The sequence below is a fragment of the Muntiacus reevesi genome, chromosome 3, assembly GCF_963930625.1.
Source record: "Muntiacus reevesi chromosome 3, mMunRee1.1, whole genome shotgun sequence".
NCBI lineage: Eukaryota > Metazoa > Chordata > Mammalia > Artiodactyla > Cervidae > Muntiacus > Muntiacus reevesi.
Genome location: NC_089251.1, coordinates 18,525,533 through 18,596,038, shown reverse-complemented (window position 1 = coordinate 18,596,038; position 70,506 = coordinate 18,525,533). Strand labels below are relative to the sequence as shown.

The window sequence follows — 70,506 nt, the reverse complement described above, 5'->3', positions numbered from 1 at the left end:
ATCACGGTTACATAGGAGTTCACCACACTGTTCTGTCTACTTTTGCGTATGTTTAGTGTCTTCCTCAATAAAATATTTAAATCAACAACAACTAACAAAAACGACTTTCCTTCCCAACTATCTTTAAGTTTAATTATATATTTTTTATCCAATTTTATGGAGGTGTAAGAGAGCTGGGACCAAATCCATCCTGAGTCCCCCACTCCTGCCCTGTGCTTCAGGGTCCAGGCGGGTGTGGGGCTGCGGTCACCAGGCTCAGGCTCTCCGGCCCCTGCTTACCTCTATGTGCCTCGGTTTCTCCATCCGCATCTCAGGCTGTGGCTGGGGCTGTGTTTTCACCTGGCCCTGCCGCCTGGTCGTGGCTCTCTGGCAAAGCCCCCCATCCCTGAGGGGTCACGGGCTTGACGGGAAGAGAAGCGCTGTCTCTGTCTGTCTCAGGGACAGGCTCTGGACAGTGAGGATTTGGGGAGCCCTTTGGCGCTGTGACCCTGGACGAGGAGCCGAGAGTTGGGCCTGGGAGTGTTCAGGGAACTCCAAGCAATGACAGAGGCTCGAGCCGCCAGGAGGGTCCTGGGAGGAGGACCACCCACAGTGTGGGCAGTGTGAGAACATGGGTCACTGAGCCCGCCCTCAGGACTGACGCCCGAGAGAGGAGGACTTCAGGGGCCGAAGGAGCCCAAAGGTGGCAGGGCAGGTGCTGGATGGAGGGGGGCACCAGGGTGGTCCAAATCCTGCAGGCCTGCGACCAGACCCTCCCTGCTCACTCGTGCCGCTGTCAGGCCCAAGTCTGAGAGAGGAGACAGGAGCTGGCCGCACGTGATTCCTGTTGGTTTCGGGGACCTGGAAGCATCTGGAGGCTGGATCGGGAAGTGGGGGAAAGGTCAGAGCGTCGCGCCAGCGGTGGCCTCTCTCCAGGGCCGGTGGGTGGAGGATGGCTGGCGGCCAGCTGGGCCAGACACCCACAGGCCGGCCCCGGGCTGGCTGTCAGCCACCGAGGGGAGGCCGCGCGACCTCGAGGAGGCCAGGGCTGCATCTGCTGTGCTGGCGGGCGGGCGGGCGGGCAGAGGCCCCGGGGCTGCTGCTGTCTCTGACCCAGGCTTCTGCAGCCTCTGGGACTGGCTTCACAATGGGAGGGCTTTCTGGGGATGGAGACTCAGGTTGATGGGGGTGCAATAGGGGATCCATGGATGTGTGGCCCCTCAGAGCTAACCGTCCATCCCTCCATGCGAAGGGCAGAGGCTCTTGGAGGAGATATGGGACAGAAAGGAGAGGTGGGTCAGGGCTCAGTTTGAGAGTTTCCCCCCAATGGGTCTGTCCACCCCTGTTTCCCTGCTAATGGACCAGTCCACCCCTTCCAGGCCACCGTGCGCAAGGAGAGGAAGCTGATTGCCCGAGGAACCAAGTTTTATTATCGAAAATGCTCAGTTTCAGCAACAAAATAAATTGTAAGACATGAGAAGAAATAGGAAAGTATGGCTCATACAGAGGTTAAAAAGAAAAAAAAAATCCATTCGATAGAAACTGTCTCTGGGGAATCCCAGTCTTCCCAGGTGGCACTCGTGGTAAAGAACCCGCCTGCCAATGCAGGAGATGAAGGAGACACAGGTAAGATCCCTCGTCAGGGAGATCCCCCAGAGGAGGCAATGGCAGCCCACTCCAGTATTGTTGCCTGGAGAATGCCATGGACAGAGGAGACTGGGGGCTGCAGTCCACAGAGTCGCAAAGAGTCGGACACGATGCATATAATCAACTGAGGAATCCCAGACGTTGGTCTGGCTAGATGGAGACTTTTGCTCAGCTATTTCAAATACGATCAGAGACCTCCAGGAAACCCTGTCTAAAGAGTAAAGGCGCGAGGCTCATGTCTCCCCAGACAGCACCCTCCTGGGGTGGGCCGGCCCGGGGCCACCTGTTCCTCCCACCGCCCCTCACCCTCTGTGGGCTGCCCAGAGATGGTTGCCGTTGGAAATCAGAGCTGTGGGTCACTAGATACCCCTCACAGCCCCCACGCAACCCAGAGGGAGTGGGAAGGGAAGCAGCTGGTTCAGACTAAAGGGGCGTCCGGCCTGCTTCTGCTGAGCTGGACCTACCCATGTTGGAGGACAGACTCCATAATAGAAATGGAAAACGGGAGTCAGCTATGGGGAGCAGGGTGGAAACTGGAGAGGAGAATCACAGCCATCTTCAGACACCCTGCGCCTTGTGGCTCTGGGGAGGGCCGCGGGCTGGCCAGCCGTGTCCACTGCTGTGTGGTGGGGGCTGGCTGCTGAGCCTCTCTGAGCCTGTTGGTTCATCTGTGAAGTGGATGAGGACGCCGGCCCTCCCATCTCACAGTGTGGCCTGTGAGAATCAAAGGCAGAACCGATCCTAAGGGCGGTTCCTCCTCTCCCATGGCTTCTCCCCCAGGGAACCCTCCTGGAGGGGAGGAGCCTCTGTCCCTGGGGCACCTTCTCCCTTGGGAGCCGCAGTCTCCAGCCATCGTGGCCTGCAGGATGTTTGCCTACTCTTATCACAACCCACATGCACACAGCAGTGGAGAGTTCCATGTGGGCGCCTGGTAACTGGGTCATCCGTGCTGGCTGCCGGGCTTGGGCTGGTCACTGCCCCTTCTGGTGCAGCAGGATGTGGCCATGGCAGGGTGAGGTTCGGGGGACCATCTGGCTTGCTGAGAGGTCTGGAACTGCAACAGAGAGCTGACTTAGCCTCAAAATCCCAGGAGGCCGAGAGGTTTGTCCACCTGGACCACCTGAACTGCTGAGCCCAAGATCTGGGTGCATAGGCTGCCCGCAGTGCCCACCTTGGGGACAGGGTCACTCCCGACACCGCCCAGGGTGGGGGCCCAGGACAGGCGGTCAGCACAGCCCCAGAGGAGTGTTCTTTGGCTTTGGCTGCAGGTTTGTGCATTTTTTTGGGTGAACAAAAGTTTTTTATTAGGATTTTATTTTTTAAGAGCAATTTTGGGTTTGTAGCAAAACTGAGAGGAAAGTACAGAGATTTTTCCATATATTCGCCCACCCGGCTCACATATGCCCAGTCAACCCCTCACCCCCATGATTAGTGAGACATTTGTCACCATAGATGAGCCTCTATGCTACATCATTGTCCCCCTGCGAGTCTATATGATGATTCACACTCGGTGATGCACATTCCACAGGCTTGGACAGCCTATAATAGCATGTCAACATGTATCCATCATTACTGTATCACACAGAATATTTTTGCTGTCCCAAGCATCCTCCGTGTTCTGGTTTTTCATCCATCCCCCAGAAACCCTGGGAACCACTGCTATTTTTACTGTCCCTATTGCTTTTCTGTTTTCCAGAATGTCATACAGGTAATGTAGCATTTTCAGATTGACACCTTTCCCTTAGTAATGCATTGGTTTTTAGCGCCGAGTAACACTCCATTGACTGGATGTATCACAGCTGATTTATTCATTCATCTGCTGAAGGACGTGTGGGTTGCTCCAAGTTTTGGAAGTAATGAATAGAGCTGCTGTAAACATCTATGCACGCGGCTTTGCGTGGGTATGTTTTCAGCTCTTTTGGGTAAATACCAAGGAGCGTGATTGCTGGGTCATATCTATGGTAAGGGTACGGTTTTGTAAGAAACTGCCGAACTGTCTTCTCAAGTCGCCGTACCATTTTGCATCCCCACCAGCAACATCTAGAGGTTCCTGTTGCCCTGCATCCTTGCCAGCATTTGGTGCCATCTGTGTTTTTCTGGATTTTGGGCATTCTAATGGGTGTGTGATGGCATTTCTCGGTTGTTTTAATTTGCACTCCCTTAATGTCAGATGATGTGAAGCATCTTTTCCTATGTGTATTTGCTGTTGACATGTCCTTTTTTGGTGAGGTGCCTGTTAAGGTCTTTGGCCTGTTTCTTAGTTTGGTAGTTTGTTTTCTTATTATTGAGTTTTTAAAGTTCTCTGTGTATTTTAGATAGCAGTCCTTTATCAGACATGCTTTTTGCAACTGTTTTTTCCTCTAGCCAATGACTTGTCTTCTCATTCTCATGACATTGTCTTTTGCAAAGTCAACGTTTTAAAATTCAATGAAGTCTAGCTGATCAATTATTTCTCTCGTGGTTCGTACCTAAAAATTTATCATCATATCCGAAGTCATCTAGATTTTCTCCTGTGTTGCCTTCTAGGAATGTTAGGGGGTTTTTTGTATTTATATTTAGGCCTGTGATCCAGTTTTAGCTAAATTTTGTGAAAGATTTACAGTCTGTGTATAGATTCATCTTGGGGAAAAGATTCTGTATCCATTCCAGGGGGCAAAATCCACTTTCCTGCCCTCCTTTAAGGTGGCCTAGACAGAGCAGTCTGCGTGCTAAACAGCCTGGTGAATTTTGAGCTTCTGGGATCAGAAGCGTTCATGCCTTGCCCCTGCAGAAGGTTATTTCCAGGAAGAGACCTCTCTTCCCGCTTAGGTAGCAGGTCAGCTAGAATCTCAAGCGTTTTCTTTTCCTATAACTAACCCCCTGGTCAACAGTTGAGTTCTTAACATATGGGATGGAATGAAGGAAAGAAAGAAGGAATGAAGGAAAGAATGAAGGCAGTGGGGAGAGAGGAGGAGAGGGGAGAGAGATAGGAAGGAAGAAAATCCTCAAAAGAAATCAAGAGTAAAAAAAAATTTTTTTTGTATTACTTTAGTTTTTATCTTCTATGCTTTTCCTGAAAAATAAGTGAAAGTGAAGCAAAAGTCACTTAGTCGTGTCAGACTCTTTGTGACCCCGTGGACTATACAGTCCATGGAATTTTCCAGGCCAGAATACTGGAGTGGGTAGCCTTTCCCTTCTCCAGGGGACTTTCCCAACCCAGGGCTAGAACCCACTGGGTCTCCCGCATTGCAGGCGGATTCTTTACCAGCTGAGTCACCAGGGAAGCCCTAAGTAAATGTGTGGGTATTTTTTTTTTCAGAGGAGAGACGTGACCAGGAGTGTCTGTGTCATTTGCTGTCTGGCCTCAGAGACTTCTGATCGCAGGGACTGGTGTACGCATGAGTGTGAGACAGCTCCCCAGGGCCCTGGACTTAATTTTCCATAAAAAGCAACAGGAGAATCACGCATGGAAAGGAGTAGAGGCCAGAAGTAAAAATCCACTCAGACCCTTGAAATGATCTTCTTTCAAGTACATAATGAAACCTGAACACAGGCATGCTGGCTGGGAATATTTCTGGAAAAGAAAGTCAAGCTTTCTCTTCTAATCCCTACAAGAATCACACCCCACCTCAGGCCCCAACCCCAGGTGCATGACTCTCCAAAAAACCTGCCTAGCCTTCCTCAGCATTTCATACTGGAGATCGCGAGGGAGCACCTCTTCAGTAGTATCATACAGGAGAACACGCAAAGGGAGAACAGTCGGAGGACTTCCCTGGCAGTCCAGTGGTAACAAATCTGCCTGTCAATGCGGGGGATATGGGTTTGCTCTCTAGCTGGGAAACTAAGATTCCCACATGCCTTGGAGCAATTAAGTCCAAGTGCCACAACTACTGCTGGAATCAAAATTGCTGGGAGAAATACCAATAACCTCAGATATGCAGATGACACCACCCTTATGGCAGAAAGTGAAGAAGAACTAAAGAGACTCTTGATGAAAGTGAGAGAGGAGAGTGAAAAAGTTGGCTTAAAGCTCAATATTCAGAAAACTAAGATCATGGCATCTGGTCCCATCACTTCAGGACAAATAGATGGAGAAACAGTGGAAACAGTGGCAGACTTTATTTTTTGGGGCTCCAAAATCACTGCAGATGGTGATTGCAGCCATGAAATCAAAAGACGCTTAATCCTTGGAAGAAAAGTTATGACCAACCGAGACATGCAAAGAGTCAGACACGACTGAGCAACTTCACTTTCACTTTCACTTTCCAGACAGCATATTAAAAAGCAGAGACATTACTTTGCCAGCAAAGGTCCATCTAGTTAAGGCTATGGTTTTTGCAGTAGTCATGTATGGATGTGAGAGTTGGACTATAAAGAAAGCTGAGCGCCGAAGAATTGATGCTTTTGAACTGTGGTATTGGAAAAGATTCTTGAGATCCCCTTGGACTGCAAGGAGATACAACCAGTCCATCCTAAAGGAAATCAGTCCTGAATATTCATTGGAATGACTGATGTTGAAGCTGAAACTCCATTACTTTGGCTACCTCATGAGAAGAGATGACTCATTTGAAAAGACCCTGATGCTGAGAAACATTGAAGGCAGGAGAAGAGGTTGACAGAGGATGAGATGGTCAGATGCATCACCAACTCAATGGACATGAGTTTGAGTAAACTCTGGGAGTTGGTGATGGACAGGGAGGCCTGGTGTGCTGCAGTCCATGGGCTTGCAGAGTCGACTGAGTGACTGAACTGAACTGAACTGCCACAAATACGGAAGCCCGCATGCTGTAAGTAGGACCCGTCACAGTCAAATAAATAAGAAATTTTAAAAAGGAAAAAAAGAAAGAACAGTCAGGATCACAAAGTCCCGTGGTCTGTGATCCCGTTATTTTACGGCAGTGGAGTCTTTCAGTCATTCAGTGGAAGTGTATTAATCATTGTATCAATTGGGGTCTCAAGAGGAATCAGATGACACATTCAAAATAGTGCTATTCAAAGACAGACAGTGGCAGCCTGGAGGGGTAGGGAGTTTGGAGGAGAGTAGATACATGTAGATGTATGACTGAGTCCCTGAGCTGATCACCTGAAACTGTCACTACATTGTTAATCGGCTATACTTCAGTGTAAAATAAAAAGTTAAAAAAAAAAAGGGATTGTTTATCAAGACGGAATGTAAGGGGTTCTAGGGGGGACAGTTTGTGACCTGCAGTGAGTAGCAGCTTACCCCTGAAGGAACAAGAAAGTGATCCCATCCTTGAGGGAAAGAGCATGTGGAGGAGACCACGTGCTTGGGGGTCAGCCTGCTTGAGGTGGCTTGTGGGGAGTCAGAAATCGGTCCCCAACCCTAAGGTTCCTGCCCGAGGCTCTTCTCCCTGACCATACAGGCTGCGTGGTCCCACAGGTGTGTCCCCGGGAAAAGAGCTGGGCGGGGGTGAAGGATGGGTCTAGGATGGCTGATACAAGACCCCCGAGTAAGGGTCCACAAGGCACCAGCATTCCTGGAGGCTCTTGGAACTCATTAGGGACCAAGTCAGACAAAACCCTTGTTCTGATGGAGGGGACATTCTAGCAAAGGAAGTGAACGACAAACAATAAGTATAATAATCAACTAGAATATATGGTAAGTTAGGTTACTTCCCGGGTGGTCCAGTGGCTAAGACTTGGCACTCCCAGTGCAGGGGGCCTGGGTTTGATCCCAGGTCAGGAAACTAGATTCCACATGCCACAACTAAGGTCCTGCAGGCCAGACTTTCCTGGTGGTCCAGTGGTTAAGAATCCGCCTGTCACTGCAGGGGACACAGGTTCGATCCTGGTCTGGGAAGATTCCATTGCCTGAAATGTTGAGCTTCCCCGGTGGCTCAGTGCTAAAGAATCTGCCTGCGGTGAGGAGGCACAGGCAACTCAGATTCGATCCCTGGGTCAGGAAGATCCCCTGGAGGAGGGCATGGCAACCCACTCCAGTATTCTTGCCTGGAGAATCCCCATGGACAGAGGAGTCTGGTGGGCTATGATCCATGGGGCAGAGTCAAACTCTACTGAAGCAAATGAACACAGCACCTGGTAGGTTAGAAAGCAACAAGTGCTATGAAAAAAGAAACAGAAGGAGCCTGGGGGGCAGGGGATGAGGGGTTGGGAGCATGAACGGGAAGGACCTTCACCCTGGAGGGGTGTCTTGACATGCCGTGGATCACTGGACCCCCAGGAATTTTAGAGACAGACCCCTGAATTCCTGTGGTTTTCTCCCCTTTGCACACAGGTACTCACCAGTTTTCCGGAGAAGCTATTTCCTGCCATCTCTATTTCATCAATGGAATGGCAAGGTGAGCGAGGTCCCCGCAGACTAGACCTGACTGAGGGCTGGAGACTCAGGATATCCCTGAGCTCTGCAGCAAAGGTGTGATGTTAGTCCTGGCAGCTGGAAGTAAAGCGCTTCTGATGGTCTTTTCTAACAGTTATGGAGAAAAAAATACTTGCTGAGAAGGGCAAGCCTGACACTCAGCCTGCACTCATTTTATTAATGCCATGACATCCCTTCGGGCTCATAAATAGGTCTTTCTTCCTGAGACTGAGATTGGGCAGGTATCTCCAGTGGAGATGGGCGGAATTTCAGCAGTGGAAAACTGGTGGTTTATTATCTGTGTGCTGCTGACATCATGTAACCTTGTGAGACATTGCTGAGCAGTATCTTTGGCAAGAGGGCCAGGATGGCTGAAGAGGAATGGGGGGGGGGGCGGGGAGCAGTGAGAAGTGAGGTCAGAGGGTGAGGGCCATGGACCCCATCCACATTTAGGGACCTTGGCTTTTCCTCTGAGTGGGACAGGGAGCCGCTATAGGGTTTTAAGCAGAAGAAGCTTAATCTAGATTCATATTTTAGAAGAATCATTTCCTTCTAGATTGAAAATAAAATGAATGTGGAAACGAGTCTAGTTGTGTTGCACTGTGCTAAGTCATTTCAGTTGTATCCAACTCTTTGGGACGCTGTGGACTGTAGCCCACCAGGCTCCTCTGTCCATGGGATTCTCTGGGCAAGGATACTGGAGTGGGTTGCCATGCTCTCCTCCAGGGGATCTTCCTGAGCTAGGAATCGAACCTGCATCTCTTACGTCTTCTCCATTGGCAGGCTGGTTCTTTGCTACTAGCACCACCTGGGAAGCCCCGGTAAGTCTAGTTAGGCTACTGCAAAGACACAGGTGAGAGTTGAGGTGGTGAGAGATGGTTGGATTCTGGATATAGTTTGAAGAATATAACAACAGGGTTTGGGGAAGAGACTGGATACAGGATGTGAAAGAAAGGGAAACTGATGATGACTTCAAGGCTTTTGTTCAGGGCAACTAAAAGCATCACTGTTTGCTAGTGAACTTCTTTATGCCAAGCACCCTGCTAGACTTCAGAGCCCGGTAAGAAAGCATGGTGTGTTCCTCTACACATGGTGTGTGCCCCCCGGCCCCTTGCCCCCTGCACTCCTGTGCTCTGGAACAGGGCCGGAGAGGAGAACGGACAGACATCTCAACAGGTAACTACATAGGATGCTGGAGAGGCCAAAGGAGGGTGTCCACACTTCAGTGGGGAAAGTGGAATGCCAAGGAAAGGTCTGAGTTGGTGATGGGTGAGCTGAGTCTCAGAGAATGGGTGAACATGCTCAGCCAAAGCAGAGCGGAGGTCTCCAGGAAACAGGACAGGGAAGGACTCATGTGCTTGGAGATATGCAGATAGCGTAGACTCACGAGCTAGTCTGGACAAGCCGTCCGTGGCTTATCCTGACAACTTTGCACTGTTGAAGAGTGGCTGAGGGGTGGGTGGGCTACATACAGGTGGGCAAGAAGCTGTTTCAGCAGTGGAGAAGTGGAAGAAGACAAGCCAGGCCCAAAGGTCTGGAGTGGATGCGGGGACGAGAGAGGTGGCAGAGTCAAAGGTGACCCTGCTTTCCGGCTTGGGTGCCATGTACAACAGGATCCATGATGAGGAGAGGAGCTCGGTTTGGGGTATGAGCCGGGCAGAGAATGTCCAATATGGTTTGGATCTGGAGCTAAAGGGGGAGCCTGGGTTAGAGAAAGAAATCCGGGAGTAGTCTATGCTCAAGACATTAGAATCTGAGGATGGAGAGGAGACAACAGCACTTCCAGGCAGGTGTGGGGTCACAGAGAGTCAGCCAGATGTAGGAGAATCAGAGGATGCTGCCTGGGAAGCTTGTCTTATTCTTTCTCTGACCCGTGTCCCCTATCCAGTCTCCCCAAAGCCCTGATTTCAATTTTCCAAGCTGTGTGGTTGAGGGGAGGAGACTTTTTTGGGGGGACCTAATGACAGTTCACCAGTGGATGGATAAACTGAGATGTTCTGATCCAAATGAATTTCAGGACATTTCAGGAGGCAAGAAATTAGGCTGCCAGTGACATCAAAGTCCAGGACTAACCTGGGCCACCTTCAGTTTCAGCGTTAGGAAAGCAACACATTTCCTTTATTGTTTAACCAGCTTGTTGTTTCTGATTTTGCAACCGAAACTTTCTAGCTGATATACCCGTCACGAAAGCCAAAGAAATTAAGAAGGTTTTCTTTATGGTCAAATGTCCGAGAGAGAAAGAAAAGATGAGCAGCTAGGTCATCCGCAACCTTGGCTGGAGCATTTGCCGTGGACGCAGCCATGACAGTGGACAGAACTGGAGGTTTGGAGTTGGACACACTGCTTCTCTCCCTAGCAGTGCGATCTCCTGGGCCTCAACTGTGAAATGGGGCGACGCCCGCTCACTGGCCCCAGGAGGATTAAAGGAGACCATCCAGCATCTGGCACTGAGCTCACTGCACGGTGTGGCAGGGACGGACGTCAGGCTGCCCCGGGCTGAGCGCGTAAGAAATGAGGAAGCGGGACCATAAACAGACTAGTCCTTCAAGGAGGTAAACACAGTTCACAAAGAACAAAGAACAAACAGCCCCCGAACAAGAAGTTACGCTCAACTGCCCTCCAACAGACACAACGAATCAAAGCGCTGAGACGTCAAGAGAGACTCATACTCAGCGGGCAGGAATGAAAGCGATTCTCTCTGGATAGCAGTTTCATAGTCTCTACAGAATGTTTACTGACCACTGTCTCTGACTTGGTACTCCTCTGCTAAAAATTCACTGTGCAGTTCTACTTCACAGGTATGGAAGGACAGACCTGTCCACACTTTTTTGTAGCAATGTTTGTAATAGCAAAATCTTGGTCTAAATGTCTGTCGGTAGGTACTGATTTATTGTTCAGCCACTCAGTCATGTTCCACTCTATGTGACCCCATGGATGATAGCCCACCAGGCTCCTCTGTCCATGGGATTCTCCAGGCAAGAATACTGGAATCTCCTCTAGGGAATCTTCCCGACCCAGGGATCGAACCCACATCTCCTGCATTGCAGGCAGATTCTTTACCATTTGAGTCACCAGGGATCGAACCCACATCTCCTGCATTGCAGGCAGATTCTTTACCGTTTGAGTCACCAGGGATCGAACCCACATCTCCTGCATTGCAGGCAGATTCTTTACCGTTTGAGTCACCAGGGAAGCCCTGGGTACTGATTAGATGGTGGTCATTTCTATAATGGAATACAATGCAGTCACTAAAAAGAATTCACGTCTAAAGAATAAATGAAAACACCTGCAAAGAATAGTATGACCCTACCTGCAAAACAATATGCACAGTGCACCTGAGTTTGCTGGAGGACTCTGGTGTGGCCTTGGAGAAATGGATGGCTGGTTCTCTCTGGGGTGTCGGACTGGGTGTCAGAAAACTCACCTCTCAGAGAGATGCTCTCATGGAGCTGTCCTCATTCTTTCTCACGGCATGTGTTTTTTTGTCTTGGCATGTGTTACATTTATAAAATTTTCTAAAATTTGACTAGAAGGTTTGAAGGGGGTGATGGCTAAAGGAGTTCAGGATCAAAGGTGCATGTGAAAGACAGAAGTGACCGGAGCAGAGAAGGGACTGTAGCCTGTTGGTGCACACCTGCTGTGACGCCCTCGGGGCAGCGAAGGTGTGGGCTCAAGGCCTGGCCACACCGCTCACCAGCTTGCAGGTGAGACGCAGATGTTGCTGATACCAGATGACAGTAATATGCCCGCTCCACAGGGTGTGGACAGAGGACAGTGACTTGAACGACTGCACACTTGGTTGGTGGGAGCAGGCATGGTGACCCCACCTCTGCACCTGCGGGCCGCATGCACCCCCTGCGACTCTGTCCCCATGACGTCCAGTCGGCTCCTTGAGACCCCTGCTTCAGGGCCCCGTCTCGGGCACTGCTTTCCTGACTGTCGCCAGGTTGGGCAGACCATCCCCACTGTGTGCCGTGGGGCCAGGTCCAGCAACGCTAACTTCTGAGCTTCTGACTTCTAACCGTCTCCCTGCTGATGTCCTGCAAGGGGCGGGGCTTGTCAAGGGCACCAGCTTGTCACCTCATCATCGCAGGATCATTGACTGAGCACCTGCCACGTGACCAGCACTGGGCGGGCTGCCAGCGATCCAGGGAGACAAGAGGCCGGGGAGGGCGGCGGGCAAGTTAGGGTCATAAGGTGGGGTGTGTGTGTGTGTGCAGGGTCAGGGGACCTGGGCTCTCCACTGGGGAGACGGGAGAAGCCCCTTGCCTCCAGGGCAAAGCCAAGCTCTGAGACAAAAGGCAAAAGCTAAGTGACCAAGGGAGAAAGAAAAAAAGACAGACGGATGGCAGGAAGTGTGAGGGGCCCGGGCAGCAGAGTCCAGGAGGGGTTCCCTGGGAAAGGACACACAGGCCCCACCCCACAGGCTCTGGGGCCTCAGGGAACCATGGGCGGGGTCTCCCCCTCAGGAGTTCTGACCTGTGGCCCCAGGATTAAACCTCCCAGGGAGGTTTCCTGCAACGCCTGTGAACCTCTCGCTCTGATCCTGGGGTCTCAGGTGTTGCAGGAAACCTCCCTGGGAGTTACTTCTTTTGTGCGATCACGTGTTCACTAGGAATATACTTCAGTGTCTATCACATTTAGGCCCTGGATTACCAGCGTGTACTTAACAACAGCTGTTTGAGTTAGGAATTCTGATGATCTGAAACATCACTGGTAGATTTCTGTTCCTTGTTTTTGGCCAAGCTACACAGCTTACAGGTTCTTACTTCGCTGACCAGGAATGGAACCTGGGCCCTCGGCAGTGAGAGCGCAGAGTCCCAGCCACTGGACCACCAGGGAAGTCCCTGGTAGATTTTTAAACCAAACGCTTTCTGTTAAGCTTTAAACTAAGAACCCTGAGATGTCAGGTCTGAAAGCATTTACCTCAAGCTTTGGTGGTTAAATTTTGGTAGTAGTTAAAAACTCAGTCGGGTCTTCCTCGGTTAGCAATTACTCAGATCGTTTCAGACCCTCTAAGGCAAGACTAAGAAGGAAGGAAGAGAGTTTTCCCAAGTTTACATGCTGGGAAACAAGGAGAAAACACGAAGGTGATTCTTTTCAGGTCTGCTTTTTAAGATCACAGATTCTGCTTTTACTGACTAATGAAAGGAAAAGCCAAGCTAAATAACAGGAAAGGACGTATTACGAAATAGACATATAAAATTTAATCCCTTTGGTTTAAAATACATCTTCAATTATACAATTAAAAACAAGACAAAATCAATTTCATAAAACAAAATACAAAATATTGTTATATGACCCGTGTCCCATAACATCTTATCTTAGAAAGCCAGCAATTTAGTTCACATACTTCATTAGAATATTTTAATGGAAGAATGTAACTATCAATCCTATGTATACAAATAGCCTATTCTACTTCCCTGAACCTAGAGATACCTGCGATTTTTATTTCCATTACAAAATTACACTCTTTAGTATTTTTATATATTTAAACACGTATAAAAATGTTCCCCATAGTAATACAGTCTCATAAACTCATGAATGCTTTTTAGAGATGTTAGCATACAAGACCATCAAAGCCTGGAGGTTCTGAAACGTGATGAAACAGAAGGCATTTCCTGTAGCACAGAGATCTGGAAGCACTCCATCCCGAGTTGCATCTCCTGGTTCACGGTGACGACAGTATGTGCCGTGATCACTGTGTTTATTCCCACTCGTGTCAGTCGGGGACACCTGACTAACACGAGCAGACACAGCAGACGTGAGCTGCAGTAGTGTTTTTTCCTTTACTTCATTTGTTAAACAGTGCAGACATCCAGATAACAACCTTCTCAAGAGCGTGCAGCATCTTTGTCATCTGAGGTTTTGCTATGCTACGGAACGGTGGCTGTGTTTGGGAAAACCCAGAGAAAGCGTATGAGCGGGGTTCACGAAGCACAGCATGCTACCTGCTGGGTGTAGGTGGTCAGAAATAACTTATCCTCTCCTCTCAACAAAGTCCTCAGGGTAGACCTCATCGCGTCTCTTCGCTGTATGTACAGACACCACAAGTATATATTATCTATTTATATAAGACAGGTATGTACACATTTACAGACACAGGCCTTCAAGACGTATTGCACTTACACACACGCAGCTTTAGCCTGACGGAGGCACGCTGTCACCGTTCGGGTTCTTCATAAGAGAGGCAGTTGATATGTTCAAGACAGTCGCGAAGGAAGATGTCGGTAACCTGCCCTGTTGGAGTAAACACTTACTGGGGAATGAGAGGCCGAGGAGAGAGGGCGCCCCTGTCCGTTGGGGGCACCCCACCTGAGGCGGTCAGAGTCACATCGAGTCTGACGTGCACCCGTGCTGAAGAGACAGTTCCATAAATAATGTAGCAGATATCCTAAAGGTACCCAGGTAACCTAGCAAATCTTGGAACAAAGTTCCACTTTTAATCCTAAGTATTTATACCAGAAAATTCAAATATGCTTTCTGGGGTCATCTGAAAAACGCCAATGCAACACATTCAATGCTATCTCCAAGCCAAAAGCAGCGCCACCTCCAACATCCACTGACATCCACCCACATTTGGAAGGTGGCCGACTGGCGAACCTGTGGCCTGTCAACCCCAAAGGCCCAGGTGACAGCTTTGCTGAGCTTGCTGGGAGTCGTGGACGTGGCGTCCTCAGATCTCAGTGAGGGTGAGCTTGAACGATCCCCCAGACTCTTCCATCTGCAACTGGAAGGTGTCTTCGTTGGAATAATGCTTCACGATATTGTCGTCCATGTTCACCAGGATCCTGGAAAAGGCAGATGAGACAGGCCTGCTCACTCCTGCCCGCTCTGCAGTCACACCCAAAATTCACAATTAGCGCTGCCACTTGCTAACTGTACCACGTGAAGCGAACTAGTTACACTCCCTACGCCTCACTTTCCTCATCTGTAAAATGGGTATAATAGTAGGGTCAATCTTATATGGTTGTTGTAGGGGTGAAATGAGCAGCTCGGGTAAAGCACCTCACGTGCAGGGTGTATGATAAAGAAAACACGCTAGCTGGGTTATTATTTCCGTGTGCAGTAATCATTCAATAAACAGTGCTTATTACAGTGAACAAAGTAAGTCTACAGAAGAAGCACATGGTTCAGCTACAGAAGGCACATCAGTCAAGTCAACCTACGCTATCAGAAGCCATAGCTCCCTGACGACTATTTTCCCCAGCAAGTTACCCTCAAAGTTTACTCGATCTACTATCAAGGCCAACCCTTCCCACTAGACCCGTCGAGGACATGCCACATGCTTTAGAATTAAGCCAAAGAATGCTTACTCTGTACCCTGCTTACCCAGGCCAAACAGTACTGACACTTAAGTAACACAGTTCTAAAAATATTAACTTCTGAACAAAGAAGCAACATTCCATGATTGAAAACATGACTCAGGGCAGGAGGGTGGAGGGAGACGGAGTAAAGGCTTTGATGTTGGTCAAAACAGAACCTGACGCTTGGCCTTGGCACTAAGCTGCCCCCTGATCCTGGAAAAGCCTCCTAGGCTCTCTGGGCCTCGGCTGCCTCATCCAGAAACTCAGTAGTAATCTCTGTCTTAGAGTAATGGTAACATGAGAATTAAGTAACACACGCGTGCCTGGTCCAGCACCCGACTCACGATGGGGGCTCAATAATATGGAACAGCGACTGTTGTCACCTTTGGTAAATTTTATCATGCTCTCTGGAATTTGGAGCCACTGCACTGCTGCCAAGCATGGGAGAAGCAAAGATTCTACTTGGAAAAAATCCACAAAGATGCCCTAGAAAGTAAATCAACTTTATGTGGATAATCTAGTAAGAAAAACTGTAGTTTTGCACTGATATTTCTATAACTGGTTCTTGACTGGGCACAAATTCAGGTGGACAAAATTAATTTTCTATGACACTGACATTACTCAGAGGTTCTGTTCTATGACACTGACATCACTCACAGAGGTTGTTCTATAACACTGACATCACTCAGAGAAGTTCTTCTGTGATACTGACATCACTCAGAGGGGCTGTTCTGTGTCACTGACATCACTCAGAGGGGCTGCTCTGTGACACTGACATCACTCAGAGGGGCTGTTCTGTGACACCAACATCACTCAGAGGGGCTGTTCTGTGACACTGACATCACGCAGAGGGGCTGCTCTGTGACACTGACATCACGCAGAGGGGCTGTTCTGTGACACCGACATCACTCAGAGGGGCTGTTCTGTGACACTGACATCACGCAGAGGGGCTGCTCTGTGACACTGACATCACGCAGAGGGGCTGTTCTGTGACACTGACATCACTCAGAGGGGCTGTTCTGTGACACTGACATCACGCAGAGGGGCTGTTCTGTGACACTGACATCACTCAGAGGGGCTGTTCTGTGACACTGACATCACTCAGAGGGGCTGTTCTGTGACACTGACATCACGCAGAGGGGCTGTTCTATGACACTGACATCACTCAGAGGGGCTGTTCTGTGACACTGACATCACTCAGAGGGGCTGTTCTGTGACACTGACATCACTCAGAGGGGCTGTTCTATGACACTGACATCACTCAGAGGGGCTGTTCTGTGACACTGACATCACTCAGAGGGGCTGTTCTGTGACACTGACATCACTCAGAGGGGCTGTTCTATGACACTGACATCACTCAGAGGGGCTGTTCTGTGACACTGACATCACGCAGAGGGGCTGCTCTGTGACACTGACATCACGCAGAGGGGCTGTTCTGTGACACTGACATCACTCAGAGGGGCTGTTCTGTGACACTGACATCACTCAGAGGGGCTGTTCTGTGACACTGACATCACTCAGAGGGGCTGTTCTGTGACACCGACATCACTCAGAGAAGCTCTTCTGTGACACGGACATCACTCAGAAGGGCTGTTCTGTGACACTGACATCACTCAGAGAAGCTCTTCTGTGACACGGACATCACTCAGAAGGGCTGTTCTGTGACACTGACATCACTCAGAGGGGCTGCTCTGTGACACTGACATCACTCAGAGGGCTGCTCTGTGACACTGACATCACGCAGAGGGGCTGCTCTGTGACACTGACATCACGCAGAGGGGCTGTTCTGTGACACTGACATCACGCAGAGGGGCTGCTCTGTGACACTGACATCACGCAGAGGGGCTGTTCTGTGACACTGACATCACTCAGAGGGGCTGTTCTGTGACACTGACATCACTCAGAGGGGCTGCTCTATGACACTGACATCACTCAGAGGGCTGCTCTGTGACACTGACATCACGCAGAGGGGCTGCTCTGTGACACTGACATCACGCAGAGGGGCTGTTCTGTGACACTGACATCACTCAGAGGGGCTGTTCTGTGACACTGACATCACTCAGAGGGGCTGTTCTGTGACACTGACATCACTCAGAGGGGTTGTTCTGTGACACTGACATCACTCAGAGGGGCTGTTCTGTGACACTGACATCACTCAGAGGGGCTGCTCTGTGACACTGACATCACGCAGAGGGGCTGTTCTGTGACACTGACATCACTCAGAGGGGCTGCTCTGTGACACTGACATCACGCAGAGGGGCTGTTCTGTGACACTGACATCACTCAGAGGGGCTGTTCTGTGACACTGACATCACTCAGAGGGGCTGCTCTATGACACTGACATCACTCAGAGGGGCTGCTCTGTGACACTGACATCACGCAGAGGGGCTGCTCTGTGACACTGACATCACGCAGAGGGGCTGTTCTGTGACACTGACATCACTCAGAGGGGCTGTTCTGTGACACTGACATCACGCAGAGGGGCTGCTCTGTGACACTGACATCACGCAGAGGGGCTGTTCTGTGACACTGACATCACTCAGAGGGGCTGTTCTGTGACACTGACATCACTCAGAGGGCTGTTCTGTGACACTGACATCACTCAGAGAAGCTCTTCTGTGACACGGACATCACTCAGAAGGGCTGTTCTGTGACACTGACATCACTCAGAGGGGCTGCTCTGTGACACTGACATCACTCAGAGGGCTGCTCTGTGACACTGACATCACGCAGAGGGGCTGCTCTGTGACACTGACATCACGCAGAGGGGCTGTTCTGTGACACTGACATCACGCAGAGGGGCTGCTCTGTGACACTGACATCACTCAGAGGGGCTGTTCTGTGACACTGACATCACTCAGAGGGCTGTTCTGTGACACTGACATCACTCAGAGGGGCTGTTCTGTGACACTGACATCACTCAGAGGGGCTGCTCTATGACACTGACATCACTCAGAGGGCTGCTCTGTGACACTGACATCACGCAGAGGGGCTGCTCTGTGACACTGACATCACGCAGAGGGGCTGTTCTGTGACACTGACATCACTCAGAGGGGCTGTTCTGTGACACTGACATCACGCAGAGGGGCTGCTCTGTGACACTGACATCACGCAGAGGGGCTGTTCTGTGACACTGACATCACTCAGAGGGGCTGTTCTGTGACACTGACATCACTCAGAGGGCTGTTCTGTGACACTGACATCACGCAGAGGGGCTGTTCTGTGACACTGACATCACTCAGAGGGGCTGTTCTGTGACACTGACATCACTCAGAGGGCTGCTCTGTGACACTGACATCACTCAGAGGGCTGCTCTGTGACACTGACATCACGCAGAGGGGCTGCTCTGTGACACTGACATCACGCAGAGGGGCTGTTCTGTGACACTGACATCACTCAGAGAGGCTCTTCTGTGACACGGACATCACTCAGAAGGGCTGCTCTATGACACTGACATCACTCAGAGGGGCTGCTCTGTGACACTGACATCACTCAGAGGGGCTGCTCTGTGACACTGACATCACTCAGAGGGGCTGCTCTGTGACACTGACATCACTCAGAGGGCTGCTCTGTGACACTGACATCACGCAGAGGGCTGCTCTGTGACACTGACATCACTCACAGGGGCTGTTCTGTGACACCGACATCACTCAGAGAAGCTCTTCTGTGACACGGACATCACTCAGAAGGGCTGCTCTATGACACTGACATCACTCAGAGGGCTGCTCTGTGACACTGACATCACTCAGAGGGCTGTTCTGTGACGCAGAGGGGCTGCTCTATGACACTGACATCACTCAGAGGGGCTGCTCTGTGACACTGACATCACTCAGAAGGGCTGCTCTATGACACTGACATCACTCAGAGGGGCTGCTCTGTGACACTGACATCACACAGAGGGGCTGCTCTGTGACACTGACATCACTCAGAGGGGCTGCTCTATGACACTGACATCACTCAGAGGGGCTGCTCTGTGACACTGACATCACTCAGAGGGGCTGCTCTGTGACACTGACATCACTCAGAGGGCTGCTCTGTGACACTGACATCACGCAGAGGGGCTGCTCTGTGACACTGACATCACTCAGAGGGCTGCTCTGTGACACTGACATCACGCAGAGGGGCTGTTCTGTGACACTGACATCACGCAGAGGGGCTGCTCTGTGACACTGACATCACGCAGAGGGGCTGTTCTGTGACACTGACATCACGCAGAGGGGCTGTTCTGTGACACTGACATCACTCAGAGGGCTGTTCTGTGACACTGACATCACTCAGAGGGGCTGTTCTGTGACACTGACATCACTCAGAGAAGCTCTTCTGTGACACTGACATCACTCAGAGGGGCTGTTCTGTGACACTGACATCACTCAGAGAAGCTCTTCTGTGACACTGACATCACGCAGAGGGGCTGCTCTGTGACACCGACATCACTCAGAGGGGCTGTTCTGTGACACTGACATCACTCAGAGAAGCTCTTCTGTGACACTGACATCACTCAGAGGGGCTGTTCTGTGACACTGACATCACTCAGAGAAGCTCTTCTGTGACACTGACATCACGCAGAGGGGCTGCTCTGTGACACCGACATCACTCAGAGGGGCTGTTCTGTGACACTGACATCACTCAGAGAAGCTCTTCTGTGACACTGACATCACGCAGAGGGGCTGCTCTGTGACACCGACATCACTCAGAGGGGCTGTTCTGTGACACTGACATCACTCAGAGGGGCTGTTCTGTGACACTGACATCACTCAGAGGCTCTAAGGCTGCCAGTCAGAACTCACCCTTTTTTACATTTCTTGAAGATTTTCCCAATCTTTTCTTGGGGAACATCATATTTGTCAGAGATCTAAAAGAACAAAAGAAAAATAATATTACAAAGTTCTATGTTCATGACTTGACAAAACAATACATTCACACAGTGGTACAGACAGACACTCAGCTTTCTGTTTCTCATATATCCACACACAAAGACACCGATGAGGACCTGTCTATCCTGGGGAAGGGGGGCTACCTGCCTTTGGAGAGAGTTGGAATCAGGGGTCTGTTGCTTCCCAAAGTCACAGGTGTCACAGCTCTATTATATGGCCATGGTTTTTTGAAATTAATACCTTACAGAGCGTGTTAGGTTTACAGAGAAAGTACAGAGCTGCTCTCTCCACCCAACATCCGTGCACTGCACTTGTCCTGTCTGATGAGCGGATGCTCCTGAAACAAGAAAACTAAAGTCCTCTGCCCACTTCTCTGAGCTGAGCGCTGCAAGCGTGTTGACATCCATGTGTGCCCCTCTCTTGAGCTGGGAGCTCCATGCGTGTTGACATTCATGTTGGCCCCTCTCTGAGCTGTGTGCTCCAAGTGTGCTGATGTCCACATGGGCCTCTCTCTGAGCTGTGCACTCCAAGTGTGCTGACGTCCACGTGGGCCCCTCTCTGAGCCGGGAGCTCCATGCATGTTGACATCCATTTGGGCCCCTCTCTGAGCTGTAGGCTCCATGCATGTTGACGTTCACGTGGGTCCCTCTCTGAGCTGTGTGCTCCAGGCATGCTGACATCCACATGGGCCCCTCTCTGAGCTGGGAGCTCCATGCATGCTGACATCCACATGGGCCCCTCTCTGAGCTGCAGGCTCAATGCGTATTGACAAGCATCCTTTCCAGGCACTTTACTCAGCACACAAAGGCCTCACTCTGGAGTCAAACACGCCTAAGTGGCGTCAGTTCTGACTCAGTTTCCACTGGCAGGTGACCGTTCTAACCCGTGGCCTCCTCTCAACAGGAAAGAGAGACCCTCACCTCACATACCCCATGACTATCGTGGGATTAGGGCGTGTCCAGCACAAAGCAGGAGTTCATTTCAGATATGGAATCACCGGAAGGAAGGAACTGTGATTCTATAACTCAGAAGGAAAATCCGAGGGCCCTGGCCACAGCCAGGCTGGCACCTCGCCAAGGGCAGAGCCTCTTTGGAGGGCAGTGGGCTCTGGCTGAGGCGTGGCTGTGGGCCCCAGTGCCAGCCCACCTCCCCTCCCGACCAGGGGCACGGGGTCCACACAGTGCAGTGAGCTCTGGAGGTTTCCTCTCAGGCATGGAGCTGTCTGCACAGGGAGGGGACAGCTACTCCAAGGACCAGGGGCTGATTCAGTCTAGGTCAGACGCTGTTATCTGAGCAGCTATCTAGACTGCTCCCACCCAGGGGTCACCGCCCTGCCTACCCTCAATCTGAAGAGCACGCCTCTGGGCGGCCTTGAAATCAGGGCCTCAGAAGATCAGCCTGTAGATCACTTTCAGTCTAACAAAGATATACCATACACATCGAACCACATCCAAGACGCCATCATACACATTCACCTCTTTTCGGTACCACTGGACGATCACTGTGTTTATGAAACCCCCAGCCCAGGAGATGGGAGGCTGGGGTGAATTCCTTAAGCGTTGTGAATGAGTTATATTTGGCACAGTGAGGCCCAGTCTTTTCCACACTCTCCTCTCTCTCCATCATCAGGAAGTGAGGAAGGGCTGTCAGGAGACAAGGAAGTCGGAGGAACCGGGATAAGTCACAGGAAGCCAAATGACCCAGAGCAGAGGGCGACAGGTGGCGCTGGGGGCCGCTGGGCACCGTTGGCTGAGGTGTAAGCGAGGAGCCGCCGTGGCGCCCGGTTACCTGAGACTGAGCAACAGCACCCCCTGGTGGCCATCCCCTGCACTGCCTCGGTTCTCCTCACAGCGTCCGTGAGTTCAGTCCAGTTCAGTCGCTCAGTCGCATCCGACTTTGTGACCCCATGGACTGCAGCACGCCAGGCCTCCCTGTTCATCACCAACTCCTGAAGCTGACTCAAACTCATGCCCATCAAGTCGGTGATGCCATCCAACCATCTCATCCTCTGTTGTCCCCTTCTCCTCCTGCCTTCAATCTTTCCCAGCTTCAAGGTCTTTTCAAATGAGTCTGTTCTTTGCATCAGGTGGCCAAAGTGTTGGAGTTTCAGCTTCAGCATCAGTCCCTCCAATGAACACCCAGGACTGATCTCCTTTAGGATAGACTGGTTGGATCTCCTTGCAGTCCAAGGGACTCTCAAGAGTCATCTCCAACACCACAGTTCAAAAGCATCAATTCTTTGGCGCTCAGCTTTCTTGATAGTCCAACTCTCACATCCATACGTGACCACTGAGAAAACCATAGCCTTGACTAGATGGACCTTTGTTGGCAAAGTAATGTCTCTGCTTTTTAATATGCTGTCTAGGTTGGTCATAACTTTTCTTCAAAGGAGCAAGCGTCTTTTAATTTCATGGCTGCCGTCACCACGTGCAGTGATTTTGGAGCCTCAAAAAATAAAGTCTCTCACTGTTTCCACTGTTTTCCCATCTATTTGCCATGAAGTGATGGGACAAGATGCCATGATCTTAGTTTTCTGAATGTTGAGCTTTACGCCTACTTTTCCACTCTTCTTTTTCACTTTCATCAACAGTCTCTTTAGTTATTCTTCGCTTTCTGCCATAAGGATGGTATCATCTGCATATCTGAGGTTACGGATATTTCTCCCGGCATCCATCAGTGCTGCCTGGCAAATTACACAGTGGCCTCTGCCAATTTCACTGTAGCCATCTTCCTAACCAGAACCTAAACTCCATTCAGCACTGGGTCACGTACTCCTGTATCTCCAGTGCCAAGAACAGTGCCTGGCACAAAGTAAGCCCTTCACAAACATTTGTTAAATGAATTCAACATTAGGCAGTAATCAGGGGAAACCTGCTTCCAGCCAAGTTACAGACTTACTTTGAGCTCAAAGATTCTGATGATTTATAGGGGCCCGAGGTGGATACGTATCAAGACACAGTGCTGATCCCTTGAATTTCACTCTGGGGCAAAGCCAAAACAGGGATCAGCCTGGCACCCTTCTCGTGTCTCTCTATGGTGTCCCCAAGGGCAGGCTGGGGTCAGTGTGCTCTTGGGCCATTTGCTGAGATGCTGCGGCAAAAGGATCTCCAAGCCACCAAAGTCGTATGGGCCCCTTCTCAAGCTAGACATGCAGGTGTGCAACTAGTGACTTCACTTTAAATCACCTACTGACCAGTGGTCACCTCTGGTTACAACTCTGCAGTTTCACAAACAGGCTTCGGGTAAGATCTTGACACGAATTCAGCCATTCCCCAAGATCAGGAGTACCAAAGGCCGATGGAGGAGCCACCGTTTTATGTGTGGAAGTTTTTAGGATTTTGATAGAAATCGTTTTTGTTGGCTTCTAAGTAGTCTGTTAAGTGACAATCTCTCTTTAACCAAGCAAAGGAAAGTTAAACCATTCCAAGGGTCATCACAAATCTACTCAGTTCAGTGGACTAGACACTGCTGGGTGATTACTATCTACCAATGGGTGTGCTGGGCACAGTGGTGTGAGGTAGGCACAAACCTGCAGACTAAAGTTGGGGGGTGGGGCCGGGGTGAAACGTGCCTCGGCCACGGACAAGGTGTTGGGACTCAGGAAAGGCTTCAGCACCACCAAGGAACCCGGACAGGCTGGTAAAATTTGTTCTGATCGAATTCTATGCAAGTAAAAGGATTACAAAGCTCCTACTACTTACAGCTTCCATCAGGCCTTTCAAGGATGGAGTCTTGAGCATCAGGGCATCGAAGACTTCTTCTGACTCCTTCCGCACATAGAGAAGCACTGATCCCCAATGGGGAAGAAGGAAGGAAAAGTGTAATTCATTGATGGGAGCAAAACAAGAAAACAGATTGTGGGTATTGGGAAAAATAAAAAGAGACATCCACATTAAGGACGGCAAACATGAACCAATATAAAAATCTGTCTCAAGGAATACAGCTTTCAGCTTCTTTTTAACTCTGCTGGAAGTCCCAGCTCAAGCCAGGAGGAGCTGCTCTGATGGAGGAACACTCAAGGGAAGTCAGCACCGATGAGGTCTGTTTGAGGAATTCATGCTTTCGCTGGATTCAGAGCTCACTTCCCACTGAAAACTCCCACTACGAAACGTAAACCAACACACCTCTCTTTGGTTCTTCTACCCGGGTCAGCTTAGCGGGAGGCGGGATCACAAAGTCGTCTTCCGAGCTGTACGGCCCCCTCTTCAGGCTGGACCTGCAGGCGATCCGAGGTGTGCAGTTAGTGACTTCACTTTCAATCACTTGCAGAAACAAAAGGAGTTTCGGGGTGTTATCACTGGACTTTACATTTAAAATGCCCTTCATCCTTTACCTGGGCCAGCTGCCTTTATTTTGTGGATGAAAATCTGGGGCTCAAGGGAAGAAGCTGACTGACCCGGGCTCGTGCGACTGAGTGGCAGAGGGGGAGCACACTCAGGAGCCTGCCAGACACCCCTGCTGCTCCCACACAGCTCCAGCTGCCCTCCCGGGAATGCGGTTTCTCTTCAGGAAAAAAAAACTTACGAAGGAGGTGGGATGTGAGATACACATGAGGGTGGTAACAGAGGAGAGAGCATGTCAAAAGAGGGAGGATGTGTGAGCAGGAAAATGCTAAGCCAGGCTGGCTGAGACAGAAAGTCCCGGAGGAAGATGAATCTAATCTGGAAAACCTCCATCACTCAGCTCTCGGGGAAGTTTAGACTTTTATGTTGCAGTGATCAGGCAGTCGACCGTTCTGAGCGTCAAGAAGGCTACAATTGCGGTATGGCAGAGACTGGAGTGGACACCAGGATCTATGAGCAGATGAGCGGGACGACTCGGGAGACAATCACAGCATCAAACCCCAGAGGATCGGAAAAAATATGGCAGTGTCGGCGGAGATACAAATGGAGGGGAAACATTTCCAGTTGCATATGAAGAAAGAAGGGCTTCCCTGATAACTCAGTTGGTAAAGAATCCACCTGCAATGCAGAAGACCTGGGTTCGATTCCTGGGTCGGGAAGATCCCCTGGAGAAGGGAAAGGCTACCCGCTCCAGTATTCTGGTTTGGAGAAATACATGAACTACACTCTGTGGGGTCGCAAACATTCCGACACGACTGAGCGACTTTCACTTTCCTGGAGAAAGAAGTGAAGAGAGTGGCGGGACTGGCTGTCAAAGTCTAAGTCACAGTGAGCTCACTGTTGAGGTTCAGTGAGTAAACAAGAAAATAGTAAAAAAAAAAAAACAACAACAACAACCAAAAAACTGAAAATGAAGTAAGTGCGAGCTTCTGAGCAGAACCATCACTTTAAGAAAAGCAGCTGGACCTTAAAATGCTGTGTCTCAGCTTCCAGCACAGAACAGGCCTCCAGTGAAAGCACCTGCAGAACTCAGGTCTGAGAACACAAGTTAGAGAGGCTGAGGAGAGCCCGCCTTCTGCAAGGCCCGTGGCCCATGTGGGTCGGCGTGGGGAGCCAGGATGGCCCACAGAAGGTGACCATACCATCACCTGGTGGAGCGCTGGCCGGGAGGGCTGCCGGCGAGGCTGAGACGGATGCCTCTGGGGGCAGGGGGCATCGACACCATCACAGCAGCCAGCACACAGGGGCCTCCTCCAGTGTTCTGAAGCCTGATCTCTACAAGGAACCCAGGCTTCTTAGAGCAAAGGCTGATTTCAGGGCTGGAGCAGGGGAGAAAAACAAGTGCCTGGAACACGCCATGCCTGAAGGTGAGGAAGTGCTGGAGCAGTGAGGGCAGGACGGTCGTGCTGTGCTGGAGTGACCCAGGAGCGGGCGAGAGGGACCCCGATGGCCCTGGGACCACGTGAGCAGAGTAACTGACATGACGAATCACCGTGTACTGAAGCCAGTGGGAGACCACAAGGCCACGCTGACGTAATGCAAATGAGAAATAAAAGCTTGACAAGGACTGAGATGTTTACAAAGCACCTCCCCTCAAAACACCTACTGTAAGAGGAGAAAGGGTTTCACCCCACAGCGGAGAAGCCTGGCAGAGCAGGCCTGAATCAAGCGACCAGAGTGAACATCGCCAGCGGGGGTGCCCTGAAAACACGTGCCCCTGACAGGATACACTGAGAGCAGGGCCTCGTCCGTGCCAGCCCTGCCCAGACACATCATCCACCTCAAGAGAAAACCACGGCCAGACCCAGACGGAGGGACCGCCTACACAATGGCGGGAGTGTGACCTGCAGAAGCATTAGCTCAGGAAAGCCAAGGAGAGGCGGAGGCTGTTCCCAATGGAAGGAGATTCAGGAGCCAGGACAATAAAAGACCCTGTGTGAGTCTGAAAGGGACTCTTTTTTCCCATAAAGGATGTTTTTGGAACAATTAGCAAAGCCTGGACTGGCTGGTACTGTGCTAAGGCCTTGATGTCAACATTCTGACTGTGTTATGCAGGGGAACATCCTCATTTGTGGAAACATACAAACCTAGACAGAGTATTAAAAAGCAGAGACATCACTTTGTCTACAGAGGTTCGTCTAGTCAAAGCTATGGTTTTTCCAGTAGTCATGTATGGGTATGAGAGTTGGACTATAAATAAGGCTGAGGGCCAAAGAATTGATGCCTTTGAACTGTGGTGTTGGAGACGACTCTTGAGAGTCCCTTGGACTGTAAGGAGATCAAACCAGTCCATCCTAAAGGAAATCAGTCCTGAATATTCATTGGAAGGACTGATGCTGAAGCTGAAGCTCCAACACTTTGGCCACCGGATTCGAAGAACGGACTCACTGGAAAAGACTCTGATGCTGGGAAAAGATGGAAGGCAGGAGGAGAAGAGGATGACAGAGGATGAGACGGCTGGATGGCATCACTGACTCAGTGCACATGAGTTTGAACAAACTCCGGGAGTTGGTGATGGACAGGAAGGCCTGGCGGGCTGCAGTCCACGGGGTCACAAAGAGTCGGACACGGCTGAACAACTGAACAACAACCACCACCAAGGACTCAGGGGTGTTGGGTCACTGCCAGCAACTTACTCTCCAGTGGCTCAGGAAAAAGCGAATCTTTGTACTGTAATTATTCTAGAGGTTTGAAAATGTTTCAAAATAAAAAGAATTTAGTAAAACAAAACATAAACCTTACCCTTCACCCTCCAGTTCTTCTGAGGCAATGGGAAGGACCTAAGACCAAGGGGAAAAAAAAAAAAAAAAGATTGCTTTTCAAGCATATGCTAAAATATTTCAGACTTTAAACAAATTATTCCTAAAACAAAAGTAATTTGGAATGTGACCAATCTCATACAATGACCAGATTCTTAAAGATGTCTTGAACTCTTCCAGTTCAGGAGCTGGCAAACAATAGCCCATGAACCAAGTCTGGCCTGATGCCCATTTATGTAAATACGGTATTTACCGGGGCAGAGCCATGCCCATGCCTGGTGCAGTGTGTACAGTGACTTTGGCCCCACAACAGCAGAGGCGAGTCACAACAGAGAGTCCTCAACCCCAAAAGCCTAAGATGTTTATTCCTGGGCCCTTTACAGCACAAGATTACTGAGCCCTGCTCACCCTAGACTCATGAGAAACCGAATACCCTGATAGTGCCTTTCCTGAAGAATGCTGCAAACACATCTGTCTGTCGGAATCTGCGAACAAAGCTCTTGGTGTACATCTCTGGGGCATCTACCTGAACTCAGGCGGAGGGCATGCTCCACTCTGCCCGAGTCCAACCTCCACTGAGCTTCTGCTCCAAGCAGAGTGTGACTGCAGCTTTGATAAATTTCAGATTAGCGGCCGAGATTCGACCAAACATGTGCTGGTGACGGTCCCCTAACTGAAACTGTGAGGAGAGCGCCCAGACATCCTTCATCCTATTAAGGCTCCCACGCCTGGTATTCCTCTGGCTTTTCTCTCCTGTCCAGACCCATGGAAGTGAAATTCACACGATCACAGACTCAACTCCACATGTTATTCCAGTGTCTTTTAAAGAGCTGAAGACACCAACAGATAACATCCATACAGAATTAAGTCGGCAGATCTGGGGCTACGGTTCCACGGCAGTGACGCTTACACACAGCTGACCGTGAGGACGTCACGTCACCCGAACCAGACACTCCAAAGAGCTGACCCCTAACCCTGGCCAGACCTCACCAAGCTCTGGCTCCTGTTTGCCAAAGACTCTCCTTCTGTGGCCTGTCACCTCCTAGCAACCACCCTGGGATCCGGGTTACCTACGTGAGCACCCCGCTGAAGGCTGGCAAAGTGCACATCGGGGATGAAGAGGACAGGCTGGGTGTCGAGATCAATGAAGGGCTTGAAAACCGTGATGTCCATGCGCTTGTGAGATGGAAGAAGCGGCACTTTGACGTCGGAAACTGAAAAAAAAAAAAAGAAAAAAAAAAAACACAAGGACACCATAGTCAGCAGCTTCCATTCCCAGACTGCAGGCAGGCTACAGAGCATCTTCCTTGTTTAAGAAACTTAAACTATAGCAGAACAGCAGATACAGGTCATGCTGCCTGAATTGCGAAAAATTACACTTAATGTGCTTGCATTTGCACTAAAATCAATCACACATCTTACCAAAGGCAGGAGAGAAAAAGCCATGTTTAAACACAAAGACACACATACACAGAGAAAGATCCAGAACAGAGCCAAAGCACGTGAAGTTTCTGCCTGAAAGGCTAAAACTTAACGATTGTATAAACATAATTTAGAGGTAATTTCACCCTGGCTCTCCTCATTAGATAATCTGTTCTGATAGTGGTGTACTCTTGACATCAAAACAGGCACCTCAACTCCAGACCTTCGTTTTCAGAATCGAACCCCAGCGAGGCGGAGAGACACCGTGACTGCCTAACTCTTGATTTACTGAATTACAGACTCCACCGTCCCCCAGCCCCCGGCCCCGAGGTGCTTAGTGACGAGCTGTCCGAGCCGCTGAGTGGCTCTCCGAAGGGGACATCTCCCGAGCTGCAGTGTGGGGCCAGCAGCAGAGCCCGGACGGGCGTGCTCAGGCCACGTCTGCCAGGCGCCTGCCGTGCAGAAAGCAGGTGCAGCCATCCGAGCTCCAGCCGCGCAGAGCGTGGGCCCCAGCTCCAGCTGTGCCGAGTGCGGGCTTTTTTCCTTCCTTTTAGCTGAGAGCTATGGGATTCTGTGAATATGAATGCTGGCCATATTAAAAAGGAAAAAGAAAAAAGAAAAAAAAGCTTTCCCGGCGCAACATTCAAACAGAAGCCCTATAGACTCTGCATGTGTTAAGAATATCTGATAGAAGAATACCATGCTTGTTTCAAATTGAGACAACCTGAATTCCAAAGGGTGTTACTATTACTCTTAAAAATCTAGGCCAGCTCCAATCTCATCATCAGCTATTCGGGTGGAACATGTGTTATTTGTCAGGAACAGGAGCCAGCAACCTGAACCAGAACTGAGGGCCAAAAATCGTCTGAACTCTGGAAAAACTCAGGACTCCTTCCTGGAGTTCCCACGACTTAGTTCAGGCCCTCGTTGGTCTTTGCTTCCTGGTTAAAGGAAGCAAAGCTATCACTTCACAGCAATAAGAAGAAAATATCCACTACGCTAGCTTCTGTTTACAAACTTGAGTTACTGTTGGAACAAAAAGGTCTAAAACGCTTGGCAGAAACACTTCTACTTACAGGCGTTCAACTGGGAGCTGGGGTCAGTGCACTTGCCTTTTCTTTTGCTTTGTTTTCGTTCTTCATCTCTGATCTTCCGTTCGGCTCCCTGGGTGGAGAGAAGACAAGACGTGGCTCTGTTTACTGACCCTCTTGAAAATGCTTAGCTCTTATCCTGACCTTCGGTGGGAAAATACCTCCTCTTTGGAGATGACTGCTTTTTATACTCGTGGAGCTTATCATGGCAGTTTCCTCTAAAAAAGCCCTTTCTTAAAACTATTTTTAAACTAGAAAAGAATCACAGGGAGACACTTGTTTAAAAAACTAAGAGAGCAGAATTCCCCTCAACAATGGATGAGGCCAGGTCAAATGGAAGCCAAGAAAATCAGCTAACATACTGCACACTGGCTTCCAAGACACAAGTGACTTTTCTTGTTGTCTAATAACAAGAAAATTGAGAGAAAAAAATACAAGCTGATCCCACTTTGAGTATACTGTCCTGTACAGTCAATGTGGTTATTACTGAAAACTGATTCTGTCCAAGGTCTTGGCATTGACTAAGTGGTAGATCCAACCAACTATGACTCACAAGAGCAAATATTTAGCTAGAAATCTGTAGTCACTTAAAAGGAAAACTTTACTCCCAGGCCTACAAAGAAGATATACACACACGGTGCACGGAACTACACAAAGAACAGCAGTGCTGCACAAGTGGACCCACAAAGGAACAAACGCAACCTGAAATTAAGCAAGTAAGCAAAACAAAAACAAAATTATTCATTAGCTATTTTGCTTGGCTTACTTGCATTTATTTCTAGATGGTGCAGATTTGTTTACAAAGTTATTCAGGTTCCCTGGTAGCTCCACAGTAAAGAATCTGCCTGCAATGCAGGAGATCTGGGTTTTATCCCTGGGTTGGGAAGATCCCCGGGAGAAGGGAATGGCAATCCACCCCAGTATTTTTGCCTGGAGAATCCCACGGACAGAGGAGCCAAGCAAGCAATAGTCCATGGAATTCCAAGTGAGACACGACTGAGTGAGTAGCACTTTTATTTGTTAAAGAACTGGTTATTTACTCTTCAGTAAATACATTCCCTGATAGCAAATAGTGGCGATAAAAATCATCCAGTTGATCTGGCACGATTATACAATAAAACCACATTTTAAAATATGGAATGAAAAACCATCTTCTACATTTATCGATACATCACTAATGTATCAATACACACAAACTTGCCCATCACCACTGCTACGTGACACTGATGCAAACACTACACTCCTGACAGAAAAGAATAGGCGATGGTCACCAGGCTCCTCGCCATTACCATCTGCGGTTGGTCTGGGTCTTGCTCAGTTCCTTCTGATGCTCTAAAAATAACTCCACGTCAAAGTCTTTGTACTCCAAGGACGGGAGCCCGCCAGGCTCCTCTCTCTGTGGGATGTCCCAGGCAAGACTACTGGAGTGGGATGCCATTTCCTTCTCCAGGGGGATCTTCACAACCCAGGGATCAAACCTGAGACTCCTGCATTAGCAGGAGGGTTCTTTACCACTGGGCCACCAAGGAAGCCCCCAGACCTGCCTAGCAGACCTGGAAGATCCAAGAGAAGACCTGGAAGATCCAACTGTTTCCAAAAAGGTTCGCCAGATCTCAGGACAAGGCTCAGGAAGACTGATGGCTGACAGGCACACCTGACAGCCAGCAAGGTCAAGGTCACAGCCTTTGGTGTCCTCTGAGATCCCAGGAGCCAGGAAACCCCGAGTGCGGAGGAAGATGGAACCACTGCAACAACCCAGAACTGACACGGGAATCCATGGCTAGGCTACCGAAGCCACGGTCCATGTGCTAAGAAAGCCTGTGGGAAAAACTGAACGTGGTAAGCAGAGTCTTGGAAGACATAAAATAGATCCAAACTGACCTTCCAGAGATGAAAACTACACAGGCGGGACTGCAGCAGTGTGGACAAGACACAGGGAACGATGGTTAGCACACGTGAAAAAAAATTTTTTTAATTAAATGGATAAAACTTTAACCTCTCCCTACAATTTTTAGGAAAAGGACATGATAACAATCGTTTTTCTTTGGGCTCTAAGGAAGAATGTGGCATGAAGGAAGAAAATCTGAGTCAGGGTCAGAGACCTCTGCTCCAGAGCAGATGTGACTTGCCACCAGTTAAGATGCAGCATGTGAGAAAGCGGGGGGCAGGAGCGGGGGAAAGGAGGAGGAAGAGGCCCCTAAGAGATGCCCACGTCTGATGCCCAGAGCTTGGGCCTCCACTGCTTCTACAGCAAGAGGAGGAGGCTGGGCTGCCTGCAAGACAGGGAGAGTCACAAGTGTCCACACAGCGGAAGAGCCAGAGGAGGAGGAGGCAGGATGGCTCGCAAGGCAGGCAGGGCCACGAGCCAAGAACTGCGGGCAGCCCTAGACAGGAAAGGCAGGGGAACGGGTTCTCCACGAGACTCCAGACGGAATCAGCTTCTGGCGCCCTAACTTTTGCCCAGTAATACTTGGGTCAGACTCCCTGACCTACAGAACTGGAAGATGACAGACGCATGTCGTTTCAAGCCACTAAGTCTGTGGTCATTTGTCAACAGCAAATTAGAAAACTAATACAACTGATACAACATGACAAGTCACATGGCAGGTACTCGATAAACATCACTGGACCTGCCCTCTGGACCTGGAAGGTCTCAGGCTCACCCCCTGGAGCCGACGCAGTGCTCCATGCACCCAAAGCACAAGTCAGGGCACCAGGCCTCTGATGGCAAATTCAATTCTGGGTTCTTAGCACCTTCTAAAAAAATCTTCGTAACACAGAGGTTCAAACAGGATGAAAAGAGGAGACTGGCAAGAAAAAAAATACAACCTGGGACTTCTGAGTGGGAAAAGTCAGAGTCATCTTCAATCTTAGTTCAGTGGACAGTTCTGCCCCATTCCGGAGGACACTACTGTCTCCAATCCCCAGGGCACCAGGGACTGCCAACTTCTTTCTGGATTTAATCCAGCTGAGCGCTGCACCCGGCAAAAGTGCCCATCGATCTCCAGAAAACAAGGAGTCACAGCAGAGGAAAGGAATGACACTGACATCATGTGGCCCCTGCAAGCTGAGGGCCCGCCCAGGACTGGGCGCAACGTCCCTGCATCCCACCTGTCAGGCACGCCCGACAGAACGCGTTTATCCACACTTCTGGTTTTTCAGTCAAAAGGAGATTAGTTTTCTCTCCTCTATAATGTGACTTTGCATGGCTAAAACATGAACTGCTAATTTAAGATCAGCTATTTTATATCATCAGCAATACATGCTTCAGTTCTGTTAGTTGCTCAGTCGTGTCCAACTCTGTAACCCCATGGACTGCAGCACACCAGGCCTCCCTGTCCATCACTAACACCCGGAACTTGCTCAAACTCATGTCCATCGAGTCGGTGATGCCATCCGACCATCTCATCTTCTGTTGTCCCCTTCTCCTCCTGCCTTCCATCTTTCCCAGCTTCAGGGTCTTTTCAAATGAGTCAGTTCTTCCCATCAGGTGGCCAAAGTATTGGAGTTTCAGCATCGGCATCAGTCCTTCCAATGAATATTCAGGACTGATCTCCTTTAGGATGGACTGGTTGGATCTCCTTTCAGTCCAAGGGACTCTCAAGAGTCTTCTCCAACACCACAGTTCAAAAGCATCACCACTTCTCCAATACCACAGTTCAAAGTCCTCACTGGACTTAAGTATAAGGAAGGCCCTGGTCTTTTCCTATGAGGAAGGGTGTATTCTAAGTGTCTACATCCAGTCGATGGCCTTACCTTGTCACAGAAGACCTTTATCTGGCAGTATGCCCGATGCACAGGCTTGTTGCTGCGGTTGTTATAGCTATAGGTGTCAATCTGGATGTTCAGAGGCAACCCCTTCACACCCTTCTGAGAAGAGAAGTCTGTGCTCAAGCAGTTCACAGAGATGAAAACCTGCAAACCGAAGAAAAGGTTCCGTAAGCAACAGGCACCAACAGGAACCTTTTGCACAGCTGGTAAAAATACTAATGCCATGGAAATGATTCAGATTATGCTTGAAACGAGAGTTCGTCTTCCCATTTAAAAGAAGTTGTTTTTTTTTTTAAGGGGTAATAAGGGGTTAATTTAAAACCACTTTTGGTCATAGGAATGACAGCTTTGACCACTGTCAATTCTTCTCCCAGAACACTTATTTAATAATCAGAAGGTGGATGAGGCCGGTTGTCCTTCTTGACGTCATCTTTAAATGTTCCAAGGGGCACAGGTGCTCTTTGCAGCTATTTGAGAGCCTGTTGCAATCTCTTTGGGGATCTGCCTGCATTTGTGTCTATACTGTCTCCTAGGATAACCTATAAAACCTATGTTCCAACATCCTGGAGTTTATGAAATCAGTGAGTCACATGATTGAAGTGGCACTGAAGGCTGTTACTCAGAGAGATTCAGGTCTACCCTGTACACAAGCATGAACATGCTCAGCCCGCCCCCCGCCGCCACGTCTGTGAGTCTGGATTTTAACCCCCCCATAGCCGGTCCACAGGTGTTTGAGCTCCCAGTCAATGCTTTTGTTTTAGAATTTATTTCTGATGCATAAGCACCACATGGTGGGTGTTACTGGAACAACAGTTTTTAAAACAGCCTGGCACATTTCGAAGGCCCCAGACTCTTATTCTAGATTCCGGCCGGTCCATGAGGTGACAACCCAGCAGCCCTAACAACTAAACCCAGCCCTAACTACTACACTGGTGCAGGCTGCTGCTGGCTAAAGCAAGACCCAGAAAGAGAGAAGTTCAAGTCACAAGACGGGGAAAACCTATAAGACGGTAATAAGAGAGTAGGGAGTGTGGACAGAGTGTAAGGAGAAGAGACAGTCAGGAGGACAAACAGCGCTCTCCAGAAGGTACGCAGGACGCCGAAGCGGGGTGTCTATGCCTGCTCTCGTCCGCGTACTGCTTACAAGTAGAAGAGACCAAGACTCCCTGAAAAGACTGAGGACTTGTCCATGCAAACAGGTGGAGCAGTCGTCACTCCCCTCACCCCTCCGCTCGGCCTCGCCACTCCCCGCACCAAGGACGCGCCGGCGGTGTGGCCCTGCCCCGGCTCCGTGCTGGTCCCTTGTCCTCCCGCTGACCCGTCCAGTGCCCCCCACGGCTCCTCTCTGCTGCTTTACATCTGAACGTCCAACCCCAGGCCCCGCTCCCAGAGTGTCTGCATTCGGCCCGCACTGTGACACAGATCCCACAGCACGGAGCCTTACACACGGGCGTGTAAGCAAGCCTCACGCACAGGGTCTCGTGTCCCCACCACTACCTGGAGGGACTGCTGTCCTCCGCTTACAGGTGAAGCCTAGACAGACCTTTAAACTGTCCCCCGCATAGAGAGCAAAGGGCTGGGAGTCATTTCCGGGTCTTTCTGCCTCTATTCCCTGCTGCCTCTCTTTCCCAGAGCAGCTTCCCCCCCACCCCAAATTCAGGAAACTTCTAAATTGACACAAGACGATTATACAAGTAATATTCCATTTTAGCCAGTTACCTCGATAACATCCATTAAGGCAATTCCCCCCACCGGCCCACCTGTGACGGTGTACTGCAGTTTTTTTTTAAGTGTTTAAGTTTTTGTTTTTGTTTTTTTAAGGAGGACCACTGCTCTACAATATTGTGCGGGCCTCTGCCACACATCAGCATGAATCAGCCACAGGTACACATATGTCCCCTCCCTCCTCGACCCCCCTCCCACCCCCCACTCTTGGTTGCCAGAGAGCACTGGGTCGAGCTCCCTGGGTCACCCAGCACATTCGCACTTGCTGTCTCTTCTACTTTTGGTAGCGTGTATGTTTGCACGCTGTGTTCTCAATCACCTCGCTCTCTCCTTCCCCTATTGTGTCTCTTCTCTGTGCCTGCGTCTCCACAGCTGTCCCGCAAACAGTTCCATCAGTACCATCTTTCTAGATTCCATATGCATCCAAACCAGCTATTTATCCTAGACGATCCCCTGGATTTTCTTTACGACCTGGAACGGTCTGTCATTTTTAGATATGTATGTTTTGTGTCCCAAGTGAAAGTTGCTCAGTCGTGTCCGACTCTTTGCGACCACAAGGGCTGTCCATGGAGTTCTCCAGGCCAGAATACTGCAGTGGGTAGCCTTTCCCTTCTCCAGGGGATCTTCCCGACACAGGAATCGAACTGGGGTGTCCCACACTGGAGGCGGATTCTTGACCAACTGAGAGGGAAGCCCCAAGCTAGATAGTAAATACTCAGTAGGCTAGGTCCATTTTCTCCTTTTGGCACCTTTTGAAATAAAAACTTTCTATTTTGTGTTGGGGTCTAGCTGATTAACAATGTCCTGACAGTTTCAGGTGACAGTGGAGGGACTCAGCCACACATACACACGTATTCATCCTCCCCCAAGCCCCTTCCCATCCAGTCTGCCACAGAACATCGAGCAGAGTTCCATGAGCTGCTGGCACCTTTCTTAATGCTTGGCACGGTTTCTGATCTAGAACTGCCTTATCTTGCTTATCCTATTTTTCTTTCTGTTTACCTAATTTCCAGCATATGAGCAAACTGCTCTAATTTCTTAAATACATACATCTAGATACACAGGCAAAAGTACCACATGTGAATTTCAGATCTACAGAAACTCAAGGTTTTGACGTCATATCTTTTCATATATGTTTTTTTTAAGAAAACATTTCACATACAACCTGTAAGTCCAACTTGAAAAGTTAGTCTATGGAATAGATGAAAGAGGGACAAACAGAAATGCAGACAGAAAGACAACAGTTCATGCAAACAACAGAACACATACAGTAACCAAACAGTCACATTTTTTATTTTACAACTTGGTACAAAATCTAAGCTTTTCTCTATCACTCTAGGCTGCAAGGCTCAATTCCTAACTCAAAAACAGCTGCCTGGGAAAACTACACTTTACTCTCCACAATTCCAGGAAGTCTTTGCCCCAAAGTGATATTCCCTTTACAAGAGGATTTCACGGTAATTCAGCCTAAAACCTAACCTCCCCTGGCTTCCCAGCATCAAGTTTCTATTCAGAGCAGAAGTAAGCAGGCGCCAAATCCCAGGGTCAGTATAAACACAGAGGCTTCAGAGAGACACCACTCTCCCTGCCGTTCACGACCACTTGCGATCACTTTCTTGTACATGTTCTTCTATCTTTTAACACTGACTCTTTCCAAACCTGGCAGTTTTCTACATGGAATCGGAGAGAGTGGCCAGCATCCCTAACTCAGCGTTAAAAAATGCTACCTTGTCTCGACAGATACGCAGACATACTGGTAAAAGGTGAACAGCATGTGCAGTGTCTGATCCAAGAACACGAAGTTCAGAGTCAGTGGGCTGAAGGCCCATAGGAGAAAGACGAGGGCGGCACGGGAACACGCCGGACAGTCACGGGGACAGCCAGCCCTCACGGGGACACACCGGCCCCGAGGGTGGACATGCATGCCGTGTCTAAGCCTCAACCCAAGGCTGACAAGGGGGCAAGATGCCGTATGTACGTCCTAGCAAGCGGTAACGTGGTCAACAGGAAAGGCTTTGGTCTGAAAGTCAACGCATCCAGTGTTGGTTCCAGCTCCGTCACTAACTGCGCTGTGACATGGGCCAGGATCCACTGGTCAAGCACAGGGCTGTTGAGACCACCCCTAGCTGACTTTTCACTGCGGTGTCAGGTTGGTATTTATACTGAGAGACGATGAACCCTACATTCCTACTCTGTGAGTCTAGTAACAACAATTTTATGTAACATGTTGATCAGTCAACTTTTACACATCATACTCTTAAAAGAGTACCATGTAAGGTTGCCACTTCAAGCAATCATACTAACTACTTGTATAAAATTAAGAATCTTGTGCAACACTGGTTCTTAAAGTGTGGCCAGAACATCAGCCTGCCTGGAAATATGAGCTCTGGACACCCTGACTCGCCTGGAAGTCCAGGCCATCAGCCTGTACCGGAGACCATGGGGCCGCCCCTGCTATTCCTGCTCCCAACGGCCCGGGGTGGGTTTTGGGCTTGAGGACGGTTTCAGGTCCTCTCTGGTCATTCTCGTGATTGGCCAAGACAAAACCACTGCTGTCAAGTAATTAACTGTTTACAAACTTACACACTTTGAGCCATAAAAGAGCTCCTTTGGCTCTAAAACTCTGAGGTTAGTAAAACAAGTTCCAATGTATGATTTCCTTCCTTTAAGAAGTTCAGATGCGCTTACATGTGTTTATATGTATCCCATTAGGCATTTTTATATAAAAAATTTTTTCTACAGAGACACAGTCCTATAAAATAATAATATTCATTTAATCAATGGAAGGATAAAGATTAAAGCATTTGCTCAACCTTACTATTCAACAAGGTCACGCAAATCCTCAAGAATTCCTAGTTTAGAAGATAAACAGATCAGAGAAGAGTGTCTGCCAGACTGTACTTCTTATGTTTATGTGTGATGTTTGGTTTTCACAAGGGCTCACGTGTGGGGATGGGTTGTGTGTCTGGATGGGGGTGTCAGGCTGACTGCTGGTGTAGTCCCCAAGGAGGACAGAGATCAGCCTTTCTGTTCCTGGGGCTGGGATACAGCACACGCTCAGCACGCAGGGTTTTAACAAGAGAAGGAAAACGTAGAGAGAGGAGTGAATAAACACAACCAAGATACATGAAGGAGTTCTCAAGTATTCATCTAAACCAGGAGTGGGCTAACTTTTTCTGCTGAAGGGTCTGATAAGAGTTTTTGCCTTTGGGCCAAATGCAACCATGCAGCTCTGCAGTGATGGTGCTAAAGCCGCCGCCACAAACAATACGTGAGCAGAGGAGGGCGGTGGTATCTTGAGAAAACTGCTCATGTGAACAGGCTGCTGGACGGCCAGGGCCTGAGGGGCAGTCTCCAAGCCGCTGGGACGTAACTGACCTTCACCTCACCACCATGTGGGAAACAGTGAGGAAATGTCAGGCCCTTTTTGTGACTCAGCATTTCCACTTCCCACACAAGTGGCCTCCTGAGAAGACAGGCGCTAGGGGCATCTCGCCAGTGTGACCTCTCCCGTGGGCCCTCCCCCTCTATCAACGCAGCCCAGGCTCGCTGAGGGGACTCCACCAAGTCCTGAGGGAGAAGCACGGTGTGAGGGAACCTTTATTTAGGAAGGTGACACTCTTTCATCAGTGGCACCCACGACAGGGAGATGGCAAATGTACGAGACAAGAAGAGCTCTGCCCTGGATCCTGGGGCAGCAACAAGACGGTGCGTTCTGTTCCTCACCCGCGTCAACCCCAGGGGCCGGTTCTACCTGGCGGCTCGGCCGTAACTTGACCTTGGACAACAGGCCAAATCACCCACGTCTGGATAAGACAGACTGTTCAGACCATTCTCACTGTGTAGAGAAACACTTTCTATAATGAGATTACAGGAAAACACCAATATCTGCTAAAGAAGGTGGGAAAGAGATAGAAAGATGAACCATTACACATCCAATCCCTCCTCTATAAAACATAAGTATGTGTGCATGCACACAGACACACACACATATACACACTTTAAAAAGTCTTATATCTAAAATCTGAGAGTAGGCTGAATGATACACACAACCTTCCTTCTTCAGAATGATGTAAAGATCTTTAAGAACTCAAATAACGACCCTTTCTCTATTTTCATATTTCCTTACCACTGATTTAGAGGAAAAGTTAGATTTTATTCAAATAATTGGAACATAAATCTCAAAAGATGAACAATCAATGTCCCCATCCAAAATCACTAGAGAAAAAGAAAACAAAAACCTAACCCCCCCCCCCCCCCACACACACACAACCCTGCTAAATTAGGTGGAAGATGCTTGGCAAGATTCCTCTTTCAATCTCCAGCCCATTTTTCTAAGACAGTTCCTCATTAGTGGCTGAGAATTCACGAATTTAGAACTCAAAAAAACCTAATTTTGTTTTCATGTACTTAGAATTTTTCAAAAGATTTAATCTTGTCCTCAAAACTCAGTTGAAAAAGGAAAACAAGAGAATAAAGAATTGCATCATCGAAGAAGTAACTTGCATAGGTTTTCTTTCGTTCCAAATGTTGACAAGCACAGAACCAACAACCAATCAGACCCTGAGCTAGTTTACCACGATTTTCCAGGAAGCGCTATGGCAACCACACAATCGAGCTCACCAGCCAGCTGCCTTGCCCACAGCCAGCCCTCAGATGAAAGAAAGAGAGGAGGGAGGAAGAGGGGACCAGTGTGCTCAGAAGACAGCTGCGGTCAGCACCACACGTTCCAGCAGGTGGAGAGAGTGCGGCTGAGAACAGACTTTATAAACTCCCAACTCGCCTGCTCTTCGGGAGCTTCATCATCTATACCACCAAGTGAGACATAATTCCAGAAAACTTACTGACTCTCTAGTCTAAAGGGAGTAGTCAGATGTGTGAGCTGAAACAAGTGAATTTCATTTGTAGGGAGAAGTTCTAGAAATATTGTTCATCTACCTAATTCACAGAAAGAAAGCACTAACAAAGTAATTAGAATTCATAAGGCAAAAGTTACAAAAATTATAAGCAGTTTATAGTCAAAAGCTGAGTGATGAGATTAACTTAAATATGTTATAATAGGTTAATTTTCATAAACAAAAAGGCTGTTTCTTATCCAAAATCTACCACAACAGTCATACTCACTCCATATTATTCTTCACATACAAGGAAAGAAACTGAGAGACAGATAATATAGTTTCAATTTTTTCCCCACTGATTTAGGTGAAATTTTACCCACTATCGTATGACATTGACATTGCTGCTATGCTGGTGAAAATCATTTCCTCTGACTTTCATAGTATGGTTTTCTCAATGAGAGGGAAGAAAAATTTCAAAATGTGAACCTTTAGATTCAGTGAGAACATTCTGAACCACCCTTATGACAGCTTGGATCAAGTTTTCGTAATTAAACTTTTTTTTTTAAGGAATAAACTTTTCATTTTAAGGGCTCCAATTTTTACATTATGATAAAGTATGAAAGCAACGCTCATAAGTGTGAGGTGAGAGGTGAGCCACGTGACGTCACCTTGGTGACAGGGACAACTGAGAGCTTAGAGAAAAAGCCTGAAGGAACAGGCCTGAGTTCTCAAGCCCTCCAGTATGCCAGCTCCACACTACTCTAGTTCCGCACCTCCTTCACAGGACTTTTTATGCACACTTTGGCTGGGGGGGCGGGGGGGACTTATTTTTGTGGCTCAGCAGGTAAAGAATCCACCTGCAATGCAGGAGACCTGGGTTCGATCCCTGGGTTGGGAAGAGCCCCTAGAGAAGGGAAAGGCTACCCACTCCAGGATTCTGGCCTGGAGAATTCCATGGACTGTATAGTCCATGGGGTTGCAAAGAGTCAGACACGATTAAGCAACTTTCACTCACTCAATTTATGATAACCTTTATTTCATTCTCTACTGACATTTCTCTTATGACTAAAGACCTAGTAACAACTCAAAGGATTTCTCTGAGATGCGTTTCCCCAGCTGCCCCCAGAGAATCGCAGCTCCATTTTAGTATCTATCACATGGTAGTTAAGTAGCCTCCCTGGACCCCTGTGGCCTTTTTCAGGCCAAGGGCCTCTGCACCTATCACTGAGGTCATGGAAAGGAAGGGACAAGAGCACCAAACAGGTCACCTCTACCGAATCCCTTGTCACTCTGTCACCCTGTGAGCGCTATAAGCCAACAGTCCCCTACTGCTCGACGATCTGAGATGGAGCTGATGTGATCACAATAGAGAGAACGTGAACAGTAAGTGTTATGTGCCTGAATCACCCTATCCGTGGAAAACCCTCGGAACTGGCCCCTGCTGCCAAAGGGCCCAGGGACCACTGCTGTAAGCCCCTTGATGGCAGGGATTATGTGTGATCCATTAAAAAAAATTTTTTTTCCCAGTGTTTAGTATATTTTTTGCATTTCTCCTAACTGGTGCTGAATTAAAAACTGTTAATAAGAGACAGAAAAAACATTGGTAGATACAAAATCCACTAGATACAAAATCCACCTATTAGCTCCAAATCTTAACAAGTTTCAAATCCTAACAAAACTTTAAATACATGTAACAGTGCCCTGCCCTGTGTTTTTGTCTACACACAACCAAAAAAAAAGCTAATATAAATTTACATAAATTAACCCACCTTTCTTCCAATCCCTAGGAGAGGACTGTCTAAACAATAAAATGGCCACAAATCAGGAAATGAAAAGAGACAGCCTGGTTCCCTGACATTAGGCAACCCCTGAACACTGGGATCACTACAGAACCTTAATCATTTATTCTTCCTCAATGGCGTCCAGTCACTCGCCTCTGCCTATGTGACAGACTAAATTCCTCGGCAGTCAAAAGCTGCCTGTGAAGCAACCCCCCTGTCCAGCTGTGTTTCCTACCACCTACAGCATGTTTCTCAAACGTGAATAATACATGCATCCTTTTTGATAGAGAAAAAAAGTTTCCTTGCCCCCTAAGAACATATGCAATCCTAGTCTGAGAAATAACTACTCTATTCAAACAGCTGAATGCATAATGTCTGACCACACAGCGCCCCCAGGGACTCACCTGGCCTGAGTCTGGCTCTAACTTAATAATCTAAGCACAAACACTAGCGATGAAACCTCCTGGCAGCAACTGGCCACCAGAATATACCTGTGAATTTAAAAAGTCTTATCACTGAATTGAAAACGCAAAGAGACTCCAACCCTGATCTACTCAGTCCATAGCCCCCAAGGGTTTGAGACAGCTTGCTTACAGGGTGACGTCCAAGGTCCTCACTCGGGCGGGACAGGGCCTTCAGAGCCTGGACTCACCTCCTCACCCCACTCCTCGCTCGCCTTGGGTGTCAGGTTCCGATTTGAGCTCTGCACTCACTCACAGTCACAGGCTCATTCTGGGCTCTGAACACTTGGCTCATTCTTAACTGATCTTTAGGACCCACTCAAGCGTCACCTAAGGGAACCTTCTCTCATCTTCATAAGTTCTACTCTTTTGGGTTTACTTCTATGACTGCACATGCTAGAGTAGCAACCTTCTCCACTAAATTCTGAATTTCCTGAGAACTGGGCCATGTTCCACTCAGCTTTACACTCCCAAAGCATCCTGGCAGTGCCTGGCCAATAAGAAAAAAAAAACATTCACTGAATGGATGACCCCCAGATTCCTAAAGTCCAGCCAAACAAAACTACACACTGCTATGATATGTGAGTTACATTTGCTGTACTCTGACAATGTACCTGACTCTGGCCCTCAAAACAACCCCTGAAACTGGCTCTCTTCTGCCCCCAGTGCACAGATGAGGCTTTGCAAGGTTAGGTAACTTGTCGCCCGAGTTCACAGGTTATTCACAGTTACATCTTTTTCCCAAGCACAGGTGAACACTGAGGTCATCTTTTGAATCCAGGACATCAAGTGGTCTTTCACACACACTGGATATTAGGTAACCATAAAATGAACGACTACATATACCCCTCAATCTGGAAAAAGATCATGGAATTTTGAGGCTCAATGATACATAGAGAGGGACAGATATGGTAAGTTCTAGGGCAGGGGTAAACCCACAGAGTGAGCCGTGAGGTGACTGTCTACTGTACTGATTTACTTTTACACTTTAAAGTATTATGTACAGTGACATCTTTCCTTTATAGCAACTGCAGGTACCTAACAGTGGGGTGTGATAATTAGGCATGTGATCCCTTCACACGTAGCTTCGGCTACGTCCTGGGGCTTTTTCCCGTGCTACAATACATCAGAGCACCTCTGCAGACTGAGCTGTTGCAGGTGCCTCTGAAATTCACAGGAGCTACTCTGGGGGCAGGAATAAGGGAGAAGAAAGATCCCATCAGATGGCCTTTGCACAAACACTCCGCAGCTGCCATCTCTCAAAGCACAGTGCCCGGTGCTGTCTCTTTCATAAAGACTTCACCTCCCTTAGCTGAAGGGACCCCCTTAACCTGGAAACCTTGGGAGCATTTTTTAAACCTCACTTATGACCTGTACATCACATAGAGAGTGTCCCCTCTATTGAGGACAGGCTTTCTGCTTGCACTGTTGTTCACTCCCTCAGAGTGATCCTAGAGAGAAAAGCACAATGAATAATTTGCTGAATGAATGGACCACACCGTCCACACAGTAGCAACAGATTAACTACCTTGCGTAGAATTTCCTAGAAGGCTGTCAGAAATGAGTTAAAGGGATCCATAATAACAGAAACAATTTGTCAAGGGAGAATGGTGCTTTCATCTTGGAAGTTAAGACTGTACACAGTTAAGAATTTTGGAAAAGCATCAGCCTGCAGGGCTGAGAGCATGTCTGATCAGAATTCCATGTGGGTCACTGTGAATTAAGTGCACATTCAGACAGTTCAATGGAGTTCTAACTGCCTGGTAAATACACACAAGAAAAGAGAAGAGATCTAATAGGAGAAGGAAAAGAAAAAGAGAAAAATGGGCTGATTTAACAATGGAAGATGCTTCAGAAAGCTGATAACCAAAAAATGTCTTATATCCCAAGAATGCACTTCTCCTTGTTGCACTCCCCAGAAACATTTACCTTGAACATGAGCATCACCTGGCTCAGAATCTGGCTACTCAACACCTTAACTCAAGAGAGACACAGCATCCAGTTGTGGCTCAGGCTCTCAAGAGTCAGGCAGTAAAAGACACACGGGACACAGATGACAAAGCCAGGGCCAAGACCTACGCCTCCTGCACAAATCTGTGCTCTTGAAATCACAAGGACACAATGAACACAGAAAGCCTGAAGAAGTTCCTAATGGAAAACTGTATGTTGCAGCAGAAAAACCAGGGAAAGAGTGGCCCTCAAGGGGCTGCGAGCAGAAGGTTCTTTTTTGATCAGGGGGCATGAAATCAAAGGTTCCTATATTCCAAATCAAACAGGGCTTCTTCACCCAATTTCCATGTGACTTCTTGTTAACTCATGAGACTTAGCTGATGCCTCGGCCCCGCTAGGCAGTGTCAGCCCTTGTGGGTATTTCCCCAGCTGCCTCTAGGAGTCATTACTGATTTAACTCATTCTAGTATTAAATTCAACTTAGTCAAAGAGATCATATTCATAATCTCATTCCTGGGATGTAACTGATCTGCTAAGTTGAAAGCAGGAATCCTAGAACAAGCTTTCATTTAACGCATTTCCACATCAGTCAAAAAAAAAAAATCACTTGAAAATATTTCTACGTTGCTTTTCTTAGTTAGAAACCTCCTGACAAATTAAATTACAACGTGAGATCAACAACATAGGTTTATTCTCACCCCAAATCTAACAGCACTACTTCAAGATAACAAAATCCCCAGTTTTCCAATACGTGTATAGGGAAGTTACGCCAGCTGAAACCAATGAAGTAGGAAGCAGTTTAAAGGAAGGAATCAAAGTCCAAGTCTAATCAGACAGGAATATCTATTGAGTATTCTACAGCAGACACTTAATCTTCAACATTCCCTCTCCCACAACTGGGTGGGGGAGCCGGGGGGAAACCCAAACCCAACAAACTCTGATTATCTTAGTTCTGCAGGAGCCTAGTCGCTCCCCTGCTTACTCCCGATGCGCAGGCCTAATTAATTAATTACACCCCAGAAGGTCTCAGAGGCTGAGTCAGAGCCCGAGACGCAGAGTCCCGCTCCACCACTGATTCATCAGCTAATCCCAGGAAAGTCACACCTCCCCACTATGCTGATGACATGTGGGGAGTAAAAAGTCCCACTACAGAATTAACAGCAGCATGAAACAAGAGCCTTCAAACGTGCGACCAGTGTGTGTGTGTGTGTTCTTTCTCAGACGATCAGACGGCCATCAGGAGAGGAGAGAAAGAACAGGAGGGCTGGGCGGTTAGGGGAGGGGTGTGGGGAGAGCAAAGCACTGACTTGCAATCTCCTGCCAGCAACGTGGGGCGTCTCCCCAAAGACAACACAAGGGTCTAGTCATCGCCCCGACTGCAGCCACAGCGCTGCCTTCCCACGCCGCCCACATGTCAGCTTTGGTCTCTGCAACAGATTGCAGAGAGCTGGGAAAAGTCCCAAAGACAAAGAAAGAGAAGGAGAGAGAGAGAAGCTTCCTGGAGGCCCCGGCGGGCCGTCTTCCCTCTGTCACGTCCTACAAGCAGGGGCTGGTGAACCTAAGGACACTTGGCAGAAACAGAGGCTGGGCACCTGTTGTCCCAAATAAACAGAATGATTGTTTGAAATGCGAAGATCTGGATGCAGGTGCGAAGCAAGGCAATCACGGACCACAAGCCAGCATCTCTAGTACAGAGCTCAGGACCGGAAGCAGATGGCCACAAGGGCAGGCTTGGTCAGCAAGCTGACTTCCAGTCAAAATCTAGAATTAGACACGGGAACTTTTCTTTAAAAAGCTAAAGAAAAAGTGCCTAACTGGGTAATTAATATAGAGTCCACTTATATTTACTAGCAGATTTGGAGTCTCGCATGAAGAAGACCTGCCTTATTAAAAAAAAAAGAAAAGAAAACCTTAACTCCCATGTCCTACGCTGCCCCCAAAGCTCTATTCCAGGTAAATTCAGTTACGACTAATAATGTCCGGGCAGAATCAATCCTCTCTGGCTGAAGTGACAGACTCAGAAAACCACTTGAGATGGAATTTCCAGGAAGGACCCAGGAGCAGGCGGGTTAAGGTGACAAAGCGTCAGAGAAGAAAGCTCGAGAGACAAGTTCACAGATCATGACCGCGGCAGGGCGGAGGGAGGGGGAAACTCTGACCCGCCTCGCTCCAGAGAGACGGAAAAACAAGTTCAAGTGACAGCACTTTTTCATAGCGGCTGACACGGTGCCTCAAACCCGTTTCACAAGAGGCAGGTTTCACTACCAAACCGAGGCTTTCTTCAGCTGCCAAGTGTCTCCCTCGTCCAGCCAAAACCATCACGGCCTGGCCCTCACCCGCAGGCGTGTGCGGCGATGAAGGTATGCTTTTGTTACCTGCAGGTTCGGAAGGCCCACCGGGAATCGGCGCATTTGGTCTCACCACGGGGCTGACCTCCTGCCCAGACACTAGGCTAACACGTGACCCAAGCCCAACAGCCCTCGCTCTAAAAAGAGAACCCTCCCTCGTAGTCAGACCCAGGGCGGTCTCTTCAGAGTCAGCTTTCCAACTGCAAAGTCAAGAATTCATCCCGTATCAGCTAGTGAAAGGCATTCCCCACACATTTCCATTTCGGAAAGATTTCTCATCACTTTCAGTTCTGATCAAACCACAGCTCAAAGACTATTCATTCCCTGTAGTGAAGAGTGATCTTCTGGGACCAACATTTTTATCTTTCACTTTAATAAACCAGTACTTTCCAACTGCATGGAGTAGAAGGAGGGTCAGCTCAGAAGACCCCAGGCTCCCTTGGTTCCTCTAGGGTCTAAAGACAGGATGCTCAGAGAGTCCAGCCTGCATCTGGATAGACTCCGAAAGTCTCGTACCTTCATTTTAAAAGTAACAATGCTTCCTGGCTTCCTCCAGTATTTAGGCCAGGGAAGATACACTTGTTTGAAATCTCCTGCCTACACTTAATTGCAATCGCAAGTAAGACATCTGACTCACCTCTCCCGCCTCCCTCCCATTCACACTGGAAATTTCAAGTTGAGAAACAAACCAAACCTGCCCCATGCTTAATGCAACCAGGGGTGGCAACACCTTCTTTTACTGGAGCGCTTGCTGGGTGCCTCACCAGGATGGAATCCCTCTAAATGCAAGCAGTAGGCTCAGTCCAAACAAACTAAAGACTACTCTCATGATGAATTCCAAATATTATGCTTAGATGAAACAACAAACTGTTATTACACTCATAAACCTGCATCCCACAAGCACACACAGAAAGCCTTAAGTTCAAGTCACCAGCATGGGTGTCATCCCGCGGCAGGAATGCCGTAGCCCTCTGCTGAGACATGGCACAAAGGGAAAGACCTCCGTGCTCCAGCCCAACCCAGGCTCTCGGTGCTCCTGGGGGGCTCTGTGCTCTACTCCAGTCCTCTTTACTTCATAACACGAGCCTCTTGGTGACACAGAATACATTCAGCTCAGAAGACAACCCAGCAGAATGCCTTGGCGTTTCTCCTGAGAGCTGGCATGTTAGAATTCAAAGCACACAGCGCTCTCCCACGAGGGAGAGGATGCTCCGATCTGGTCCTGTCTCTTCTCTGCGGGCCCCGGCCCTGCCCTAAAGGTGAACCGGGCAAGGGAACTGAACCAGGAGAAGACAAATGGCATGTTGAAACAGGCTCTGACCACCCCCCTCCCAGAGATGAGATCCTGTCACGAGGAGAGGAAGGCGCAGCTCCATCCGCCCGTGAAAGCCCTCCTCCCACCCGACCCCAAGCGCCTCCTCCTCCGAGTCCGATGAAGACATCAGGAAGCATGGCCCACAGGATGGACTCTTCCGAGTCTTCGGGTGGTTTTCAGCCATGAAGGCAAAATCCAGGAAAGAAACCCGGACTCCACACCTACTCCTCCTCTGACGGTGCTCACTCCAGCAGGAGCTGAGGTGTGTGTCTAATGGCAAACTCTTCACTGTTAGCGTTAAGAAGATGAAATTGTGTGATCGGCAGCTGCACCCTAACCCACCTGGCAGTAAGGATTTAGAAGTCACCTCTGGAAAAAAACATGTGAGATATTCCACCTCCCTGGAGTTTCATCACATCTTTAAAAGGTATGCTTCATACCCAGGAGCTCAGAGCACATATAGACGATCAAAGCAACCGTGAGCTCTGTTTGCAGTGGCTCCTGCGTTCCTTCCCACTTCCTACACTGTCCAGTTAACTATAAGCAAGTATGTCCTGTCCCACCAGCACGACCCCTTCCTGCCAGTGGGGCTCCGCTGGACGCCAGGCTCCCTCAGAACTGGCTGTCCTGTGTCACTTAATTCCATACGGGGGATTTTTGGTTTATAATTTCCACTCCACTCATCCAACAATCAGTATAAACTGTTTCCTTGTAGCAAAAGTGCTCTACTTACCAAGGCAATCTGTATTAGTGAATCCATAACGCCTCTCTATTAATAATTAGGGTTGACACTTTTAGATGTCTCCCCCTGCCAGGACCACTTCCTGTCCATTTCAAGGTGGAGATGCCTGCCTCCTTGGGTGATCTCACCTGGATGACAAGCAGCAAACGTCTTCCCACCTGGAGGAATGAGCGCCTTTTCCTGGGTACTGGGCAGGTGGCAATGCCCGCTAGGTGCCAACACAGGGAAGGCCCCTCAGCACAGTGCCGGGCCTAGAACTGATGTTCAGACAAGTTAATTCTCTCCCCCTAACTTCTTTTTTCCTCTATTTATTTTACATCTTCAGGCTTTGAGAGGCCCTTACTTCATATCACTATCCAAATCTCAATGCTCTTATAAACTCTTAGATCTATAGTCCAAGCAAAAAAATTAAACCTTGTTCCAGGACATGAAGGCTATCCAGAACGACTCACTTGACTGGAAACACGGAAACTGGGGCAGAACAGATAACCCCAGCCAATAAGTTATCTGTGTCTCCAAAGTTCATTGGTGAAGTTTCATTTCCTTAGAAACATGATGCTATATTTAGGATCTCAGGCCACAAAAGCCCATTTAACCCACGAAACACCTGAACTACAACACCAGTGTTTTCAGCCAGGATGGAGCACTGGGCCATGGGCACAGCACGTGGCTGGATATTCGTAGGATAAAGTTATGAATTCTTGGAACTAGGGGCAAGGGGCACAGTTGGCTTTGGATGAAATCTTTACAGAGCCCAAGTCTGTGTTTATCTTCCTCCCACCTTCCTTTACATCTCCCCCCGCCCCCTGCGGCAATCTCCTAATCCTCCAGGGACCAGTGCCCTCCTACCTGACAAATTCTAAACTCCACCAGAGTGCCCTGTTTTAATGTTTTGCAGGGAACCTCTTCTCCCTACCAAAATCACCTCAAGCATATGATCTCAGTCATAAATCAGGAAGGAAGAAATCTGATGAAGTCATTTCTCAATGAAGTGTGAATGCCAGACGAACTTTAATTTGTCTGGGTACTCCTGACTCGAGAAGATGCAGGGCTACCTAAACAGACCTGATTTTGTGTGGAGTACAGAAAAATGAATGAACTGGGTCTAGACACAGGAGAGACCAGGGCTGCCATGGGGGCTTGTTTCTAAGACATCTCTGCTTTTCCAAGCAACTTCCTTTTCCCCTGATGCTTTGAAGTCTAATAAACTTTTTTTAAATATAAATTTCATAATTTTTTTGCATTTCCATGGTAACAGCAAGTACACGCTTACACTGGTAAGCGAAGTGTGGACAGGGACAGGAGAAGGTGAGTCTAGCTTAGACAGGGCTTTCCCCAAACTAGAACCTAAGCCAAGGTGCTCAAGATTAAACCGGATGAGTCCTAAAAACAATCACCCCTGAAGAGCAGTGGAATCTACAGAGAAGATGCTCCTGTTGACCCTGGGCTAGAACTCTGGTCTTACTCCTCCTGGCAAGGCAAAAAGGGTATATGTTAGGTATCTTTTTAAAAAAAAGTGGGGGGAGAAAAGAATGCCACATGTCTCCAAGAAACCCTATGTTTGTGGGGGAGAATGAACTGGAATTAAGAAGCAACAAACACGCATCCTAAATCAGAACAAGAAGGTGGGATGATTTCAGAAACTGAAGTTCAAAAAAAGCCACCTGTACAGAATTCTGCATGTCCATCTGTTCACGCTAGTTACCCTGGGGCATCCATTACTTCAAGTGTAAAGACAGAAAATATTAACTTGGCCAGGGGAAGCAAAACATATACAGACTTCATTCCAACAAACGCTTGAAACTGATGCCTGATACCGCTTCAAAAGGCAGCAGCCTCATTAAGAAACGACACCAGCACCATCCAGGAGCTGGCAAAGGCTGAAAAAAATCAAGTCCGCGCGGGGGTCTGGAAGGGGAAATGAAACTGAATTTACCTACATCAATTAACAACGCTATTAAGACTACTTAGGGACACGCCTCCGACAATACTTCTCTTTAATACAAACATGCTGAAGGCCTTCAGAATGAAACCAGCCATTATCCCCACCCGTCAGCTGGGCTTTCATTACTCCCACCCTGAAGAGTGACACAGCGAACAAACAAGCCGCCCTGCCCACACGCGGGGCCTTTCCATCAAGATCTCCATGCACCCCGACAAGCGCCTGCTGAGTCCCGATGACACCCCAACGAGCTGGCCACCGTGAGGTTTTCATTCTCCAAGGGGAATGGGGTGGGGGGGAAACTGAGCTGGTGAATCAAGGGACCAACCCGAGATCACAGATAAGTCAGAAAAGTGAGTTCAGGACTTAGGGGTGCTTGATCAGCTCCTCAGCAATTTCCTCACAGTCCTTCGTGGTGATCAGGACGGACTTCCCTGGTTCAAGGACAGAAGCACCCGGGGGTGGGTGGGCAGGGGCACAGGGCCCACTCTTCCTATAGGCTGCCTGCACACCGAGCCCTATTACGGCATCTCATTTCAGAATAACTGCAACAACTATATAAAGTGGAAAGTCCATTTTCCCTTCTACTAGCTTCTCTGCAGTGTTTGTTCCAAACTTTGGGATAAGCAGCCTAAAGACATTTGCATAGGCTGGAGGTGGTCAGCAGGAAAACCTTGGGGCAACTATAAGAACTTAAGCTTCCTAACAGACTGGGGCACCCCACTGACTATACCCTGTACTCTTAAGATGCACTTTTGCTTTAGACAATAAGAAAGGAAAGCAACTGTAGTACAAATTTAAAATGGGTCTCAAGAATCCAGTCAGAGGGTTTTTTACAAGCAATAGGGCGGGAAAAATTAAACCCTATGACATTTAGTACTTAATGTAGCATCTTACTCCGCAACTGCTAAAATTCTTGTTGAATAAAAAAACGAGAAGTTGAGAAAGGACAGGAAGGTGAGGATAACTTCGAAGGTGGACCTTGATAGAGGAAAGCATTCTTACTACTGCCACAAATATTAAGATCAATCTTACGTTAATAACTGCCTCAAAATTCATATGTTTCCACTGTGTTACCTGAGCTCCCAAACTTTAAAGCAATGAAAAGAAATAGTGGAACGCTGTTCAGTTCAGATGCTCAATCACATCCGACACTTTGCAACCCCATGGACTGCAGCACGTCAGGCTTCCCTGTCCGTCACCATGTCCCAAAGCTTGCTCAAACTCACGTCCATCGAGTTCATGATACCATCCAACCATCTCATCCTCTGTCGTCCCCTTCTCCTCCTGCCTTCAATCTTTCCCAACGTCAGGGTCTTTTGCAATGAGTAATGAGAAATATTTTATACTAAAAGAAAAGAAGGCTGTGGGAAGGGCAGGAATCACTTTAAAATATACTTAGTTTTTCACAAAAGGTACTAAAACTTCCAAATGACCATCTGAATTGGAGGAAGTTCTTCACTTGTCAAAGCTCAAGAGAGAAGAACCGTAACTAACCAAGTTGCCTTCACAAGGCATCAACATGAGACAGAACCTGCTGATGACAACCTATAGAAATTCTCCCAGCTTCATAGCCCTGTTCGGACAACCCTTACAACATGCCTGGAGGAGGGAGCAGAAATGGATTAACTCCACTTCACAAAGGAGGAAGCAATGCCCAGGCTGAGGAGTCCAAACTGAAGCCAGATGGTGGCTGCCAGCCCTGTCAGGGCCCTGCCAGGGATTACCCAGGACACGGAGGGTCCAACAAGACTATATTTTGGGGAGGAAGAAAGAACAGAAAGGGGAGAGGGATGGTTTTAGAACATCTGGGAAGATGCTGTGCTTCCAGAAAATGTGCACTAATGAAAAGGCAGAAAGTGAGACCCAGCTGGCTAAGGAACAGGACGCGGGGACAGGTCAAGGAGGGGACTGTTTATTCTCCTGGAGTCCCGTCCTGCTCCAAGCCCCTCAGGACCACGGCTGTGACCTGCCTTCCTAGTCCCGCTTGGTCTCCCTCCTCCATAGCAAAGGAGTGAAAACGAGAAAAATTGTGCAAAAAAAAAAAACAAACAAAAAAACAGCTGTGAAATCACTAGGCCCCTCCCACTCCTCCAGGAGCTGGTCACCTACCTTTGCTTCATCGTTAATGTCCCAAGTGAAAGAAATGGCATTATAAGCGATCTCCTCAATGTTGCTGATGGTGTTGAAGCTTTCTTTGTAGTCAGCTGGGTGAGGGATGAGAGAGAGAAGTCATGATTTCCAGTTTCCAACGTGAGATTATACAGTTATTATACAGTGAGATTATATAGTTCACTGTAAGTTCAGCTTTTCATATAATCATTGTTGGATAATTTAAATTAATATTTTGTTGGGTTGAAAGAAGTTCAAAGAAGGTAGAAAAAGAATCACAGAATCTTTCTCACAGAGGCAAGCTTAGATGTATTTAATTTTATCCCGTTCTGTCAAAATTAGGACATTTAGGTCTAAAAGGTTTAAATAACTGTCCCAAGGCCACAGAACTAGTCCAGAAAATCAAGACTGGAACTTGATTCTTTTTAAACTTCTGAAAGAGAACATGAACACTTCCAAAGGCAAAGAAAAGAAGTAACTCAAAGATTAAGAGCTGTTCGGTGACCTAGACAGTGGTTTCACATGAAGGTCACGCTCACGTCAAGAACAGGGTTTTCACTAAGCTACTTGACAAAATACGACGTGCGTGGATCTGCTGCTGAACCACGAGTGATGATGAATCTTTGGGTGTATTTACCGACAGAAGAGACTTGCAATGCAGCTCAGCGTGCAACTAGCGAAGACAGTATGTGTTACTGCACAAGAGCAGTATTATCTTTTACTTGTTGGTTCTTTTCCTCCACCTTACAATTATCTCCAAAAAATTCAGAATGTCTTAAAGACATCATCCCTCAAAAAGAATCTGTAGGCTGGAAAGCAAGACGCTCTTCTGTGAGGCAGGCTCCGCAGCTCCGGGCCCCGGCGTCACGTGGGAAGCCTCTGCACGGGGCACCTGTCCTCATGAAGGAAGTAACGTTAAGAGCACCGATTCCAGGAGGCCAAGGACAGGGTTTGGAACGGAGCAGTGGCTGGCAGAAAAATTCAAATGCGTTCGGCAGGAAGCTGATCACTGCCAAAAACAACTGAATTTAGAAAAGTCTGGACACGAGCGTCTCTGGGAATGGAAGCAAGCTCCAGGCTCCTTACCTATGTCAATACACCTCTGTTTTGCTGTGTGCTGCCGTGAGTGCCAATATTTCCAGTGCCTCAGCTGGTCTTCTCTGCTCTTGTCCTCAGCAAAAACCACCATGATCACACTCTGGGAGAGAGGAAACGTTACCAGGTAAAGACACTATGGGCTGAGTATCTTTCGGAAAACCTAGTTTTTTGATTTTGCAGTGCACTGAGACGGCAATTTTATGATACAAATGAACTTACAAAACAGAAAGAGACTCATAGACTTAGAAAACGAACTTCTGGGTGCCAGGGTGGAAGGGCGGACGGATAGTTACAGAGTTTGGGAAGGTCATGTACACACTGCTATATTTAAAATGGAAAATCAACGAAGACCTACTGGAATTCTGCTCAGTGTTATGTGTCAGCCTGGATGGGAGTGGGTTTTTGGGAAGAATGGATACATGCATATATATATGGCTGAGTCCCTTCTCTGTTCACCTGAAACTACTACAACACTGTTTTGTTTTCACCACAACATTTTTATTTGGTTATACCCTAATACAAAATAAAAAGTTTAAAATAAAAAAAAAATTTTTTAATGAAAAAAAAATTCATTATTTTGAAATTGAAATTTTTTGAAATGAAATTTCATTATTTTGAAATAAAAACACAATTTCATTATTTTTAAAATTTATTTAATTTTTTGGCCACCCTGTGTGGCATGCAGGATCCCTGTTCCCTGAGCCTGGATGGATCCCAATCCCCCTGTAATGGGAGCATGGAGTCTCAACCATGGGGATCTTAATTTAGATACGCCTCAGACCTGGAAATAATGAGCTCCAACTGGCCCAGGGCAGGACTCACGCGGACTTTGCTGATGGGGTGGTGGACGCCCTCGCTGCCGCTCACTTCCTTCAGCGTGACGGGGTAGAACTGGCCTTTGTTCAGGTACGTCATGGTGCTGTCTCCCGGCTTCTGTCGGAGTGATTTGGAGGCTTCCAGGGTGTATTCAAAGTTGTTCCTAGAATACAATAAAAGTCACAGACCTCTAATCTACCCCCTTGGAAGCTTTCCCTATGTCTGAGCTCAGACGCGAGATGCTGCAGTGTGGATGCATGCACACAGAAGGTGAAACATCCCACTGACAGTGTCATGTCACCACCAGCATTCGCTACTCTTCCCCAGATCACCTCAAGCAGCCCAGAGGTCCTCCTAGATGTGGGACTACAGACCACCTCTAGAGAACCTATGAAGCCATGTTAAGAAACCAGGGGTTTGGAGGCTGAGGATACTAAAGCTACGAATGAGTGACAAGCACTCTGGAAGATCTCACAGGACATGCTGCCAGCCCAGTGCTTACCCAGCAAGGGTTGCAAACAGGAGGCTGGCAGGCCTCTGACGAAATCTGACTTGGCCCATGTAGCACTTTTTTGTTGTTTTTACCTATAATTTAAATGTCCTTGGATGGTACTCCATGGTCCTCTACATTTTCTATTATTTTCTAGCCCCACCTATATATCCCCCTGAAGCTGTTTAATAACCCAGTCAAGCCGGGGGTTGGCACATTTCCCCTATCTTTATAAATAAAGTTTTACTGGACTGTTGCCATGCCCTTTGATTCTGTATTACAACTGCTTCTGTGCTACAGCCCAGAGCTGGGCAGAGTTGGGCAGTTTCGACAGAGACCGTATGGCCCACGTTGCCTGAAATATTTGTTATCTGATCCTTCAAAGAAAACGCCTGCTGACCCCTGCATCTCAGGTCCTGAAGGGACCAGAGTTTGTGACTTCTGGACCTTGCGGCAGGTGTACCTTACAGATTCCTGTAAAATCCTAGACTTTTAAATAAAACTTTTATTTTAAAATACAGCACTCATAAAAATGCATAAAATGAAATTACAAAATGAAATCCTAGACTCCTAAAAAAACCCTGAAGATGTTTTTATATAAAGTTGAAAATATTCATATTTGCAGAGTGAGATGCAATTCCGTGATGCATAAAGGAGGTTGTCAGCCCAGTAAACAGTTGGCTTATAGTAAGACTAATAAAAATACAAAAGCCTTTATCCACTTGATGCTATCCCTAAATTCTCACAGGATTATATACTTTTAGAAACAGAAGGGACCTCAGATCTGATTTAATCTTTCATGTCTTCTCTGAGATTCCACTCCACTACATCACATAAAGAAACCAAAGGGAAGGAAAAGCACCAACACCAAGCATTAGGGAAACGAGAAACACAGTCAGAGATCAAAACCGAGTGCACTAAAACAAAGCAAACGTCCTCCAGCGAAGATGTCACCACACTAACTGCAAGAAGGTAGAGTTGAAAGCCGCCAAAAGCCACCTCTGATTTTTCAAGATCAAATTAATAAATAGAAAGTTAAGTCGCACAAGTTGAAAGTTAAAAAATCAAATTGAAAGACAACTATTACCCAGAAACACTGTCAAAAACATAGTCCTCTGAATTCATGCCAGGCATCCGCAGACTGAGATCCGAGGGGAAGAAAACCTGAAATACCAATGTGATAAGCCACAAGGATATAACTGGTGATCAGGCTCACCGAAGACCGACGTCGGGCACAGCAGCAGAGTCTGTGGCTTAAGGCAACCCACCGCGCTTTTAAAACTTGTCTAAGACAAAAATTTTAACTCTACAAAAAATTTAAAGAGAAAATTAGAAAGAAAAAAATGTCCATTTTATACGCCACTTGGTCAAACTAAGAGAATCTATGTAGGTGCTCCCACTAAGCGCTGCCTTCTCTCTTCTCCCACCCTTCCCACACATCCCACTTCTGCCCAAACTCTGGGGTCTGCACCCCAGATCTCATGACCCTTAGGAGTCAGCTCCACCACTGCACCAAGTTCAGACAATAGAACCAGGCTGGCACTGTGGCTGGCTGGAGCGGGGCGCCTTCTCAGGAAAGGCTACTGTTCTATTCACTCTGTAAGCGGGGAGGGACTGACCCCACCATGAGTCATTAAACACAGTTCCAAACATCCTCAGTCCCTGACTTTGACCTGAGTGATGTGTTTATCACCCTGAAACTCTCGGAAGTATTGGAAGTGATGGGTAAATATCACACGGTGCATTTGTCATCGAGATCTACCTGCTCCCCGACAATACTGCCAACCAAGAAATACGAGGCAAATACATGATAACTCCTTTTATATTAAGACCAGTTGTGGGGAGGATGTTTTGGCTGAGGACCAAAGCCAAAAACAGACTGTGAGGCTGTGTCTGTTGTCTGTGGAAGATTATGTATGCGGCTTTCCTTCTTACTCTCCAGCAAAGCGCTTGGTTGAAATCATAATTGTTAACTTAGCTGCTGGTAAGATTAGCCATGTGCCCTTGATAATAATTTCTGGTTTTATAGGTTTAGTTTACAAATTATACCCGTGGATCTTTTCTCTTAAAAAAAAAAAAAAGAAAGAAAAAAAAAAGAGAGAAACCTCTTTTGTTCCCAATCCACTCACTTCAGGCTGAGTTTCAAGCTTACATAACAAGGAAGAGGTGGAACCCAATACTTAAATAAACACGCAGCGTCTTAGGAAGATGCTTGCGTTTCCTGTACCTCCTGAACGCCTTCCTTGAAGGTCTCCGAGAAGGTAGAGTCTGGAGTGCGCCTTTGCGCGTTGGGGGGTTGAGCGCTGGAGCCAAACTGGTCAGCGTTCAGGTTCCGGTCGAAAACCACCACACGCTCCGTGGGCTCGGGGTGATACACTGCTGGGGGGATGCCCACAGCGAAGCCGTGGGGCTGGCTTTCCGTCTTGATGGAGTGCGTGGGCATCGCCGCGATGGAGACGGTGACCGTGGTGTCGGGGGCTGTCAGATGTCCTCTCTTGTCGATGCCCAGCTGGTTGCCGTGGGGAAGGACGATGTTGAACGGCACGTTCTTCAGCACCTGCACTCTGTTCTCACCAGCAGAGATGAGGGGCTGCTCCGTCACGTTTGGTATGTTTCTTTAAGGAGAGAGAAGCGTGTTTTCAAACTCAGAGCTGATACAATTCCGGGACAATTATAATTTTCCGAATGGCACTGGGCTGTTGGGTCCTGGGCAATAATAATAATAACACACTTGGTAGAAGCCAAATGAATAAACAATGGCATGATAACCCATCACAAGAGAAAGGAAAAAGCCCTCTAGTTACAGGTCAAAGCACTGAGTAAAACTTCATTTGGAATACTGAGAACTCAGAGCTTTCCTCTATTATATTTTATTTCCAATAACCCCCATAAAATTGTCATATTTTACTAGCAGTCTGAAGCTACACTCGTGATTAACTGCAGCAGTATAGGCTGGAGGTTAAAGTATAGATGCCAGAGTCAGACAAGGTAGATTCAAGATCTCTCAGTAACTACATGCTCATCTATAAATGAGGATAATGACGGTACCTATCCTCACAAGGTTGTGATGAGGATGAAAGGAGAGTATGCTGAAAAGCGTGCAGTGATGCCTGGCACACAGGGGCCCACAGCCGTCACTTTTCCTGGGGGCTTCCGGGATGGCTCAGCGCTTGTAAAGAATCTGCCTGCAGTGCAGGAGACCTGGGATCGATACCTGGGAGGGGAAGATCCGCTGGAGAAGGGAATGGCTACCCACTCCAGTATTCTGGCCTGGACAATTCCATGGATAGAGGAGTCTGGTGGGCTACAGTCCATGGGGTTACTAAGAGTCAGACATGGACTGAGCGAATAACACTTTCGCTTTCACCGACCCCACACTCCCCGGGACCCCATGATTATATTGAACCATCATATACATCAACATAGAGTTACTTTTGGCTCAACAAATATTCTGGGCAATATAAGATGATATTTAATTTAGGGTAAAATTCATACATTTTCAAAGTTTCCTCAAATCATACGGGCTGATACTTACAAGGAAAAAACAATTTGGTAAATTGGCAGATTTCAAGATCAATAAAATATTCAAACTTAAAACCATAAATTCACTCCCATGACTATTTTAAAGAAATTTCTTTAGAGAAAAAGAAGAAAGAAGAAAAAGCTATCTAGAAAGTTGTTCATTAAGGCTTTGTAACAGTAAAAATCAGATATAGCCTGGATACTAAGGATAGCTAGGGTTTGATTTAAAATACTTCAGCAAAAATAAATAAAATTTAAATACTAACTAATTAGAAAGTTGGAGAAAGGGAAGAGTAGATCAAACAGATACCAGTCGATCCTAAAGGAAATCAACTTAAGTATTCATTGGAAGAACTGATGCTGAAGCTGAAGCTCCAATACTTTGACCACCTGATGCAAAGTGCCAACTCACTGGAAAACACACCAAAGCTGGGAAAGATTGAGGGCAGCAGGAGAAGGGGGCAAGAGAGGATGAAATGGTTAAATAGCATCACTGACTCAATGGACATGAGTTTGAGCAAACTCCGGGGGACAGTGAAGGACAGGAGAGTCTGGTGTGCTGCAGTCCGTGGGGTCACAAGAGTCGGACTGCCTTAGGGGCCGAACAACGGCAGCAGCAACAAGGATCGAACAGCAGGAATTCAGCTGATAACAGTTGAAGCTGAGCATCTACTGGCTTATGCTACTTCTCTACTTTTGTTATGTTTGAAAGTGCCTATAACGAAAAGTAAAAAATAAAAGCTATAAGCCCTTTTCCAAATTATGAAGACTAAAACAGCAATGTAGAAAAACTTACATATTAAGTAGAAGAAAATCCTACCTGTGAATACAACCACAACCACATAAAATGCACCTGCCTGCCCAAACAGTAAACAAATACACTAGTCAGCAGAGTGGGATTCCAAGTGATCATTCTTTCTTCAAAAATGTTTCATTCTTGTACTACTAATAGAACTCAGAACAATTTAAAAGATATATTTAGCTTTTTTCCCAGGTCTATAAAGTCAAGACTTAATTTTCTGAAAGTTTTAACTTAAAATATTTCAAAAATAACCTCAATAGGTATTTGGAATACAGCTGAACATACTCTATTAAGTTTCACATGGGTACTTATTTAAGGTCACTGGTGATGACTTTTTTAAATGGACCCCTGCCATTGCCTTAAGCCACACTGTTCTTAAGAGAACCTAAAAGACAAATAAGGAAACAGTGCAGTCATGTTGTTAATAATGAAAAAAAAAATCCCTTTGGATGAGGAGAAAGTTAATTGTTTTTGTTTTCAAGAAAAGAGAACTTCTCCTACAGAAACTGGTGACTTCTCAGTAACAGAATCAGAGTAAGAGGCGATCAGTAATGAAATCTGTGTTCAGATATAGAGTCCAAATTATCCATGTCTTCCTCTAGTTCCTGTTCACTTAAACAAGCTCTTGCTTTAACTTTCACAGAAACCGGGAATTTGTAGCATACTGTTCCACGCTCTGTCTTAAACCTTACCTTTTGCTATGGTCCGGCTCAGGGTGCTCAACATCTGCCTTTGCTGCTGATGACCTTCTCTCTCGCGGAACCTGAGATATCAACACACAGGACCACAATTTAGTTCTCACTCCCGAAGTAGAGACACAATCCCTACTTTTCAGTAAGTGCAACCCTTCAGGTGACCGTGAACTGCCTACCGAACCCCAGGCTCCAAGGACGCACAATGAATAAGAGAGTGTCTGCTCTCCAGGAGTCCACAATTTGGTCACTGGGTTGATATGCAAAAACCAGCTTCTATTCAGTTGCCAAAGAAACTCAGAACATCACAAATCTACTTTGTCATGAAGTGTGGGTTTCACCTCTTAAGAGAAATACCTCTGGTTGGGCTTTGCCCATTTATCTATGTAACATGACAGAGAAGAAGTTACTGAAAAGACAACCAGGCTCTTTGAGCATTCTCCCTGCTCTTCTCTGCTACCCTTCCTTTCGGATCAAATGCAAAATCAAAGGCATCAGCCACATTAACAATTCACTCCAAGATCCAAAAGGTGGCTCCAAATGATACATTTTGTCAGAGACGCTGGGATTCACAATGTCTATCACTCAAAGGACAAAGCAGACTCTGTTGGGTCTATTCCTTTTTTGAGTCTGCTTCTCTGCACAGGGGAGAGCAGGCCAACATTAGTGGATGGCCTGCAGACATCAACCCAACTGAGACTTCTCTGCAACACACACTCCAAAAACTAAGACATTTGAAACTAGTTTTCAATGTAAAAGTAGAAACTCTATTTCTACATTCTTATTTTACCTTTACAGGCAGAATGAATTATTGTTTCTGGTAGTAACAACGTGTTTTTTAAGCTTTACCAAGGTTATTATGGAAAAATGACTGAGGGGTACATCCAAAGAATTGAAACAAGTAAGTCAGTTTTTAAAAAAGGAAAATAAGTAACCGGACATCTGTTGCAAGAAGGCTGACATAGTACTACTAAGACTGCCACCCTTGATAGGCAGACATGAGGATTTATCTCCTCCTAAGATGTATAATACTTTCAGGATCCTTTATTTAAAACACATGCACATAAAATCACTGCAACTAGTGTTATTCCACAGGTTTTTCTGGCACTTAAACTTGTTGGTTTCCTCCCATTCTCGAAAGTTTCAGTTAAAAATATCTAACTTCAAACTTCATAATTAATACTTAAGAGAACTTACAGTTTCTATACTGAATCAATAAAACAAGCCACAAGAAGAACAGATACATGAGTTCTACTTCAAAGGAAACTTTTGTGGCTACACTTCCCAGGCAAAGTTTCTTCTAGCATCCTTGGTTACTATGCAAGTTTCCATTCGTATCTAAGGGGGGAAAAAAACCTTACCTCATTCCCTCAAACACAACAAGCTGGACACATGGCCTTTCATCAGAAAACAGAGCTTTGGTTTAGGTTCCCCCTTCCCACCCAATTTTGATAATCAAGCTATCTTCTTTGCTTTTTACCCTGTGCATTTTTTGTATTCCAAAAAGAATACAGTTCAGAAGGTAACAAAGAGCTGGAAACTGGTGAATTTGGGTGAAAGTATCTGAGAGTTAGCTATCTTGTTATTTTAAGTTTTCTACAGGTATGGAAGTTTTAAAGACAAAAAGATGGTGAAAATAAACTGTAATATATAGCCATCCCTGCATGTGGGTTAGTGGTTAAAAAGGATGCCACAGTGAACACAGCAAGCAAAGCCCTGCCCCCAGGAGGCAGCCTGGCATACAGAAGAGGGGGCCTGGCACAACCTGAAGTCCTGGCTGCACATACTAGTCATGTGACCTGAGAACCTTATTTTTTATCACCTGCAAAATGGGGATAATGGCACAGATCTTGCAGGGTTCCTGGAGGGATCAGAAACAACATGCATTCTGGTAACACGTCTAGCACAGTATAGGTAATCGGTAGGTGGTAGCTAGTATCACTGGGCTAATGATGACGACACAGACCAGGGGTGTCAATCCAGACACAAACACCAGGTAAAGCTTCAGGCAGAGGACAGACTGCACTGAATTAAAACTAATCCAAACCTCAAGGAACAGACAGTAAAATACATCCTGAACCTTAAACTAGAAAATCTAGAAAATATGAGTTTTCTTTTTTTTCCCCAAGAAATCTCACAATCAAGTCAAATCAGATGCCTGCAATACCATTTAGGGGAAAGGAAACCAGGCTGACTACCTAGGAAGAAAGGGCTAGCACACAGGCAAAGGGAACCCCTGTCCACTCTAGATGGTTCTAAGAGCTACCTGTGAAGAAATGATCGACCTCATTAAGGCACAGAGAATTTCTTCTTTCTCAGTAACTTCACCTTTCAGATAGAGCCAGAACAGTTGGCTACTTCATACATTTTAGAAACCACCTTTTGATTCTGTGATTGTAGATATTCAGCTTTGAACCACAGTACGTCAAAGCACTCATTAAACTATTTATAGTCACTACAGAAGCAACTTGCATTACAGTCTACCAGCAAATTACTGTTTTATATGCTGTTGGATCAAGTGCACCTTGGACAGTAGTTACGGGCTTCTGAAGAGCAAGCCAACCCACCTTGTAGTAGTCATAGAGCAAGCCCAGCGCGGCAGCACTGTCCTCATCGCCATTGATGCTCATCATCGCTTTGGTTGCTGCAGTGAGCGGGTTTTCCAGGAAAGACTTCCAGGCTTCATCCTCACTAGTATAGGAACGCCGCTGTGAATAAAGTGCTTCATTCTGAAGAACCAACACTGGCCGTTTGCTTGGGAGAGATTTTTTTAAAAAGAAAAGAAAAAAACAACATATATATGTGTGTATGTGTATATATATATATATATCACATCTTCTTCTATTGCAAATCATCATAAGCTAATTTTTGAAAAAGCAAACAGCCAATTCTTGATTTTGCAATAAAAGAGTCCACTGTTTCATCATTTCATCATTAGTAAAGTAAGTTAAGACACGATCAGAAGACAACCCACTTAAATGTAGCCCAATGGGTCACCCAGGAAGATGTACAATATTTAGACAGCCAGGGAACCTGCAGTTAACTTTCACGTGGAACCCAGGACACAGTAAGTGACACACAAAAAAATCCCACTAAAACCAAGTCAAAAACTCACTCCAAGAAAATGTGAAGCTATTCAAACGCTTAACATAAACAAGCACAAGGAGAAAGTAAGGCCAAGAACATGCACTCTCCTCAAACACAGGCACTCAGGACTGTCCCCTCTTCAACAGTACATCCGGTTCCATCCTCAAGCTGCTATACTGCTATTTCCCTCCTCCTCTGGGTGATGCCATGCCTCAAACTACCAACAAGGGGGAGAGAAGGGGGGATGGAAGGAAGAAGGGATAGCTTGTTTTAATCCTCGGGGGCATATGAGAAAGTTAGAATATTCTACTGATTACCAGCAGATCGAGCATGGAATGTGGCCAAAGGGGACTGTAAACCAATAAGGAGACACAATTTTCTGGCTTGGGAGTTCACTGTTTATCTTAGAGATAAACACTTAAGAATCTACAATAATAAATGAAGCCGCTGGACAAAAAGAGATCTTTTTTTTTAAGGAAATAAGATTTTTTTTTTTAGGTTGGGGAATCTGTCCTTAAAAATCTTTCCTGGTTTTTCACATGGGGCAAGAACTGCTTCATATTAATGCTGTAGTTTGGTGGGAAAAACCCAGAACATCAACAGAGAACTTTAGTAGAGTCTTATAGATTTAACTTAAAAGAGTAAAGCAAACATGACTGATTCCAAAAACCTGAAATGTAAACAGCCTCAACAACTGTTCAGTTGGCTCTGTTGAGTAAGTCAATAAAAAGAAAAAAGTGGAAAACTACCTCCAGCAAAATCAAGCACTTTTTTTTCTTGAAAAAAAAAAAAGTTTAAATATTCAGATCTACTCCGAATTATCACTATTCTAACAAGCAAATTAAAGGAGCTATTCTCATTGCAACACACAAATGAAATATGTAAATTGCCTAAAGGTGACCTACCTACTCTAAAAGTGAATGTAGAAAGACTGATTATCTTCTCAAGTAATCAACAAGGTTAGGGTTTGGCAGTCACCTAGGCCCTTTAAAGACAGAGATTCTGAAAAAGGAGCGGGGAGAGGAAATCCAACAACTTAATTCATCCTCAGTCAAAATAAACCTTATTTCAAGGAGTGCACATTTGGTAGGAAAAGAAATCTTGAAGGTGGTATACTATTTTAACACAAAACAAACACAATGGGTTGTTCAAAGTGCATGTTCAGTTTAAAAATGAAGACTTCCTACAAATCTCAAATTTAAAAAAAAAAATTAAGAATATACAAAGGGGCATTCCTTGTGCCATCAGGAGGACAGAACAAGAGCTGCTGAGCCAGTGGTACCCCGGGATGACTCTCTGGGGTCTTGCTAAGCTGTAATATTAAGAGTGTAATAGCTACTTCCAGAAGACTATATGACAGCACTTGGCTCATTCAGTTCCCCTCATGCTAGTTCTTCAGCTTCCCTTCTTCTCCCACCCCCATCCCAAATCTGCACAAGCAACAGAAAATAAATATTTCTTTGCAAATGATTTTGTGTGTGATCACCCTGAAGGTGTCTTAAACTATTTCCAAACTGTGCCTCAGGCCAAAATTTTAGCTCTGGAAATATGCCTTATCTAAACTATAAGTCAAGAAATAAACACGAAACCAGCTGCCTTTTTTAGTCTACTTCCTCATGACAGTCCCTAAAGGCTCATCACTGCCCTCTCCTTGAATTATATATTTTCAAGCAGTAATTTATCTGCATACTGTACAACACAAGGTTAATTTAAGTTATTCCACTTAAGTTGTTCCATACATAATACTATCTAAATCTCTCCTCCAGAAAAATAGCACCCTTACACAAAATGATTCTCAGCAAATAATTACAAAACTGGGAGAAGTACTGCTGTGCCCCGGATTCACTGATCTCAAATATAACTGACTGGTTGGGTGCGACTTGCATTTTTTTCTGAACAATTTTATATTTACAGAAAAGCTGCAAAGGAGATACAGAAGCGTCCCTCGCCAGGTGTCTCCTAATGCTAACGGCTTACATTACTGCCTTACAGTTTATGAAAACATTTCTTCAATCACGAGCTCCATGAAAGCATTATTAGTAAGGACAAAGCTTCCTAGTTTACCACCCTGATTTCAAAGTCTCATCCTTCTTGATATTTCTGAGCATTTTTAATTACAGCAATCTGTAATTACCACCAATGATGCAAGCGGCAAAAGAACTCCAACAGCAATTTTCTCACTCACACAGTCAGCCAGGGGAAAAAAAAGAGAAAATGCCAGGACAGCCGAGCACTTCAACTTTTCCCTAGATCTCTCGGTTCCGAGGTTCTAGCAGGCGGCCGAACGACACGGTTGAGCGACGAGAGACTTGATTACCTGAGAAGGCTCCCCTTTTGCAGCCGCGGAGCGCGTCCCAAAGAGCAAAGCCGCCCGGGTTGGGGGCGCGGGGGCGCGAGACCTCCGCGCCCCCCTACCCCGGGGAGCAGAATCGGGGCGCGCCCGAGGGGTGGCCCACCCACCCCAGACCAGGACCCCGAAGCTGCGGGCGGGGTGGGGGGGTTTCCATTCCGGAGAGCAGGCCCGCACCCCCCAAGGCAGGGGTCTCCCCCTAGGTGGGGGGGAGGGGGGGTTTTGGAGGAACAAAGGCAGGGCGGGGGTGCGGAGAAGCGGAGGCCGCGAACGGCGAGCCGCGCGCCCCCTCCCGCCGCCGGGCCCCTCGCCCCCCGCCCGGCCTCGCGGCAGGTGCGGCCGGCCGGCAGGTGCGGCCGGCCGGCTGGCCGGGCGGGCAGCAGCGGCCCCGGCCGCACGGCCGGCCTCACGGACGCCGGCGCCCTCACTCACTTGTCGTACTCCTGTGTCATCGCGCTCGCTCGCCGCTGCCGGGCCGCAGAACTGGACTTTCGGGTTGGGACAGTACACCCGATCCGGGGGGGAGGAGGTGGCGGCGGCGGCGCGGCGGCGCGGCGGCGGCGGGTCCGGAGCAGCGGCCCCGACGGGTTGGGTCGGCTTTTCTCGCTCGGAGCCGGCCGGGCACGGGCAGCGCGCACAGGGCGCCCCGCCTCGGCCTCCCATTGGCTGGCGGCGCCGGCACAGGGCGGGGCCTGGGGGCCAGGGGGGCGGGCACCGCGGTCTGATTGGCCGACGGGCCGGGCCGCGGGGCGGGGCCGACGGGCCCCGAGGGGCGGGGCGGGGCCCGGCCGCTCCGCGTGGCCGCGTCCGTGCGGCGCGCCCGGAGCTCCCGGGCCCAGCTCCGGCCCAGACTCCGGTCAAGCCGCGAGGCCCGCGGGCGCGCACTTGCAGCCACCCGGCGGTCCCTGGCGCGCCCGCGCCTGGGGAGGCCGGGCGCCGCGTCCCCGCTGTGCCCCGCGGTCACCGTGCTCGGCCGCCGCACCCGCCTGACGGGCCGGGCTCCGGTGCCGCCTTCCCGGGTCCCTGGGCGCTTTTCCAAGCCCACCGCCGCTCCAGTGGTGGAGCCGCCTCTCCCAACCTAGCGGCTGCATCTTCACGGCGCCCCGCGGTCCGCTGCTCTGCCGCCTCGGGCATCTCCCGGCCTGGGGCCGGTGGAGCCGGGGCCCTGCACCCTCTCGCCCCTCTCACCTCTCCGAGCGCGTCCCCCTTGCTTAAGAGGCTCCTTTGCCTTTTACCCGAGGAGGTGCAGACGCGTCCCTCCTCGCCTTACTCGCCCCCACCCCCCGCCGCCCAAAGCTGTCCGGCTTTAGAACCACACCCCCCACCCCGTTCATCCACTTTAGATTGTTCGCTTCCTGACAGTAGCCGCAAAACTGCCACGACCTCATAAGACGGCGCTTCTCTCCAGCTTCCCCGCCTTTCCCCCGCGCGGCCAGGGTGGGGTGGGTGTCCGCCGAGTGGTCACCCCAGCATCACCCCAGCCGCCCGCATCCCAAGTGCCTGTCCTTCCCCCTCTTCTGTGGGCCCCCCTGCAACTCCAGACGCCCCCACCAGCCTCGAACTTCCATCCCTGCCCACCTCTTTAGCCCTCTGGGAAGCGCATCTGGACGTCCCCGGCTACCCTGTATTCTTCCTTCCCCACCCACCACTGCCGCCCCTCCCAGCACCCCCAAGCCACATGACTCCTCTGTCACTCCTTTGCCCGGCCAGCTTCTGTGCATTTCCACCCCTGCCTACTCCTGGCCCCAGCTGGCCTTTCCGAGTGGAAGCTCCCTTCTCCAGGGTCTGCTCTTCTTTCCGCAAGTATTTATTGAGAGACTGGCCTCTATGCCAGGCACTGCTCTAGGTGCTGGGGATACCTGCAGCGAACACAGGGGACAATATTCCCTGCCTTCTTCCAGCATCCGACTTGGGGGTACCAGGCCATAACAAAATTAATTAATTGTACTGATAGGTTAGAAAGCTATGCGGGAGGGAAAGTAGAGCAGCTGGGAGCAGAGGGTGGGATCCACTTGAAGACTTGAAGGAGGTGAGGCCTTCAGGAGGTGGGGAGGGGGGGTCCAGGCAGAGGCACTGCAGGGCAGAAGTTGGGGACACCTGGTGTGTTCAGTAACCCCACACTGAAGGGCTGGGGTGCTGAAGGACAGGGGAGATGGGGACAGGGAACACTGCGGGCCTTGTAGGCCTTTGTGCAGACTTGGGTTTCACTGAGTGAGGTGGGGAAGCATCGAAAGAGTTGGAGTATGGCAGGCACATGGCTCAATGGACATGAGTTTGAGCAAGCTCTGGGGGATGTTGAAGGACAGGGAAGCCTGGCGTGCTGCCGTCTGTGGGGTTGCAAAGAGTCCGACAGGACTGAGCAACTGAACAGCAGCAAAGGCACGTGCTGTTTTGCCTTTGTTGTTTTCAAGTGATGAAGCTGGCTGTTGGGTGGTAGGGGACAGATCTGGGAGCAGGAAGACCAGGCCAAAGAAAACAGTTGCTTGGCTTAGGGTGGTGGGATAGAGTAGTGAGAAATGGTCAAATGCTGGATCTATTCTGGAGGTAAAACCAACACGATTTCCTAAAAACCAGATGTGAGGTGTGAGAAAAAAAAAGAGAGAGTCAAGGACTGCAAGGTTTGCAGCCAAAAACGGAGAAGAATGCTCAGCCATCGCTGAGATGGGGAAGACTGCAGGTAGAAGAGGTCTGGGGGAGGTCAGGAGTTGCATTTTGAACATGTTCATTTCAAGGCTTTTATTGGAGACCCAAGTAGACGTATCAGGAGATGGTTGGATACGAATCTGGAGTCGCGGGGAGACGTCTGGGTTGAAAAGACATCTGGGAACCATCAGCACAGAGATGGTGTTGAGAGCCTGGAGATGGGGTGAATCACCATGGCCGTGGGGAGGAGAGAACAGGACCAATACTGGATCCTGGAGCCTCCAACACAGAGAGGGAGAGGATTCTGCAGAGAAGACAGGACGGGGGGCAGGAAAATGGAACCAAGGAGGAAACCTCGGTCAACCAGGTGACATGCTGCCAGGACGTCAAGGAAGATGAGGATTTAGCAACATGGAAGCCATCAGGACCTCTACTTAGCCCCAGACCCTCATCCACTCCCACCATCTTCCCGCTCCCTGATCTCCAGGTCTCTTGGGGCCTAAACAGCAGACACAGACACTTCTCACTGTCTCCTTCCTGGTGGCTAAGATGGTAAAGAGTCTGCCTGCAGTGCCAGAGCCCCAGGGCTCAATTCCTGGATAGGGAAGATCCCCTGGAGAAGAAAATGACAACCCACTCCAGTATCGTTGCCTGGAAAATGCCATGGACAGAGGAGCCTGGCAAGCTATATACGGTTCTTGGGGTTGCAGAGTCAGACGTGACTGAAGCGACTTCACCCTCACATTTTTCACTTTTCTGCCATTGCCAGCTTCTGTCCTCTAGCCCTGTGTACCATGCTAAAGCCAGAGAGTCTCTTATTTTTTCTTACTCACTAACTCATTTAAGGAGAAGGCAATGGCAACCCACTCCAGTACTCTTGCCTGGAAAATCCCATGGACATGGACGGAGGAGCCTGGTAGGCTACAGTCCATGGGGTCTCAAAGAGTCGGACACAACTGAGTGACTTCACTTTCACTTTTCACTTTCATGCATTGGAGAAGGAAATGACAACCCACTCCAGTATTATTGCCTGGAGAATCCCAGGGACAGAGGAGCCTGGTGGGCTGCCGTCTATGGGGTCGCACAGAGTCGGACACGACTCATGCGACTTAGCAGCAGCAGTAGAAGCAACTCGTTTAAAGAAGTTTTATTTTTTTTAAGTGGTCTAACTTTAAAAAGAAATTAAGTAATAGTACAGATGGTTCCCAGGAATTGTGCAGCTCCGCAGAGTTGTGCTGTAGACGAGGCTCAACTTGAGAAACAGTGTCTCTGTACGTAGTCCTTCCCTCTTCTTCCTCTGATCCATCTCCAGATATGGCCAGAGGGACCTATACAAAGCACAGACTTTAGATCACATCATCTTATTACACTCAGGATATAAGTCCCAATGCCTTTGCATGGAGTGTGTCTGATCAGCTTGCCTGCCCTTTTGCAACTCTGCTCCTGGCGGTGGTCCTCTTCCCTGGGAACCTCCCCTGCCCCACCCCATCCCCAGCCCCTACTCATCTTGCTGCTTGGGAAACGCCACTCCGCCTTCCAGACTGGGCTAGGACTCCGCCCCCTTCCTTCAGGTGGCCTCCACGGCCTTCTGGGCTGGGTTAAGTGTCCCATGTGCACACATAGTACTTAAGCATCACCCCTTCACCACACTTACCACTTTCCCTCTGTAGCAATTGATTCTCTGCTTGTGTCTGTCTCCACCATAGTGGGAGCTTTTCAGGAGAGGGCAGGGATTGTACTGCTTCCATTTTCCTGTCCCCAGCCTTCTGGTATCCACACAGAAGATGTCCAGGAAGTGATCCCTGAAGAGATAATGTTCCTCTGCAGGCATCCATTCTGCTCCTCAGCCTTCTCCCATCAGTACCACATCTGCGACTGGTTTAAATGACCGTCTTATTGCAGGAGATGCACAATCTCATGCTTCCATTCCCCTGTCTGATACATCAGTTCAGTTCAGTCGCTCAGTTGTGTCCGGCTCTTTGCAACCCCATGGACTGCAGCACGCCAGGCCTCCCTGTCTATCACCAACTCCCAGGGTTTACTCAAACTCATGTCCATCGAGTTGGTGATGCCATCCAACCATCTCATCCTCTGTCGTCCCCTTCTCCTCCCTCCCTCAATCTTTCCCAGCATCAGGGTCTTTTCAAATGAGTCAATTCTTCGCATCAAGTGGCCAAAGTAGTGGAACTTCAGTTTCAGCATCAGTCCTTCCAATGAATATTCAGGACTGATTTCCTTTAGGATGGACTGATTGGATCTCCTTGCAGTCCAAGGGACTCTCAA

General features: G+C 48.1%; 1 protein-coding gene across 1 annotated transcript; it reads right to left on the bottom strand.

Moving 5' to 3' along the window:
- Positions 1-13,161: 13,161 nt before the first annotated feature.
- On the bottom strand, positions 13,162-66,162 carry GRHL1 (grainyhead like transcription factor 1). Its single transcript, XM_065927187.1, has 16 exons — positions 66,013-66,162; positions 62,711-62,897; positions 60,144-60,214; positions 57,355-57,742; positions 56,215-56,291; positions 54,644-54,800; positions 53,810-53,921; positions 52,724-52,818; positions 33,495-33,653; positions 29,724-29,811; positions 28,300-28,439; positions 27,209-27,246; positions 24,248-24,339; positions 23,825-23,910; positions 20,037-20,101; positions 13,162-14,733 (listed from the first exon to the last, which is right to left on the bottom strand). The coding sequence occupies exons 1-16, from the start codon at positions 66,030-66,032 to the stop codon at positions 14,619-14,621; spliced, it is 1,890 nt and encodes a 629-aa protein (XP_065783259.1). The 5' UTR covers positions 66,033-66,162; the 3' UTR covers positions 13,162-14,618.
- Positions 66,163-70,506: the final 4,344 nt, after the last annotated feature.

Excerpts from the sequence above, each read along its gene's own strand:
- GRHL1 (XM_065927187.1), bottom strand. The coding sequence starts at position 66,032 with ATGACACAGGAGTACGACAA. Across the intron at positions 62,898-66,012 it reads ATGACACAGGAGTACGACAA|CAAACGGCCAGTGTTGGTTC; the intron begins GTGAGTGAGGGC and ends ATCTCTCCCAAG. Across the intron at positions 57,743-60,143 it reads GAGCCGGACCATAGCAAAAG|AAACATACCAAACGTGACGG; the intron begins GTAAGGTTTAAG and ends CTCTCCTTAAAG.